Source organism: Dendrobates tinctorius, unplaced genomic scaffold (assembly GCF_039654945.1).
Source record: "Dendrobates tinctorius isolate UK_male_01 unplaced genomic scaffold, ASM3965494v1 ptg000138l, whole genome shotgun sequence".
Classification (NCBI taxonomy): domain Eukaryota; kingdom Metazoa; phylum Chordata; class Amphibia; order Anura; family Dendrobatidae; genus Dendrobates; species Dendrobates tinctorius.
This window is the reverse complement of record NW_027361806.1, coordinates 3,636,491-3,708,579: the sequence shown is the minus strand read 5'-3', so window position 1 is coordinate 3,708,579 and position 72,089 is coordinate 3,636,491. Positions and strand designations below refer to the sequence as shown.

General features: G+C 46.4%; 3 protein-coding genes and 1 long non-coding RNA gene across 8 annotated transcripts in view; 1 reads left to right on the top strand and 3 right to left on the bottom strand.

Moving 5' to 3' along the window:
* Positions 1-11,661: 11,661 nt before the first annotated feature.
* On the bottom strand, positions 11,662-59,191 carry BTBD19 (BTB domain containing 19). Of its 3 annotated transcripts, none has more exons than XM_073544420.1 (8): positions 59,117-59,191; positions 53,625-53,853; positions 51,937-51,990; positions 29,245-29,304; positions 15,138-15,206; positions 12,603-12,734; positions 12,142-12,267; positions 11,662-12,066 (listed from the first exon to the last, which is right to left on the bottom strand). In XM_073544420.1, exons 2-8 carry the CDS (start codon positions 53,790-53,792, stop codon positions 11,932-11,934), a joined length of 744 nt encoding a protein of 247 aa, XP_073400521.1. In that variant the 5' UTR covers positions 53,793-53,853; positions 59,117-59,191; the 3' UTR covers positions 11,662-11,931. The 3 variants fall into 3 exon arrangements, with proteins under 3 accessions (XP_073400521.1, XP_073400519.1, XP_073400520.1); XM_073544418.1 differs by lacking the exon at positions 59,117-59,191 and adding an exon at positions 58,491-58,989; XM_073544419.1 differs by lacking the exon at positions 59,117-59,191 and adding an exon at positions 57,651-57,792.
* On the bottom strand, positions 17,090-27,505 carry LOC141048640 (uncharacterized). The gene is made up of 4 exons (XR_012220103.1): positions 27,462-27,505; positions 24,379-24,468; positions 22,765-22,881; positions 17,090-17,536 (listed from the first exon to the last, which is right to left on the bottom strand). It is a non-coding gene; the product is annotated as an uncharacterized lncRNA (long non-coding RNA).
* Positions 59,192-64,206: 5,015 nt separating the features above from the next.
* Positions 64,207-69,842, top strand: DYNLT4 (dynein light chain Tctex-type 4). Of its 2 annotated transcripts, none has more exons than XM_073544970.1 (2): positions 64,207-64,326; positions 69,097-69,842. In XM_073544970.1, exon 2 carries the CDS (start codon positions 69,113-69,115, stop codon positions 69,803-69,805), a length of 693 nt encoding a protein of 230 aa, XP_073401071.1. In that variant the 5' UTR covers positions 64,207-64,326; positions 69,097-69,112; the 3' UTR covers positions 69,806-69,842. The 2 variants fall into 2 exon arrangements, with proteins under 2 accessions (XP_073401071.1, XP_073401070.1); XM_073544969.1 differs by lacking the exon at positions 64,207-64,326 and adding an exon at positions 64,333-64,546.
* Positions 69,843-71,929: 2,087 nt separating this feature from the next.
* The window catches only part of PLK3 (polo like kinase 3), an 11,360-nt gene continuing 11,200 nt past the window's right edge, over positions 71,930-72,089 (bottom strand). For both annotated transcript variants that reach the window (XM_073544416.1, XM_073544417.1), the window contains exon 15: positions 71,930-72,089. This exon is cut by the window's right edge and continues 1,811 nt beyond it. The gene's annotated coding sequence lies outside the window, so the exon portion shown is untranslated.

Sequence of the window (72,089 nt, the reverse complement as noted above, 5' to 3'; positions counted from 1 at the left end):
AGCTCACCAGCGATCACATAGCGACTCATCAGCGATCTTGACAAGGTGATATCGTTGTCGGGATCGCTGGTGAGTCGCTATGTGTGACGGGGCCCTAAGGCCGGGTTCATATTAGCGTTTTGCTGGTCTGCGTACTTCTTCCCTTAAGCTCCGCCTACTTCCGCATGCGTCCTGCGTACCTATCCTTAACATTGGGTATACAGGGACATGCGTTGTATGCGGATGCGCCTGTGTTTTCACGTGCCCGCCGACCGCACAGGATCGCAACATGTTGTGTTCCCGTAACCACTAAACACAGCAGACAGTGACCATCTTATTATGACATTTTTTAGTGATTTATTTTGTTCCCAGATGATGATTCACAGAAATGTCCTAATGTGAAACTGCCCTACCACATCCAACATATGACATGGAAAGACAGCAGCAGCAACATCCTGACAGTGACAGATGCAGTCATCCAGGAAGAACCAAGCCCTTAATGAGCTTCTGCTGCCCCCTGATGGTGAAAACTGGGTAATACATTCTGAAAAAAGAAAAATCGAGAAATCCTGATGTGAGTGCAGCTCTGAACTACTGTACCAGGGATGGGATCACATATTCAGAGGGGCACTAACACCAGGTGTCTGCTGCCCCATCTGAGAGCAGCATATTATAGAGATAGAGACTCTGATTCCAGCGATGTGTCACTTACTAGGCTGATTGCTGCAGTTTTGATAAAATACATTTTATTTGCCATTAATTATTATTTACTACTATAGTGCCATTTATTCCATGGTGCTTTACATGTGAAAAGGTGTGTACATAATAAAAACACAGACAATAATCTTGAATAAAACGAGTCACTTGACTGGTACAGGAGAGAACCCACGTTCATATAAAGGACTGGGCAAATTTAGGATATTGGCTTTATTGTTATTATTATTATTCCTTTTTATAGCGCCTTTTATTCCATAGCGCTTTACATTTGAAAAAGGGGCATACAAAGACATTGGCTTATGGTGAAATTGCAGTGCATTCTTTTTGAAGTTGGGAGGTTATATGAAGATATATATTTGGGTTATTTGGAGGAATATTGGTTATATAGAGTTGTATGGGTTTCATGGCGGCATACTGGTTATTAGGGGTGTCCTGGCAATTAGAGCGAAAACTGGAGAGCAAAAACATTAGGTAACATTCTTTCCTGCAGTCTTATTTGTAAATACATCTAAGGCTATGTGCACACTGTGCGGATTCTGCTGCGTTGTATAGTACCTCTATATTCAATGGCAAATAAAAAAAACACTGTGCACATGCTGCAAATTTTTCCACGCGGATCCACATTTCAATCCGCAGCATGTCACTTCTTTGTGCGGAATCCGCAGCGGTTTCACACCTTCTCTATTGTGCAGGTGTCAAACCGCAGGGGAAAACCGCAGGCTAATCCGCAGGTCTTTTGACCTGCGGATTATGGCAAATCCGCAACGTGTGCACACACCCTAACAAGACCCCAATGTGGATCCATCAATTAAACTCGTGTAAGTGCGGCCACAAGTTGGGGACTTGCTGTTTGTTGATGAAAAATTCTAGAACTTTCACATCTTTTTCAAACAACAGTAACCTTACCATTCAGCAGGACATCACGTGCAACACAGATTTGTGGTCTCCCTCGTATCGGGCATTATATGCAAACTGCAATACATTTGCTGTACATCAGGACCCCTATAAATTCTCTCCAGGAGACATCTGTCCGCTACAGGCAGCAATGCCCATAATATATCAACTGTCTCTTTACATTTCACTGTGGTCTAGAATAGAGTGATTTCTTCTACAAGGCACTGAAAGGTTAAATTCCCCCCATCAGAGGAGACGATTATCTCCCATTGGGTGACTGCATATATATATAGTGGTGTTTTCTCCATGAAGAATTAAATACCCAATTTCCCTGATGGAGTTAGTCTTGCCAACCTTTGATTGTTTGTTTGATATAATATAATGCTATCAATCTGAAATTCATTGTCTGCAATCACTAAGATCACTTTTAGTGTTCAGAACGCGTTGATGTTTTTTGTTCTTTTTCTGGTCTGTCCTGGATTTTAATGTTTGGACAATAAATTTATCATAATTATACCCAATATGTACGCAGAAGGAACGGAGGTGTACACAGAAGACAGATCACATTCATTTATTCACAAAGACAGCAAAATTGGAGCTTTCAGAGGCTGACCAGAAGTAACAACTTGCTTTGAACATACAGTGGGTACGGAAAGTATTCAGACCCCCCTTTAAATTTTTCACTCTTTGTAGCCATTTGGTAACTTCAAAAAAGTTCATTTTTTTCTCACTAATGTACACTCTGCACCCCATCGTGACTGAAAAAAAAACAGAAATGTAGAAATTTTTGCAAATTAAAAAAGAAAAACTGAAATATCACATGGTCATAAGTATTCAGACCCTTTGCTCAGACACTCATAGATAAGTCCCATGCTGTCTATTTCCTTGTGATCCTCCTTGAGATGGTTCTACTCCTTCATTGGAGTCCAGCTGTGTGTAATTAAACTGATAAGACTTGATTTGTAAAGGCGCACACCTGTGTATATAAAGGTACTATCACACTTAGCGATGTACCAGCGATCCCGACCAGCGATATGACGCGGTCAGGATCGCTGGTACATCGCTAAGTAGTCGCTAGTGAGCTGCCACACAGGCAGATCTCACTAGCGACATCGCTGGGGACGGGGATCGCTACTTACCTGTCACACCAGGCGATCCTGCGTCCTCCCGCCCGGCTCCACGCGTCGCTCGTCTTCACAGCAGGAAGCGCCACAGGAAGCTGACGACGAGAAACAGTCCTGAACGTTCTCGCGCGATCAGCGATAACCAGCAGGGGAGCCGGTCGTAGGTAAGTTCAGACACAGAGATATCGCTAGCAATATCGCTATAACGTCACTAGTTATAGCGATATTGCTAGCGATATCTCTTAGTGTGACATGCCCTTTAGGCTATGTGCACATGTTGCGGATTCCGCTGCGGGTTTTTCCGCGCGGAAACGCAGGTAAAACCGCAGGTAAAGTGACCTGCGGTTTTCCTGCGTTTTGGTCTGCGGTTTCACAACTCTACTATGTTAAAGGTGTGATACCGCTGCGGAAACCGCCCAAACAATTGACATGCTGCGGTTTGTAAACCACAGCAAAACCGCGCAGAAAAAACCGCAGCGTGAGCACAGCGTTTTCGAAAACCCATAGGCTTTCATTGTACTCTACCATGTCAGCGGAACTGCTGCGTATCCGCAGGGCCAAAACCGCTGCGGAAACGCAGCAGAATCCGCAACGTGTGCACATAGCCTAAGAGCACAGTGGCCTCCATAATCCTTAAATGGAAGAAGTTTGGGACCACCAGAAGACTTCCTAGACCTGGCCGTCCAACCAAACTGAGCAATCGTGGGAGAAGAGCCTTGGTGAGAGGTAAAGAACCCCAAGATCACTGTGGCTAAACTCCACAGATGCAGAAGGGAGATGGGAGGAACTTCCACAAACTCAACTATCACTGCAGCCCTCCACCAGTTGGGCCTTTATTGCAGAGTGGCCCGACAGAAGCCTCTCCTCAGTGCCAGACATATTCCTTTCATTGATTGTTTTCTCACCTTTATATCCAGGGTGAGTTAGGGGAGATAGGGACAGACGACGTCCGAGTGGGGGCGCCAAACAATCGATTTCTTCTAGGGTGCCAACCTCCACGGCTAGGAAGGTGTCCAGATAGGTTATTGTAGTCCTTGATTAGGGCTTTTTTGTCTTTGTGGATTACACGGAAATTGGTGTTTTTTATTCAAATCATCAATAAAAGTTTTTTAAGGGAATATATGTGCACAAATGAATATGGATTTATTCCTTTTCTCATTTAAGAAGTTTGTTCTGTTCCAGACATATGAAAGCCCCCATAGAGTTTGATAAAAAAAAACACATGAAGGACTCCCAGACTATGAGAAATAAGATTCTTTGGTCTGATGAGATGAAGATAGAACTCTTTGGTGATAATTCTAAGCGGTATATGTGGAGAAAACCAGGCAGAGCTCATCACCTGCTCAATACAATCCCAACAGTGAAACATGGTGGTGGCAGCATCATGCTATGGGGGACTTTTTCAGCTGCAGGGACAGGACGACTGTTTGCAATTGAAGGAAACATGAATGCGGCCAAGTACAGAGATATCCTGGATGAAAACCTCTTCCAGAGTGCTCTGGACCTCAGACTTGGCCGAAGGTTCACCTTCCAACAAGACAATGACCCTAAGCACACAGCTAAAATAACAAAGGAGTGGCTTCAGAACAACTCTGTGACCATTCTTGACTGGCCCAGCCAGAGCCCTGACCTAAACCCAATTAAGCATGTCTGGAGAGACCTGAAAATGGCTGTCCACCAACGTTCACCATCCAACCTGACGGAACTGGAAGGATCTGCAAGGAAGAATGGCAGAGGATCTCCAAATCCAGGTGTGAAAAACGTGTTGCATCATTCCCAAGAAGACTCATGGCTGTACTAGCTCAAAAGGTGCTTCTACTCAATACTGAGCAAAGGTTCTGAATACTTATGACCATGTGAAATTTCAGTTTTTATTTTTTAATAAATTTGCAAAAATTTCTACATTTGTTTTTTTTTTTTTCAGTCTAGATGGGGCAGAGTGTACATTAATGAGAAAAAAAATTAGCTTTTTTTAATTTACCAAATGGCTGCAATGAAACAAAGAGTGAAAAATGTAAAGGGGTCTGAATACTTTCTGTACCCACTGTAAATAAACAATTGGTATTAGTAATAATGGCGGGCTGAAAACACTTTATCCAGCTTGCTGGCAATCTCCTCTGCAGCTCCTCCTTCTCTCAGACATGATCTCTCTCACAGTCAATGTACACAGCACACTTCCTCAGTGCTGGCCTCGGCATCTCTCTCACCCTTTCTACATAATTGTTTCCTTGCGGTCTCTGTGGCTCTAAACCTCATTACTTACAGGCATCAATCTACTCCAAGACTCCTTCTGGGTGGCTAATTTTAATCTTATCGTTGAATGCAGTCTTCACTTACAGGAATAATCCTCTGTGCTCTTACGCTGTATGTGGTGGCAAAGCTCACCCTCTCTCTAGTCTCCTCATTAGTTAGGTTACCTCACCTTGTATAAACTACATTGACAGTAATGCAGACTGGAGCTTTTTTACACGCTCCTCTGTCGCCCTGAGCTTGCGCATCATATATAGTGAGTGCTACTCACCCCCACCTGCTTGCTAGAATTGGCGCAGGCATTTCTCTGTTACTGACCACTTCATGTGTGATTGTGACCTGTACCGACGTCACTTTTGCTCACATCACATTGGTTGTAGATTTGCCGCACTTCTCACATAGCAAATGGCCACAATGAACATAAACATTATCATGGCATTGCTGGTTGTGCCTAAACCAACGGGGACAGTAACATCTAGCAATAGTACATGGCAATAAGCGGAGGATATCCCAGCTCTGGACAGTCCAGAACATGACAGAGGGATTCAGGTGCCACTGTCCTTAACTTTTGTCATGGGTGGCGCACTTGTTTCTTTACTTACCTATAGACACAGGTCTGCATAGGCGCTGTATACCGAAAATTGAGGATTTCTAATCCAGACTATTGGCATTGGTTGTTCCAGATTTTCTGTACATTCTTCTTGCCTTTTTATGATCCTAGTGCATAATCACGCCAAGAATACATCAGCTATTAAGCAGGTGAATAAGGTTTACAAAGATTGGCAGGACTTCGTGTCTGCATGTTATCACTTCCTTGGAATTTCAATCCCCTTGTATGTAAGATAACATTGGATCAGGGTTGATTTTCTTCAGAAAAGGTTTTAGGGCTGAACTTCCCAGCTGCATCCAGCAGGTGTCACTACATTCACAGTAGTACAATACTGGAGGCCTCCCCCTCCAATACAGTTTATGGTCCATTCCTTGGCACAGGAACAGTTGGGCCTGAGTCACTGCATTCCACACATTGAGGGGGGGGGGTGTAAAAGTCTAACCAGGGATTTCCCTTCCTCACACCGTAATAGTATTTGGCCTGACAACAGTGTCAGGATTGCCCCTCACCCATAGACCTTTGAACCAACCTCCTGCAGTTACTGCCTTATATACTTGGCTACCAGATGCTCTTAACTTATACAAGAACTTTGTGTTAATTAACCTTTAATATTCCAGCCTTGCAGGGCCCATATTATAACAGCAGAGGACACCCCCTGATTGCGTCGCGTGGAGTCTTTCATATGCACGGACAATATTTTTGCAGAAATTTGCATTTTATTTTTAAAAGGACTGCAGTTCTTACCATAACCTGCAGGTGGAGCTATGCCTGGGGCTTTTTTTTTTTTGGAAACCGCATAAAAAGCTGCATGTGTGATTCCAACCTTAGGAACTTGCAGTATATAACGTGAAACTTTAGCAGGGGCGTAACGACAGTGGGTGCAAGGGTTGCAATGATATTTAAGGGTGCCACATATATATAGATTATTCACTGGAACCAATAAGATTGAAGTTATGCTACTGTATCTCATAAAAATCTCAGTTCAGTAAACTGAACAGCGGCATTAATTTATATGGCAGCAATAAACCGTTATATTGCTGGAGCTGCCACATTCCACGTACGGGGAAAGGCATCTGTGTGAAGGGTCATCGCTATATACACATCATAGCCGAGTCTATACCTTACACGTGAGCGCTTTTTAGTTTGTTTTTTGCTAAAAACGTATTATTATTTCCTATTTTCTCCTTATTTTCAAAGTCTCTGCCTACTGACAGTGAAAGGAAACATCCTCAATGTCATCCAGAGGCTGAAACCGTGCGCATAGATCCTAATAGTGGAAAAGCCAAACACAAATGTTTATCAGAAAGTTACACAACCCCCACAAGATGCATCAATAACAATTTATATAAAACTAGAACACAGCCTAGTAAAAGGAGCCCTGACACATGACATGTTTTTTTTTAATTTTTTTTTACATGCCGCTTTTCTCCTGAATCCGATGCTGTTTTTCTTTTGTTTCTGCGCCTCTCCGTTCCTGAGATACGGCCCCTTCATCAATTTATATAAATCTTGTTTTGTTAGCCAAGTGGGTTAGATCCTCTAGAACACGCCCACAGAAGAGTTGAGGACCACACCCACTTGGATAAAATACTAGATTTATATACAGGGAAGAGAGGGCCATATCTCAGTAACGGAGAGGAGCAGGAGCAAGAGAAAAACTGTGCCGGATTCAGGAGAAGAGCGGCATTTACACCAGGTTGAAAAAATAAATAAATTACATTTATGACAAGTGACGGGTCTCCTCTTTAAGAATAAATATCAGCACTCTGGTCACATTGGGAGATATCTGACCGGGGACAAGTGGATATTTTGCCTAAAAAAAACCCTCTTAACTGGGGGAAACAAAAGCTTTATGTCTGTTGTTAAGCAGGCACAGGTGCAGACAGCGCCCTCCGTCTGGGGGTCCACCACCCCCACCAGCTGTCTGGAGGTCACAGGGCACTGCATCTGATTGTCACCTGCTTGTCTGGTTGGAGGGATGAAGCCCCCCACAGCGAGGCCGACACGTGCTCAATGAATATTTATCCAATAGACACCGGACCTCCGATACTGGAACAAAACCGTGCAGCAATTTCATTATAAAAAACCTATTATAGCGCACACCCCACCCCGACACACGGCCGGAGGCTGATAGGACTCCCTATGGGGTAGATTTGCATGAAATCAAAATTACATATCCAGAAATGACTGAATTGAAAAGGGAACCAAAAAAGTGATATAATTTCCCGGATTTAGACTGCAATGACGCCGCTACCTCCTTCTCTCTCACCCTTACCGGAGATATCACCTCAACCAACACCGGAACCGCTGCAACCCCCCAACCTACTGTCTCCTTCCCCACCATCCTGTAGAATGTAAGCCCGAAAGGGCAGGGTCCTCTCTCCCCTCTGTATCAGTCTGTGATTGTTAGTTTGTTCACTGTAAGTGATGTCTGTAATTTGTATGTAACCCCTTCTCATGTACAGCACCATGGAATCAATGGTGTTATATAAATAATAATAATATATAACGATTGTAGGGGTCATTGCATGAGCATGTAAATTCTCGGCTGGTTCCATTGACAGTCTAATTAAGGATCAGGTAATATTTAGATTTTTTGCGTTTTCATTTTTTCCTCACCTTCATGCAAGAGCCATGACTTTTTTTTTTATTTTTACGTCGCCATTAGACATATGAGAGCTTGTTTTTTGCTTGTCCAGTTGTAGTTTTGAATGAGGCCATTCACTTTACCATGTAATCTAGTAAAGAAAAATTGTTTCTATGTTGTTACCGTATTTGCGGTAAAATAACTTTGTTCTACGGGTCAGCTTGGTTACGGCGATCCCAAACATATATAGATTGAATATTGTTTTACTAGTTACAGGGAAATTGTATATGGGGTTAATCTGCAGGTTAGAGGCTCATTCAAACGTCAGTGTTTGGTCAGTATTTTGCATCAGTGTTTGTATGCCAAAGCCAGGAATGGAACTCACCGAGAAAAAAATATAATTGAAAGACGGACTCCTGTTCCTTATTTTGGAAACATTCCTGGTTTTGGCATACAAATACTGATGAAATACTGATCAAAAATACTGATGTGTGAAAGAGGCCTAAGGGCAGTTTCACACGTCCAGATAATTCCGGTACCGGAAAAACCGGTACAAGAGCTATCCGTGTCCGTGTGTACCATCCTTGTGCTGTCCGTGTTTTTGAAAAATTATTTTCAATGTTAACCCTTTGACTTTTAAAAACGCACACGGATCGCACACGGACAGCATCCGTGTGCGGTACGTGTTTACACGGACCCATTGACTTGTATGGGTCCGTGTGATCCGTGCTGTTGCACAAAAACGGACGTGTCAGCGTATTTTGCACACGGACACACGGCCCGTGAAAACACGCTGACATCTGCAAAGACACATTCATTCGAATGTGTCTACGTGTGTCAGTGTCTCCGGTACGTGAGAAAACTGTCACCACACGTACCGGAGACACTGACGTGTGAAACTGCCCTAACAGTGTTCCGAACCTGCCCGGCTCCGGCACTTAGAGCTCCGCTGCCAGGAGGAAATTAACTTTCTTACTCTCAGCAGAATTCGGATTTCAGTCACAGAGGAGGCGCCAGATCGTGTCAGTCACACACCGGCACAGACTGACAGCAGCTCAGCATTAGAGTTGGACATAAGTCAGTGCCGGGGGCGCGTTTACAACCGCCGCTCTCTATATACCGTGCGGTGACTGAACCTGCGCCGCTGCCACCCCGAGTCTAAAACCCGAACGCTGCCAGGAGGAATGAAGTTCATTTTCTCCCTGCAGTGGGGCTCTAAGTGCTGGCAGTGGGGTTCTAGGTGCCAGCAGCAGGGCTCTAAGTGCTGTCACCATGCAAGTTCAGAATGCTATTAACCTGCAGATTAACTCAATGTCTGCAGGTTATTTGCATTTTTTCACTTGACAGGATCCTTAAAAAAAAAAAAAAAATTCCAGAAACACTTTTTGGCTTCAGTAGCCATATTCTGAGAGTCGTAACTATTGTAGTTTTTGGTAGATAGGTCTATATTAGGGCTGGCTTCTTTTTCGGATCCATAGTTGTTGCTATTATTGGATTTTAATCCAAATCCAATTCTCATTTTATTCAATTTCTTAAAGATGTGATGTAATCAAAATTCAGCTATTTTGCTCTTAATTTTTTTTTTATTTTGGTCCCCAATGTGTGGGACAAATATAGTGCGATGTTATTAATCTCACCAATTTAAACTATATTATATTTATTTTAATTATTATTTTTGTCATTTTTTGTATGTTTTTTTTTTTTTTACAATTTATTGAGTCCCCTTAGGGAACTAGAATCTGTGATTGCTTGATTGCCTGTACATTACACCCCAATTTTGTGATAGTGCAGGGTACAGCGACACCTGCGCTGTATGGAGCGGGCTCAGCTCCTGAGCAATACAAGCAGTGCGCTATGTTGGAGGATGGGATGAATGCTCCATTGCTCCCCTGCCAGAAGGTGGAGTGTAGCAGTTGCCCACAATCGTGAATCAGATCACACCTTTTATGTCTATTTTCAACTGTATAACAGAAACGGCAAATTAAATCTGATTTTGGTTATATAACTCTAAGGCAACCAATGAGATCACTGCTTTCATTTCCTAAAACCTATACTAGAAAAATATAACAAGAATCTAGTTGGTTCAAGGGGCTCTATGAGAACCAATCAGATCACTTCTTCTGTTTGCCACCCTGCACTGGGAACATAACACATAGAATCTTATTGGTTGCTAAGGGCCTATAACAACCAATTAGATCACTACTTTCATTTTCTACTTAGTATTCAAAAAATGTCAATAATCTGGTTGCTATGGGCATCTTATCTAGGGTTTGTTTCTACGGTCATGTTTGTGGTTGGATTAAGCTAATCTTTGATCATAGGGAGTTGTTATGGCTTCTCCCATCAGTAAATAAACCCTAATGGGACCCAGCGTCTTCGTAGTATGTCTGAAGGTGATGAGTAATAACGCCGGCTATTTCTAGCCGAGTTTGGTTTATTATTAGCAGGGGCCATTTCCTCTGCTCCATCACCGGCCTCTCCAGGGAGGATCCACGTCTTGTCTTACATTACAAACATGACATTGAGACAATAATAACGTGCTGTGCACAACATGGCGGCACGATCTGTGGTGAAAAATGTAAGCTGAATTAATAAGAGTGGCTGTCTCCGAGCGATCCCCCAGCAGAGAAAGTTTAGCTTTCACCAGCACTGGGAACCTGCAACGTGTGGAGGGCAAGATGGAGTCACTCAAGTATCAGGAGCTCCTAGGAGAAATCGGCTGTGAGAAACCTGAAGTTTGGGCATCATTAGACCTTCCAACAGGATAATGACCCCAATCATACCTCAAAAGATGTCCTCGAAAGTTCTGAAGTGGTCGTCATAGTCACCTGAGTTGAACCCCATAGAAAATCTTTTGTGGATTTTGAAGAAGGCAAATGCAGTAAATGCAAGATTATTAGTAATCTGGAGAACAGCGCTCATTAGGCATGGGCCAACACTGCACAGAAACGCCGCCAGAAGCCGGTGCCTACCTATGCATCACGTCTACAGCAGGTTATAACAGCTAGAGGGCCTCTACTACGTACTAAAGACACTTGTGATAAGGGGGCAAATAATTCTGTGATGAGGACATCGCTCATGAGGCATGGGCCAAGATTGCTCAGAAGTGCCACCAGAAGCCAATATCTGCCGATGCATCAAGTTTGCGGCAGGTTATAACAGCTAGAGGGGCACTACTAAGTACTAAAGACACTTGTCATAAAGGGGCATATACATCTGTGACTCCAGGAATCAGTAAAAGTGACATATTGCATTGAATTTGAAGATATTAGTTATGTTGAGAAATTTACATTGTTCTTGTTTCAGTCTGTTTGCAGTAAACCAAAGTTTGTAAGTTTAGCAAATAGTCTGAATTTACAATGGGGGCTGAACTCGGATTGCAGCTGTGTACAGCGCTACATGCTCAGATCCTGTATTACTGCATCATTCAGGGTAAGGGTCCTAGAACAGCCAGGTGAAGAATCCTGTGAATGCTGCAATACCAGAAGCTGTTGACACTGTTTCACACTCCAATAAAAAAACATTTTTATGGTTATTATAATAAAATCTAAAATCTTTCTGTGAATTATTTACAGTGCGGTAGTGAGTGTTCCTTGGTGCAGCTTCCTGCCAGTGTTATGACCAGAACTGGTAGCTGTTGCCATCAGAGCTCACACTCCATTCTGGGCGAGGTCACCAAAGTCAACCATCTCTCTACATCCAACTGCTCGTCTGGCTGTTATAGAAGACCCTTTCTGTCTACTTTTGGTCCCAGGCGATGACTATCTAAATTATTTAGCGGGGGAGTACAAGTAACTGTGGTGCTCTCTCCCCAGGGTCCCCTTCCTCCTTTGAAAATGATGAGGGTGGGAGTTGCTGACTTTTTTCAGGGCATGAAATTTCCAGGCCTGAGCAATCTGGATTTCCTAATAATGAGAAGATATGGTTAGAAGGAGCAAGTTATAATATATGAGGATGAAATCCCTGTCCCCGCATCTCACCGGGATGAGGTCGTCTTTGCCATTTTCCTGCTCTAGTGTAGTGAGTTCAACTGGTGACAGGAGGATGAGACGTAATTCTCGCACCGCGTCTTGAGCGACCACAGACACCGGGACATCCAGAACCACCTTACAAAGGAAAGGTAAGTATTAACAAACACATATGGCATTATAATAGGACCACCGTTCCATCCACACAGGGCTCTTCAGCACCCCAGTTCTCAGAATCAGTTGAAGTCCCAGAGGTCGGGAAGTTATTGCCTATGCAGTGAATTAGGGCATGACTTCCATGACTGAAACAAGTCTTTTAAGACTTTAAATTCACCATGTGCTTCTTGCAGCATTGAGGCATAAGACCCAAAACAGCTCATGACTCAGATGTTAATAGGTCCAAGGGCAAAATGCAATGATGTTTTCTAATTCAAAAAACAGCTTTCGACACACAACTACACCAGGATCCTTACCGAGCTGACATATGCCCACTCCCGGACTGCCTGGATAAGGGGAACCTCATCAATAGACAACCGGTCGCTCTGTAGAATGCTGACAATTCCAAGATCGGAGAGTTCCCGGAAACTCTGCGTCTTAATGATTTCCTGTAAGGAAAAGCAATCATGAGAAAAGGTTGGAGGTCAGCGCTGAGGACATCGAAAGTACTCGTAAGATGTTTATTCTCAGTTTACATCCTGTTTGGATAATTCCCACACAGGAAACAGAAGAGGAACATCTCGGCACAGAATCCATAATCATCCTAATAGATTATCAGTGACATCCTCACACATATTCCCCTCTAATATTGCTGACAACCAACTTCTATATCAAATCCGAGACTGAAGTTGTCACAACGATGGTTTGGCCGATTGTTCGCCCGATAGCCATATCCCCCGAATATCTCATACGCAGGGGTGCTTAGTCTGCCTATGTTCTCTACGAGAGAGCAGCTGCCAGACTCCTCTGGGCACAAATTATCTCTTAGAGAACAAAATTGGATGTACCGTATCCTTCTGCCCTCTTACATCATATGTTAGGGGACAATCGGCCAAACCAACTGAAATTTGCAGGTTCATACCCTGTAGTCCGCCCTGTGCTCGGCCCTGTTGTTTTGGCGCCATTGATGATCAAAGTTATGGGGCAATGAGTATCCTTCGCCCTTACATCGTCTGCTGGATGCGTATAACAGATTCATCTACAATAATCTATGCGGCTGCCTTCATCTTGTGGGCATCCATGTCTATGAATCAGCCAGCGCAGATTGGCCTGAGGGGTCTACATTAGCAAAAAATGGACGCCATCTGCTGCTAATTTTACCTTACTTCTCTCTCAATGCTGTGACAAATGGCACAAAGTAATGTCCCCAGAATAAACCCTACATTTTTGTTTGCTGCCTTTATATTCCTGGCTCATGTCGTGGCGTTAAATAACGTTCACCCGGCAGATGTGAGCCGCCTGTGCCCGACCCTAAAAAACAATGGGACACGACAAAGACACAATACAAGAAGGAGGAGGAGGCGGCCAAGTAGATCTGTCACAGCCTGCACTCAAGTGAGGTGACCTGTAGACCCCCTGACCTTTACTTTACAATCCAGAAGATCCCTTCCCCCCCCTACTCCGGGGGGGGGGGGGGGGGGGGGACCCGGCACAAAAATACCCCAGAAACTAATCCACATGAAACTGCTGTTTGGGGGTACGCTTGTTACATCTAGAACTGGGTAAGTAACAATCTCCTAATGAATATCCTAACATAATAATAATAATAATAATAAATTTTATTTTTATAGCGCCGACATATTCCACAGCACTTTACATTTCAGAGGGGATTTGTACAGACAATAGACATTACAGCATAACAATAATCACATACAGTAGATTATAACAAATACCAAGAGGAGTGAGGGCCCTGCTCGCAAGCTTACAGTCTATGAGGAAAGAGGGAGACACGAAAGGTGGGTGGTAACAGTTGCCCTGATTGTATGGACCAGCCATAATGTTAAGTGTGTAACAGTACAGACACAGAGGGTTAATGGATGCATAAAGCATGTGGGAACATGATGCTGGGAACCTGGTTATGGTAAAACTTTTGGCTCTGCCACACAGGGATAGGTTAGGTTAATGTGTTGAGGCGATAGGCCAGTCTGAATAAATGCGTTTTCAGGACACGCTTAAAATTGTGGGGATTGGGGACTAATCGTATTGACCTGGGAAGTGCATTCCAAAGAATTGGCGCGGCACGTGTAAAGTCTTGGAGACGGGAGTGGGAGGTTCTGACTATTGAGGATACTAACCTCAGGTCATCAGCAGAACGGAGGGCGCGGGTAGGGTGGTATACTGAAACAAGGGAGGAGATGTAGGGTGGTGCTGAGCCATTGAGGGCTTTGTGGGTGAGGGTAATAAGTTTATACTGAATTCTGGAGTGGATGGGTAGCCAGTGTAATGACTGGCACAAGGTAGAGGCATCGGTGTAACGATTGGTGAGGAATATGATCCTGGCTGCAGCATTCAAGACAGATTGGAGAGGGGAGAGTTTGGTAAGAGGGAGACCGATTAGAAGAGAGTTACAATAGTCGAGACGAGAATGAATAAGAGAAACAGTAAGAGTTTTTGCAGAGTCAAAAGTAAGAAAAGGTCGAATTCTAGAAATGTTTTTGAGGTGCAGATGACAAGAGCGAGCCAGTGATCGAATGTGGGGGGCAAAGGAAAGCTCGGAATCAAGTATGACCCCAAGACAGCGGGCATGTTGCTGGGGAGTAATAGTGGAACCACACACGGAAATGGCAATGTCGGGTGTAGGTACATTAGTAGCGGGAGGAAACACAACGAGTTCAGTCTTTGACAGGTTCAGTTTCAGATATAGTGAGGACATGATATTAGACACAGCGTTTAGACAATCGCCAGTGTTTTCTAGAAAGGCTGTCGTGATGTCAGGAGAAGAAGCGTATAATTGGGTGTCATCAACATAATGGCCCTTTGTGCCGCCAAACCACCACCCGGTGGCTACTCACCGCAGTATGGCGCTCTATGAATGCCAGGCATCTCTGTCGCAAGTCGTTCTGACCATAAGTCACCGCGGCCTGAAAATCGAGAACAAATGTAAGACACAGACAATCAATGTTACATCATCGCAATGTTAAATCAGCATCCGTCACAGTCGGTACCCTACAGGTGCTGGGTGACCACCACTGGCTGCCAGTACAGTCTCCAAGGTTATGAGGGCACATGGGTGAAGCCGGTGATTCTTTTCTCTTTTGACCTTTCCTTTTGCTGTATCAGAGGGTTTTTTTTGTGGTACAAGCTATATTTTTTAAGCCATTTTTTGGGGAGCTGACGCTGCTACAGTCATATGTTAAAGTTTGGGCACCCCTATTAATGTTAACCTTTTTTCTTTATAACAATTTTGGTTTTTGCAACAGCTATTTCAGTTTCATATATCTAATAACTGATGGACTCAGTTATATTTCTGGATTCAAATGAGGTTTATTGTACTAACAGAAAATGTGCTATCTGCATTTAAACAAAATTTGACCGGTGCAAAAGTATGGGCACCCTTATCATTTTCTTGATTTGAACACTCCTAACTACTCTTTACTGACTTCCTGAAGCACTAAATTGGTTTTGTAACCTCATTGAGCTTTGAACTTCATAGCCAGGTGTATCAAATCATGAGAAAAGGTATTTAAGGTGGCCACTTGCAAGTAGCTCTCCTATTTGATTCTCCTATGAAGAGTGGCATCATGGGCTCCTCAAAACAACTCTCAAATGATCTGAAGACAAAGATTATTCAACATAGCTTTTCAGGGGAAGGATACAAAAAGTTGTCTCAGAAATTTAACCTGTCAGTTTCCACTGTGAGGAACATAGTAAGGAAATGGAAGAACACAGGTACAGTTCTTGTTAAGCCCAGAAGTGGCAGGCCAAGAAAAATATCAGAAAGGCAGAGAAGAAGAATGGTGAGAACAGTCAAGGACAATCCACAGACCACCTCCAAAGACCTGCAGCATCATCTTGCTGCAGATGGTGTCACTGTGCATCGGTCAACAATACAGCGCACTTTGCACAAGGAGAAGCTGTATGGGAGAGTGATGTGAAAGAAGCCGTTTCTGCAAGCACGCCACAAACAGAGTCGCCTGAGGTATGCAAAAGCACATTTGGACAAGCCAGTTACATTTTGGAAGAAGGTCCTGTGGACTGATGAAACAAAGATTGTGTTGTTTGGTCATACAAAAAGGCGTTATGCATGGAGGCTAAAAAACACAGCATTCCAAGAAAAACACTTGCTACCCACAGTAAAATTTGGTGGAGGTTCCATCATGCTTTGGGGCTGTGTGGCCAATGCCGGCACCGGGAATCTTGTTAAAGTTGAGGGTCGCATGGATTCAACTCAGTATCAGCAGATTCTTGACAATAATGTGCAAGAATCAGTGACGAAGTTGAAGTTACGCAGGGGATGGATATTTCAGCAAGACAATGATCAAAAACACCGCTCCAAATCTACTCAGGCATTCATGCAGAGGAACAATTACAATGTTCTGGAATGGCCATCCCAGTCCCCAGACCTGAATATCATTGAACATCTGTGGGATGATTTGAAGCGGGCTGTCCATGCTCGGCGACCATCAAACTTAACTGAACTGGAATTGTTTTGTAAACAGGAATGGTCACAAATACCTTCATCCAGGATCCAGGAACTCATTAATAGCTACAGGAAGCGACTAGAGGCTGTTATTTTTGCAAAAGGAGGATCTACGAAATATTAATGTCACTTTTATGTTGAGGTGCCCATACTTTTGCACCGGTCAAATTTTGTTTAAATGCAGATTGCACATTTTCTGTTAGTATAATAAACCTAATTTGAATCCAGAAATATAACTGAGTCCATCAGTTATTAGATATATGAAACTGAAATAGCTGTTGCAAAAACCAAAATTGTTATAAAGGTTAACATTAATAGGGGTGCCCAAACTTTAACATATGACTGTATTTTGATTTTTTTATTATAATATTTTATTTTTTTCAGGAGGATATGCAGGTGGAGATATATATATTATTATTTATTATTATAGCACCATTTATTCCATGGCGCTACACATGGGAGGAGGGGTATACATAATAAATACAAGTACAGTAATCTTAAACAATACAAGTCACGACTGGTACAGGAGGAGAGAGGACCCTGCCTGCGAGGGCTCACAATCTACAAGTGATGGGTGACGATACAGTAGGTGAGGGTAGAGCTGGTCATGCAGTGGTTTGGTGGATCAGTGGTTACTGCAGGTTGTAGGCTTGTCGGAAGAGGTCGGTCTTCAGGATCTTTTTGAAAGTTTCTATAGTAGGTGAGAGTCTGATATGTTGTGGTAGAGAGTTCCAGAGTAGGGGTGATGCACGGGAGAAATCTTGTATGCAACTGCGGGAAGAGGAGAAAAGAGGGGAGTAGAGAAGGAGATCCTGTGAGGATCGGAGGTTGCGTGCAGGTAAGTACCGGGAGACGATGTCACAGATGTACGGAGGACTCAGGTTGTGGATGGCTTTGTATGTCATGATTAGGGTTTTGAACTGGAGTCTTTGGGTAATGGGGAGCCAGTGCAGGGATTGACAAAGGGGAGAGGCCAGGGAATAGCGGGGGGACAGGTGGATCAGTCAAGCAGCAGAGTTTAGAATAGATTGGAGGGGTGCGAGAGTGTTAAGGCCCTTTTACATTTAGCGATGCACCAGCGATCCGACCCGGTCAGGATCGCTGGTGCATCGCTAAATGATCGCTAGTGAGCTTTTACACAGAAAGATCTCACAGCGATGCAGCAGCGACGCAGCGCACGATACTCACCTTTCATACACAGCGATCCTGGCATCCTCCCGCCCGCCTCCACGCGTCGCTCGTCGTCACAGCAGGAAGCGCCCGACGAGAAATGGAGCCGGACATTCTCGCGCGATCAGTGATGGACAGCGGGGGAGCCGGTCGGAGGTAAGCATCACACATAGCGATATCGCTAGCAATATCGCTATAACGTCACAAAACCAGTGACGTTTTAGCGATATTGCTAGCGATATCGCTTAGTGTAAAACCCCCTTTAGAGGGGAGTCCACAGAGCAGGAGGTTGCAGTAGTCAAGGCGGGAGATGATGAGGGCATGGACTAGGGTTTTTGCAGACTCTTGGTTGAGGAATGTACGGATCCAGGAAATATTTTTGAGTTGAAGTCGGCAGGAAGTGGAAAGGGCTTGGATATGTGGTTTGAAAGAGAGATCAGAGTCCAGGATTACCCCGAAGCAGCGAGCTTGTGGTACTGGGGAGAGTGAGCAGCTATTTACTTTAATGGATAGATCCATTGGGGGGGCGTCGAGTGAGATGGGGGAAAGATGATGAATTCTGTTTTGTCCATATTAAGTTTTAGAAATCTAGCGGAGAAAAAGGATGAAACAGCAGACAGACATTGTGGAATTTTGGTTAGTAGGGTGGTGATATCTGGTCCAGAGATGTAGATCTGTATGTCATCAGCATAGAGGTGATACTGAAAGCCGTGAGATTCTATGAGCTGTCCCAAGCCGAAGGTGTAAATGGAGAAGAGCAGGGGTCCTAGGACTGAACCTTGTGGGACTCAGACAGATAAGGGGCGAGGTGAGGAGGTGGTGTGCAAGTGGGAGATGCTGAATGTCCGGTCTGCTAGGTATGATGAGATCCAGGATAGGGCCAAGTCTGTGATGCCAAGAGATGAGAGGGTCTGTAGTAATGGGGGGTGGTCCACTGTGTCAAAGGCAGAGGACAGGTCCAGGAGCAGGAGGACAGAGTATATATATATTTTTTTTTTTTTTTCTTTTTTTAATGTTTTTTTTTCATTTTTTCATGGTCACTGTAGGGGTAAAATAAATATTATATAGCATTTAGTGTGTTTGCATAATCAGGGAGGAAATTGAGGGTTGCGGGTATTATACTGGGGGCAACAATCTGCTGACATTTACTTTACTTACTGGGAATTGTTTCAAGATGCCGGCTCCCATTAACAGGCCCTTCAAGTGGTACTGGTGTAGACTGGAAACCAGTGATTTATAGTCAGTTTGTTTTTTATTTTTGTGAGGCCGATGAGAGTGAGAGAAAGACAAATCCAACTGATTACCGCTTAGATACAGCAGCTCAGCAGGTAGGATCTCCCATGATAAGTTTGGATACATCAGCACAGCAGGCAGTATCACACATAATACCATTAGATACAGCAGACCAGTCCACATCACACGTGACAGTATTAGATACCACAGCTCACTGTCCTGTGGTATTACAGGATGAAAACGTTCGGGATGGTTGTGTTCGGCGGCGCAACTGGCATTTTATTTTGTTAATGGTGGGCGGGAGAGACGAAGTGGTGGAGAGTTACCTAGAAGAGTAGTAAAGTGTCCGAAAACTCGGACCCTCATAACTGCTAGGTTGTGGAAAAGTGTTCCCCTTTCTCATGCAGAGAAGGCAGTATAGGAATTAAAATAAAGGGTTGAGAAAGTTTTTGTGGGGGGAGGGTTGGGGAAGTTTGAGGGGTAGTTTATTAGTTGAGTTTAAGGCTATGTGCCCACGTAGCGATTCTGATGCAGAATAAACCTGAGCAGAATCGCACACCCTGCTCCCAGGAAAACGCATGCGTTTTTTGACGCGCTTTTGTAAGCTTTTTTCAGGCTATGTGCCCACGTAGCGTTTAAATCCGGACACTGAAAACCGGATTCCTTCCCAGAAATCGCGTGTTTTTTTCAGCGCGATTTTACCGCGATTCTGTTCGCGATTTTGCCGCGATTTTATCAAGCACTTTCCAAACGATTTGAAGCATCGCTTGGAAAGTGATTGACAGGTTGGTCACACTCGTCAAACATAGTGTTTGACAAGTGTGACCAGGTTTTTACTATTGAGGCCGCCTATGCGGCCTCAATAGTAAAAGAATGAATGTAAAAAATAATAAAAAAAAAAAATCGGGGTATATTTACCTTCCGACATCCCGCGCTGCCATCCCGGGCCTCAGCGTTCCCAGTAATGCCTTGCGAGACCTGTGATGACGTTGGTCTCGCGTTGCTATAGCGATCTCACGAGACCGCTAGAGTCACGCGAGACTACGTCATCACAGGACCTTGCCGCAAGGCATTACTGGGAACGCTGAGGCCCGGGATGGCAGCGCGGGACGTCGGAAGGTAAATATACCCCGATTTTTTATTCTTTTTTTTACAGGGGTATGGTACCCAGGGCCTGGAGGACAGTCTCCTCTCCTCCACACCGTGGGTACCAACCGCACATGAGACGCTTAACTTCCCGCATGGTGGGCATAGCCACATGCGGGAAGTAAGCGATTCTCATGCATTCCTATGGGTGCGGAATCGCGGCAATTCTTTGCGATTCCGCACAAAAGAATGAGCATGCTGCGATTTTTTCCGCGATGCGATTCCGCTGCGGAAAAAAGTGCAGCATTAGCACAGCATGTGCGGAATGCCATAGGAATGCATGGGGGGCGTTCTGTACACGATTTTTAAACGTTTTCGCGCCGAAAATCGGGCAAAAACGCTTAAAAATCGAATCGTGGGCACACAGCCTCAAGTGTTTTTGCATACGTTTTCCTAAGCGTTTTTGCCCATATAATTGATGGTATGCAGAATCGTGTGCGATTCCGCAAAATTAATGATTAAAGAACATGCTGCGTTTTTAATCGCTAAGCGTTTCCGCAGCGGTTAAAAACGCACCATTGGCACAACATGTGCGTTTTTCATTGCAAATCCATTGGATGCTTTTCTTAAGCGTTTCTGCAGCAGAATCGCTTGTCTAAAAGCGCTGCAGAAACGCTTAAAAAACGCTACATGGGCACACAGCCTAAGGCTATGTGCCCACGTAGCGTTTTTCATGCAGAATATTCCTGAGCGGAAACGCACACCCTCTTCGCGGGAAAACACATGCCTTTTATGAAGCGCTTTTGTAGAACGTTTTTGCATGCGTTTTCCTATGCTTTTTTGCAATACAATTGAATGTATGTGGAAACGCGTGCGTTTCCGCAAAATTAATGAACAGCAGCGGAAAAAAACGCACCATTAGCACAACATGTGCGGATTCCATTATGATTACATTGGATGCTTTTCTTAAGCGTTTCCACAGCAGAAACGCTTGTCTAAAAGCGCTGCGGAAATGCTTAAAAAACGCAACGTGGGCACACAGCCTAAGGCTGTGTGCCCACGTTGCGTTTTTTAAGCGTTTCTGCAGCACTTTTAGACAAGAGTTTCTGCTGCGGAAACACTTAAGAAAAGCATCCAATGGATTTGCAATGAAAAACGCACATGTTGTGCTAATGGTGCGTTTTTAATCGCTGTGGAAACGCTTAGCGTTTAAAAACGCAGCATGTTCATTAATTTTGCGGAATCGCACACGATTATGCATACCATCAATTATATGGGCAAAAATGATTAGGAAAACGCATGCAACAACGCTTGACAAACGCGTCAAAAACCGCATGCGTTTTCCCGGGAGCAGGGTGTGCGATTCTGCTCAGGTTTATTCTGCATGAGAATCGCTACGTGGGCACATAGCCTAAAATGGGGAACTGGGGAGTGGTAGGTGTTGGGGGGATGGAGACCAAAGGGGGGGAGGAAATACTGATATAATTGATTATGATGGGAGGAAGGGTTAAAATTTTGAGCTGGAACGTCAGAGGCCTATCTAATAACAGGAGATGTACAGCAATGTCGCAATATATTATGAAACAGAGGCCCTTTGTGATTTGCCTTCAGGAAACACACTTAATTAGTGAAAAAATAGCTTTGTTACAGAAGAGATGGGTGAGAGAGGCGCACCATTCGACATTCTCAGCCTATGCTAGAGGGATGTCAATGCTGGTACACACAAGCATGCCGTCTGAGGAGGTGGTGATAGACAAGGACGGTCAATACGTATTTGCAGTGTGTAAGATTTTCAGCTATTTGGCAACATATGGCTCTCTGTCCTGTACAGACGTAGCCTTGGGAAATGAACGGATGGATAATTTGGTACAAGAGGCGGAATATCTACCGAGAGTGTTGTCGGAACATAGTCCGTTAGTGGTGCTAGGACCAAGGGAGTAAATCGGGATTGGGATAAAAGATTCACCCTTTTTGGTTACAATTCCTAGACATGGGGAAGATCGGTGAGGAGATAGCGGAATTTTTTAGGCTTAACAAGGGTAGTGCAGAGCAACATATTGTTTGGGACACTATGAAGGCAAATTTAAGAGGGATTTTGTTCAGAGATATATCAAGGTATAAGACTATCTCCAGAAATAGCGATAATGGAGGAATTGAGGGCCTCGGAGGAAGCGCTGAGTAACCAACGCTCACAGGACATTCAAAATCGCATGAAGGTCGCTCAGGAGGAGGTAAATAAATTACATTTGCGTAAGGCAGAGAGGTTGAGGGCATTTCAAAAAGAAGCTTTCTATGCAGAGAGGAAAATGTAGGACATCTGATCTCAGTGGTGGCTTCTGCGAAGCGAGATTAGGCACATGTATAGGCATTACAACTAGAGAATGGTAGTGTAGTTACACAGGGGGAGCAAATTTTGTAAGTTTTTAGGGGCTTCTACAGGAGGTTATACTCCTCACAGGTGCAGCAGGTGGAGGGGGAGATTGATGCGCTCCTAAGGGAGGCCCACTTACCTACGTTAAGTAATGAAGACAGGAATTGGCTAGACGAACCGCTCTCAGTGGAGGGATTAAGAGAGGCTTTGGCGTCCATGGCGGGGGACAGGGCAGCGGGGGCAGACGGCATCCCAGCTGAAATATACAAACACCTCAATGAGGCATTAATAACTAAATTGCTAGGGGTATTTAACGAGGCGTTAGAGAGGGGAGTGCTGCCGCATCTATGAGAGAGGCCAATGTTGTGGTCATCCCCAAGGCCGACAAAGATCTACAGCTGCCGGAGTCATATAGACCAAAATGATTGTGATGCCGCAGCTGCTATATATGTTGCATAACCCTCCCATCTTGATCCCAATGAGCAGGTTCTGTAGGATAAAATCACTATTTGGAGAATTAGTATGGGGTAAGAAGAGTCCGAGACTTAAACAGGAAATACTGCAGAGACCGAAAGTGGAGGGAAGCCTAGCGCTCCCTAATCCCTGGCTAAATCTCTTTCAATATAGACGGGTTCAGCACAAATTTCAGACACAAAGCAGAAGAGGGCCTATAGCAATACAAATGGATCTCACGTTAGAGTTTATACTCAAAAATAGTGGAACAAAAGGGGCAATATGTGAAGCATACAGAGACCTGCTATACGCCTTTCTGGGAGGACACCCTATCAAAGCTAGAAGGAAGTGGGAGACAGACCTGGGAGAGATAAGAGACGATGGTACATATTCTAGAATAGACTCCCACCTAAGATATCCATGAGTGAGCCTGGGAGAATGTCGCAGCTGTATGTGATCCACAGGGTGTATAGAACCCCTGATAGGTTATTTAAAGCGGGGTTGAAGCCTAACTCTGACTGTCCAAGGCAGGGGTGGGATTCAAATTTTTAACAGGTTCTGGGTTTATGTGTAGGAAAACCACACCCATTTTAAGCCACACCCATTTATTAAGCCACACCCATTTACACACACCTTTTCCTCAAACATATACAAGTAGGGGTGCAGTCAAACAGTTGAAAAAAAAATAAACTGGAATAAGATCAGAACAGTGCACAGCCTGGCCAGCGGCTCTCCTGACCCGAGTGTGACAGCTGCATATATTTCTATGCAGCTATGTCACTTGACTGTCCGGCCGGCCAGGCTGTGCACTACATTCTGATATTAACAGTTCCCATCAAACACCAGATCACTCATATAACCAGCAGCTTTTGTTCTGGCCAAATTATTTTTAAGCTGATACCACGACATGGGAGAATCTTTCGGCCGGGCCCTACTCTACTCTAAACTATTAAAAATAAATATATAATTATGTAATTTTCTTTAAGGGAATGAGTCACATACATTTACATTTTTTAAATAACCATTAATACCACATACAAGGGACAAACATCGTCACACCATGACCAGACCACATATTACCACCACATAGTGACTGAATAATACCACATACAAGGAACAAATAACGCCGCACCATGACCAGACCACATATTACCACCACATAATGACTGAATAATACCACATACAAGGAACAAATAGTGCCACACCATGACCAGACCACATATTACTACCACATGGTCACCGAATAATACCACATACAAGGAACAAATACCGCCACACCATGGCCAGACCACTGACTCACCAGTGACGTCTCTAGGTGAAGTCCTTCATCTTTGCTTTTCTTTTTCATTCAGCACAGACCGCCATCACTTCTTCCAGCCAGGACTCGTCTCTGCATGAAATAACAGTTACCTAGAGCACCACTTCCAGAGCACATTCCCCAGTTTTTCCCTTTCTTCTACACTACACATCTGAATACAGATGTGCACCCACCATTAATACATAATTGGTTATTATGCAACCCACCATTCCAAATATAAATTATAATCCACCACTGTGCACCCACTAACTATAAATGACACTTTCCCCACATAATATATAAATTAGCACCAGTACTTTTCCCCCCCAATTCATTACCAAGCACTTCAACCTCAACGCCCCCCACTATGTACCTCCCGCTCTAACCCTAACCTCGATTCATTATATTTACATGCACCTCCCGCATCAATTCATTGTCATGTCTTTCTCTCCCACCCTTCATTATCTGCTCTACCCCACATTCAATACATCACTTACTCCCCCACACTCAAAATTCTTTATTTGTTCTCCAGATAGATCATTTGCTCTCCTCACCCCCCCACCTTGAATTAAATTGCTGTTCCCCGTCACTCACAATGAATTCATCATTTGCAGTCCCCCGTCCTCTCCCCCACATCATCATTGGCAGTCCCCCCACTTCAATTTGAAGTCCCCTTACATCCATTGCAGTCTCCTATCACCCCTCACTTCATCTGCAGTGCCCTTTCATCATTTGCAGCCCCCTATCCCCCTTCCATTTCATCATGTGCAGTCCTCCTTACCCCCCCACTCCATCATGAGCAGTCTCCCTTACCCCCACTTCATCATGTGCAGCCCCACTCCCCCATCATGTACAGTCACTCTTACCCCCACATCATGTGCAGGTCCCCTTACCCCCCAATTCATCCAGTGCAGTCCCCCTTACCCCCCACTTCATCCTGTGCAGTCCCCCTTACCCCTCACTTCATCATGTGCAGTCCCCCTTCATCATGTGCAATCCCGCTTACCCCCTCCATCACCAAGTGCAGCCGCACTCCATCATGTACAGCCCCACTCCATCATGTGAAGCCCCACTCCATCATGTGCAGCCCCACTAACGCAGCTCCATCATGTACAGCCCCACTCCATCATTTACAGCCCCACTCCCCCTTCATCATGTGCAGCCCCACTCCCCGCCACTCCATGTACAGCCCCACTCCCCGCCACTCCATCATGTGCAGTCCCCGCACCCCCCTCCATCATTTACAGCCCCCGCACCACCCTCCATCATGTGCAGCTCCATTCCCCCCCTCCATCATGTGCAGCCCCATTCCCCCCCTCCATCATGTGCAGCCCCATTCCCCCCCTCTATCATGTGCAGCCCCATTCCCCCCCTCCATCATGTGAGCCCCATTCCCCCCCTCCATCATGTGCAGCCCCAATCACCCCCTCCATCATGTGCAGCCCCATTCACCCCCCTCCATCATGTACAGCTGCCCCATTCACCCCCCCCATCATGTGCAGCCCCCACACCCCCCTCCATCATGTGCAGCCATATTCACCCCCCTCCATCATGTACAGCCCCATTCACCCCCCTTCACCCCTCCTCCATCATGTGCAGCCCCATTCCCCCCCTCCATCATGTGCAGCCCCATTCCCCCCCTCCATCATGTGCAGCCCCATTCACCCTCCTCCATCATGTACAGCTCCAATCACCCCCTCCATCATGTGCAGCCCCATTCACCCCCCTCCATCATGTACAGCTGCCCCATTCACCCCCCCCCCCCATCATGTGCAGCCCCCACACCCCCCTCCATCATGTGCAGCCATATTCACCCCCCTCCATCATGTACAGCCCCATTCACCCCCCTTCACCCCCCCTCCATCATGTGCAGCCCCACTCGCCCCTCCATCATGTGCAGCCATATTCACCCCCCCTCCATCATGTGCAGCCATATTCACCCCCCTCCATCATATGCAGCCCCATTCACCCCCCTCCATCATGTGCAGCCCCATTCCCCCCTCCATCATGTGCAGCCCCATTCACCCCCCTCCATCATGTGCAGCCCCATTCCCCCCTCCATCATGTGCAGCCCCATTCCCCCCCTCCATCATGTGCAGCCCCATTCCCCCCCTCCATCATGTGCAGCCCCATTCCCCCCCTCCATCATGTGCAGCCCCATTCCCCCCCTCCATCATGTGCAGCCCCATTCCCCCCCTCCATCATGTGCAGCCCCATTCCCCCCCTCTATCATGTGCAGCCCCATTCCCCCCTCCATCATGTGCAGCCATATTCATCCCCCTCCATCATGTGCAGCCATATTCACCCCCCTCCATCATGTGCAGCCATATTCACCCCCCTCCATCATGTGCAGCCATATTCACCCCCCTCCATCATGTGCTGCCCCTGCATCCCCTCCATCATGTGCAGCCATATTCACCCCCCTCCATCATGTGCTGCCCCAGCCCCCCCTCCATCATGTGCAGCCATATTCACCCCTTCCATCATGTACAGCCCCATTCACCCCCCCTCCATCATGTACAGCCCCATTCACCCCCCCTCCATCATGTGCTGCCCCCGCACCCCCCTCCATCATGTGCAGCCATATTCACCCCCCTCCATCAAGTGCTGCCCCCGCACCCCCCTCCATCATGTGCAGCCATATTCACCCCTCTCCATCATGTGCAGCCATATTCACCCCCCTCCATCATGTGCTGCCCCCGCACCCCCCTCCATCATGTGCAGCCATATTCACCCCCCTCCATCATGTGCAGCCATATTCACCCCCCTCCATCATGTGCAGCCATATTCACCCCCCTCCATCATGTGCAGCCATATTCACCCCCCTCCATCAAGTGCTGCCCCCGCACCCCCCTCCATCATGTGCAGCCATATTCACCCCCCTCCATCATGTGCAGCCCCATTCCCCCCCTCCATCATGTGCTGCCCCCGCACCCCCCTCCATCATGTGCTGCCATATTCACCCCCCTCCATCATGTTTGCACCCGCCCCCCCTCCATCATGTTTGCACCCGCCCCCCCTCCATCATGTTTGCACCCTCACCCACTGAATTCATTTAAAAAAAAAAAAAAGTTTCCCATACTTACCTCACAGCTGCTCCCCAGCAGCGCCTCTCTGCAGCTAGCGTCCAGGTACATGTCGGCCCGACACCTGACCCGGAAGTAGAGAGGGAGCGGGAGCTGCGCAGCTGTCAAGGTGACGGCCGTGCACAGCTCCCGGCCCGATACACTGTGACGCAGGCGGCTGTGTCTGCTGCCGGCCGCGTCACAGAACAGAGGGCACGGCCGCACACAGTACCGGATCGCGGCTGTAAATCTCCCCGGTTCGGGAACCGGCTGCTTTTTTAACAACCGGTTCCACCGAACCGGGGAGGATCATCGACTTTATTGTTCAAACTTGAAAGAAATATTTACCTCAAAAGGAATAAGCAAGAATATTTCCATAAATTGTGACAGCCGTGGTCGGATAGGATTAATTAAAGTAACACCTGTATATTCTAGTGTAGCGCAAAACTTATGGCTAACTGATATATTTTTGGACATTGTTAATAATGGACGAAGTGTTGTTTGTATTGGAAAAGGTCTCCATGGGGGGAGGGGAGTTTACTGTAGCATTGTAAAACAAGTATTGTCATGTCATATCTGTTTTAAATTTTGGGATGTTTAATAAAAATGTATCTGATTTTAAAAAAGATACCACAGCTCAGAAGACAGGATCACTCACTATAACATTAGATACAGCAGTGAACTCGATCACACATGATAGTATTGGATACATAGTCAGTATCACATGATACGGTTAGATATAAGAGGTCAGAAGACAGTAACACAAAAAACTTAGATGCAGAAGTTCAGCAGTAGATACAGCAGCTTAGGATACAGTATTACACATGGTAGGCTTAGGTACAGAGCTCGGAAGCCAGTTACTGGTATTTTAGAGATAAGACTGGACGGGCAATGTGATCTTTAAGAAGTACTCTGGAGGGGATCGGGCGACTCTAGACAGGCATCAGTCAACTTGGTGCCGCCATTGATCTTGTGTCAGAAAATTTATTTTTTCTCTTTTCAGAAGTTTTACAAAGAGTTCTGAAGATGTCCGCAGTAGCGAGTGACGCGTCCAGATAACTGCCACCAGCGTCACAAGAGGAGCATGACATTTAGAGAGGCTTGTCCCCTCTGCGACAGCAGATCATTCATGGTGGCACAATGACTGATGGATGTTTATGTGCCGCTATTCAGCCGATGAGATCTCAGAGACTAAATCAACTGGAACTAAATCCAAAAAGGGAATTTTTGCAAAAAATATGTATCGTGAAAATATGTAATAGGGAAGAGAAAGAGCAAATAATACTAAAACCGCACGTATGCGCAATTATATGATTGTTATGATGTTACTATACATGTCATGCAGTTTGAGAAAAGTAAAAAAAAAGTTCTGAAACTTTTTAATATAGTTCGTGCTTCCATTCCTTATCATTCTAAGAGCTCGTCTTTTTTATTAGTGACCGTCCCTGTCCCTATCCAGTTCTGCTCACATAGCGGTTTCTACAATGGAATCTGCATGAAAAAGGCGTCGTGTGCACATCCACAGCCGCTTATCATGAATTTGACCCCACAGTCCATCCCACCCCACCTACGTCGACAGAGCTGGGCAAAAATGGGGCGAGAACGTTAAAAGTCACAAAATTTTAATGCAGTTTCGAGTTGCGACAAAATTTTGTGACTTTTCAAAGCTTTTTACTGCAGAATTCTGGAGTAAAAGCGTTGCTGAATCAGACACCCAGGTATATACTGTATACATCGCTGCAGCCTCTGCGGCTACAGATATTACTCCCAATCTTGTATAATAAGCCACTGCGCAGTCTCCTACCTGTAAAGCTTCACAGGCCATGTCCACCGTCAGCGTCCGACTGATGAAGTCCACACAAAGCTGTAAAATAGACAAAAAGATACAACTCCGAGAACTTCCAAGGCTTTTATGCTAGGAAACAAATGGTGGATTTAATCACATTTTTTGCATAAATTGCAATTGCTCTAAAAAAAAAAAAAAAAAAAAAAAAGCCAGTCTTGATCAATCGACCCCTATGTATGTAGGGAGCTCCCCATAGTGGTTGCAGGCAGACAATATATCATGTACCTCTGTATACAGGGAGCTCCCCCTAGTATTGGCTGCAATCAGGCTGAATCTTACCATACATCTTTGTATACAGGGAGTTCCCCCTAGTGGTGGCTGCAGACAGTCAGAATCTTATCATATATCTCTATATGCAGGGAGCTCCCCCTAGTGGTGGGACAATTTTTTATGCAACTGTCAATGCATTGAATTTGGCGCTCTGGTCAATATGAAGATATACAATTATATATAAAAAAAACCCAAGATATTAAAAAGGGGAAATCTCATGACTCTTCTATATAATTCTAATGGGGGGAGTCTGAAAAGGTCCATCCTCTCCCTCATGCATCCCATTATTCAGTGCGGGCCGTCCTGACACGTCGTGTTTAGTTTGTGAATCGCTTTAGTGTTTGCTTTAGAACAAGTATAATAACACAAACTGCAGACTGTGAGACCGCGGCGACATCCTGGACACTGTCAGATTTGACAATCCATGGGAACAATCTGCTGTGATACAGTGTATGTCATCCATGCCACTGATCTACAAATCCCAGGATCAGGGGTCACCGATCAGCATCCCCTAGTGATCTCAGCAGCTGCTGTGTACAGTCATATGCTACAATCACCCCCCCGCTGGGCCGGACGGTCAGGCAGTGCCTAGAGGCCCGCAGACCCCCATAGTGCCCACGCTCCTGGTACTGCTGGCACTTTCTAGCATTCGCACCAGATATTACTACAACAATTATAAGTGTCTACAAATAATGAAACCAGCATCACTCAGTGGGAAGGTTACATTTCATCATTGCCGGAAAGATCAGTACATACAATGTATCATTCCAGACACAAGGGGGTGTCCCATGGGGGGCACCAGGAGTCATGTCAGTACAGAGAGATGCAGAGGCAGAAGTTTTGGGGGAGGTGAAAGGAAAGTTGTGGAGGTGGGGGAGGGTTATATTTGGGGATCCCCTGGGGTAGTCCTAGCAGAAGTGAAGATCAGCAAAGTCATGTCAGGAGAGTGACTCAGAGAGAAGCTGCTAACAAGTCACAAACCTCCTGACTAAACCCTTAAGTGGAGACCCTCGTGGCTTCCAGTCCACTCCTCCCTTGCCTGTCACTTCTGGACAGGCAGGGGGGTGCAGCCCATGCAGCTGCTCTCCTCCCACCAACATACTATCCTCCACCCAAAAAGCCGTCAAGGGTCTTACATAGATTTATGATAATTTATAAGATTAGATTAGAATCTATTGCTCCTTGTTATCAGACATTCCAAGTTGGAGACAGGTGAATGCAATCTATTTCTCTCTGTTATCAGTCATGTAACAAACTTCCCTACTGATGATCTCTTCCATTTGTCACACATCTCCAGTGGCGAGAACCTTTCTACAAGTGCAACTGATATCAGCCGCTCCTCCTATAACGCTCTAGCACTGATATAACCTCCATATAGGTGACAGATATCAGCCGCTCCTCCTATAACGCTCTAGGCACTGATATAACCTCCATATAGGTGACTGATATCAGCCGCTCCTCCTATAACGCTCTAGGCACTGATATAACCTCCATATAGGTGACTGATATCAGCCGCTCCTATAAACGCTCTAGCACTGATGCAACCTCCATATAGGTGACTGATATCAGCCGCTCCTCCTATAACGCTCTAGGCACTGATATAACCTCCATATAGGTGACTGATATCAGCCGCTCCTATAAACGCTCTAGCACTGATGCAACCTCCATATAGGTGACTGATATCAGCCGCTCCTCCTATAACGCTCTAGGCACTGATATAACCTCCATAAAGGTGACTGATATCAGCCGCTCCTATAAACGCTCTAGCACTGATATAACCTCCATATAGGAGACTGATATCAGCCGCTCCTCCTATAACGCTCTAGCACTGATATAACCTCCATATAGGTGACTGACATCAGCTGCGCCTCATACTCTTGTGCCATTATAGGCGCCTGATTTAGGGTTAATATTTCGTCCTCTTGGCTGTGGACATCAGGACATAGAGGAAGCATACGTCTGATTAATGGCTTCCCATAAGGACGTTATACTGAGGCTGCGGTGGCTGCAGTACAATGGCTCATCCTCTCTAATGACAAGCAGCTGGGAGGAAAAGGAAGCGATGATCTCACGGGAGGGAGACCCCCGGAACCCCATCTTCTTCATGTAATTTTACTTCAAAGCCTTCCTGTTCTAGTGCTGACCTCGTAGAGACATCCGGAGCTGAGAATAGACCCCCTCCATGATGTCATGGGCAGCGCTCAGACCCCCATAACACATCAGTTCCAAGTTCAGCAATGTATTTGAGGGGGTTTGGTGCCGCCGTGCCCAGATGCAAATCTGACTTTTTCCTCTTAGTATTCTGTTTTTTTTTTAGTTGGAGACAAAGTCTGTTTGTCATAAAAAATACTGTAATTCCCACGTAGAGCAGATGTAGCTGTTATTGTAGGATATATTCTGTGCTAAGGCTCGGAGCTGTGAAAAAAGATCCGCGGGACCCAGGTCCATGTCGGCAGTCCATGGTGTGGCCACAGGCTCGGACTGGCCCACCGAGGTACCGTTGGATGAGGTAACGTTTATGTGTGGGACAGTGGGGTCAGGGAGGGGTTTAACAAGGTGGATGTAGCAGAGCCGTGTGTGTACTTTGTGTGGGGTCAGGGAGGGGTTTAACAAGGTGGATGTAGCAGAGCCGTGTGTGTACTTTGTGTGGGGTCAGGGAGGGGTTTAACAAGGTGGATGTAGCAGAGCCGTGTGTGTACTTGTGTGGGGTCAGGGAGGGGTTTAACAAGGTGGATGTAGCAGAGCCGTGTGTGTACTTGTGTGGGGTCAGGGAGGGGTTTAACAAGGTGGATGTAGCAGAGCCGTGTGTGTACTTGTGTGGGGTCAGGGAGGGGTTTTACAAGGTGGATGTAGCAGAGCCATGTGTGTACTTGTGTGGGGTCAGGAGGGGTTTACAAGGTGGATGTAGCAGAGCCGTGTGTGTTCTTGGGTGGGGTCAGGAGGGGTTTACAAGTTGTACGGAGCAGAGCCGTGTGTGTACTTGTGTGGGGTCAGGGAGGGGTTTAACAAGGTGGATGTAGCAGAGCCGTGTGTGTACTTGTGTGGGGTCAGGGAGGGGTTTAACAAGGTGGATGTAGCAGAGCCGTGTGTGTACTTTGTGTGGGGTCAGGAGGGGTTTACAAGGTGGATGTAGCAGAGCCGTGTGTGTACTTGTGTGGGGTCAGGGAGGGGTTTTACAAGGTGGATGTAGCAGAGCCGTGTGTGTTCTTGGGTGGGGTCAGGAGGGGTTTACAAGTTGTACGGAGCAGAGCCGTGTGTGTACGAGGTGTACGGATCAGAGCCGTGTGTGTACGAGGTGTACGGAACGGAGCCCTGTGTGTACTGAGCTGAGCCGTGTGTTTATGGAGCGGAGCAGAGCCGGGGGTGTACGGAGTGAAGCCGCTTGTGTACAAGGTGTACGGAGCGGAGCCGTGTGTGTACGAGGCATACAAAGCGGAGCCGTGCGTGTACGAGGTGTATGGTGGGGAGCATTTATACCTCCCGAGTCCCAACTGTCCCGGATCCAGCGAGACAGTCCCGATTTTGAGAAAGAGACTGCCCCAGCCGGGAGCATACTTTCCCCGCGGGACACAGTAGTACACAGCGGAGCCCCAAGGAGCAATTTAAAACTTGCACGTAACGTTCTACCGGAAGTGACGTGCTGGAAGCTGACCAGAAATTAGGTCATTTCAGTAGGAGATTGTGACGGAACCATGGAGGCACTTCAGGGAATGCTTCAGATCCATCACCGTGTCCTCCTCTGACAGCGGACAGCGAGATCGCCTTGGAATCGGGGATGTCGGCCATGTGAGCGGATCATGATATGTCCTGCACCAGGAGGCTCAGGTGGGCACTACAGTGGGAGCCGGGCTGCTATAGAAAAATTCTATAAAGATACTTTCTCTGTTTCTTTCTCTCTCTCTGTTCTTTCTCTCTAATCTTTTTTTTTCTCTCTCTCTGTTCTTTCGCTCTCTGTTCTCTTTCTTTCTGTCTCTGTTCTCTCTGTCTGTTCTCTCTTTCCCCTCTTCCTCTCTGTTCTTTCCCCTCTTTCTTTTTCTCTCTACCTCTGTTCTTTTTTTCTTTCCCCTCCTTTTTCTCTCTCTCCCTGTTCTTTTTTTCTGTCAACTCTTTTTCTCTCTCCGTTCTTTCTTTCCCCTTTTTTCTCTCCCTCTCTGTTCTTTATTCCCCTTTCTTTCTCTGTCCACTCTCTCTTTGTTCTTTTTCTTTCTTCTCTGTTCTTTCTTTCCCCTCTTTCTTTCTCTATCTGTTCTTTCTTTCTTTACCCTCTTTCTTTCTCTTTCTCTCTGTTCTTCCTTTCTTTCTCTCTGTTCTTTTCTTTCTATGTTCTTTCTTTCTCTCTCTGTATCTTTCTCTGTTCTTCCTTCCATTCTCTCTTTCTTTCTCTGTTCTTTCTTTCCCCTCTCTTCTTTCTTTCATGCGTACACTACTAATCAGTAGCCTCCATCACATGAACGTGTTTTGCCACAGAGCGAGTGTCCGTGTCTATCACATGCGTGACCGTGTGATCCACACAGAGAGAAGTCCGTTTTTGGCCGTCACCACGGATGTCACACGGCATGAGTCGTGGTATGTGTTAAGGGGGGGGCCAACTGAGACTTTTTCGCCCGGGGCCCTCAAAAACCTGGAGCCGGCCCTGCCCAGGGGTGGGATTCAGTGGGTTCTCCCCGGTTCGGTGGAACCGGTTGTTAAAAAAGAAGCCAGTTCCCCGAACAGGGGAGATTCACAGCCGCGATCCGGTACTTTGATGTTCCTGCAGTGCAGCCGGCAAGGAGCAGGAGCAGAGGGGGACTCTTGCTCTGCTTCCTAGTCCCGCCCGCCGCGCCGGATACCGCGCATTGATACGTCGGGTCGTTCTCTGCTCTGTCTCTGACTACTGGACAGAGCACAGCACACCCCGGAGGCCCCCGCCCCGCGCACTGATTCCTGCGCACAGTGCGGCATTGGCGGGTAACTGGAGCTCGCTGGAGGAGTCACCGCCACTGCCCAGACTTGTCAAGTCAATGTGAGCTGAGCCCAGGCAGCGTGACGGACCGGTGATTTGCGCACACCCGGAGGCCGGAGGAGCAGGACGGGCGGTGCGGGGCCTGGCCATCCAGGAGGCCTCAACCGCGGCCGCGGGATTACAGTGACAGTCTTCTTCTTCTTCTTCAGAGTCAGACGCGTCGCAGCCTGTCGCCTGTGTATCTGGTACACAGGCCAACGCCGGGTCAGTGAGTTACTGTCTGTATGTGCTGCGTATTGGGGACCTGTGCTGCCTACTAGGGACCTGTGCCTGCCTATTGGGGACCTGTGCTCCCTATTAGGGAACAGTGCTGCCTATTAGGGACCTGTGCCTGCCTATTGGGGACCTGTGCTGCCTATTGGGGACCTGTGCTGCCTATAGGGACCTGTGCTGTCTATTGGGGACCTGTGCTGCCTATTGGGGAACAATGCTGCCTATTGGGACCTGTGCTGCCTATTGGGGACCTGTGCTGCCTATTGGGTACAATGCTACCTATTGGGGACCTGTGCTGCCTATTGGGACCTGTGCTGCCTATTAGGGACCTGTGCTCCCTATTTGGGACCAATGCTGCCTATTGGGGACCTGTGCTCCCTATTTGGGACCAATGCTGCCTATTGGGGACCTGTGCTGCCTATTGGGGACCAGTGCTGCCTATTGGGGACCAGTGCTGCCTATTGGGGACCTGTGCTGCCTATTGGGGACCTGTGCTGCCTATTGGGGACCTGTGCTGCCTATTGGGGACCTGTGCTGCCTATTGGGGACCTGTGCTGCCTATTGGGGACCAATGCTGCCTATTGGGGACCTGTGCTGCTTATTGGGGCAGCTAATCGCACGGGTACCAGGAGGCTTTCGCCGCTAAGACTGGCTGGCAGCAACGCTGCCTGGCTGGTCCGGGCGAATTTTAGCCCACCCTGCAGATACGAACGCTTCGATTGGCTGGGCTGTGTAGCATCTACCATGGACCTCTTGTTGGGACAAAGTGATCACTATACCCCCTACGTCAATCCTTGGGGGTGTAGATTCCAAAATGGGGTCACTTTTTAATTTCAAAGTAACACAGGTCAGATTTGCAAAAAATGGCCTGGGCATTAAGGTGAAAACAGGCCTGCGGCCCTAAAGGATTAAATGAATCGTAGTGCGGAAAGATCTGCAGCATATGAACAACGGTGCAGCTTTTAGTAGAATTAGGATGCTGAAATGATGCAGATTTGGCGTGGGATATACGGCAAAAGAACCCATGGTGTAATTCCGCGGTCTCAAAGCCTAAATGTTGAGTTGTACATTACTGTAGGTGGGCCCCTAAAATTAATTCCCTTGGTGGGCCCTAGACACCCCAGTCCGACCCTGTGTGGCCAGACCAGTGTCCTGTAAGCCAGCTCCTTCCCGCTGGCATCACCGGTGCCTCTTATGATGAGCAAACCCAGAGCAACGTAATGTATGCATTATGACACCTCGATGGCATCATGCCGGACCACCTAATCAGAAGAGGCGCTGGAGATGCCTGCAGGAAAGAGGAGGGTCGCAGCGCACTGGTCCGGCCACCATGGATTAATGACCAGAATCATCCAAATATTTATGCTCAACCCTTTTCCCAACTCTTCAGTGCTTGGATTGCACACATGGGAAGGGAAGCATGGGAAGGGAAGCAAAAGACCAGAAAAAGCCATACACCTGACAAATGCTATTGAGAACTCTGCTATTAGAAGTGGAAAGGAAGAACAAAGACAAAAGAATCTAATTAATAAAAATATTGGAGAAAGAGAAACCAATCACAAACTAAAATGTTTCTATACTAATGCACAAAGCATGGGCAACAAACAAGGAGAATTGGAACTACTAACACAGGAAAAGAAATATGATGTCATTGGAATCACTGAAACTTGGTGGGACAATACACATGATTGGAATACAAGACTAGAAGGATACAACTTATTTGCAAGAAACAGACTTGATAAACGAGGAGGAGGTGTCGCATTGTATGTTAGAAATGCGTATATCTGCACAGAGATTGAAGCTTCAGAGACTGGGAGTTCTGTGGAAACTGTTTGGGTAAGAATACAAGGACAGAACAATGGAAAGGACACCATTGTAGGCATTTACTACAGGCCGCCTGTGCAAGCTGAAGATATGGATGAACTCTTTATGCATCAAATGGCCAAGTTCTCCAGAAAAATATGACATAGTTGTCATGGGAGATTTCAACTATCCAGACATTTGTTGGGAATCTCTCTCAGGCAAAACTAACAGGTCAAGGAAATTCTTATCCTCTCTTGCTGACAACTTTATCTTCCAAAAGGTAGGGGAGAAAACAAGGGGAACTGCTACCTTGGATCTAATCCTTATAAACAGGAAGGAAATGGTTGAGGAGGTAAAAGTGGCTGGGACCCTAGGAGGTAGCGACCATGCTATTTTAGAATTTTGGATAACTAGAGGAGGAAGACCTGTGAAGACTCAGACGTCAAGGTTAGATTTCAGAAAGGCAGATTTTAAGGGATTCAGAAAGAGAATTGGAGGGATCCAATAAAAGACAAAAATGTCCAGGAAGGATGGGAAATCTTGAAAAATGAAATTCTCAAAGCACAATTGTTAACAATTCCAAAAAGATGGAAGAATAGGAAGCATTTAAGGAAGCCAGGATGGATGAACACAGAACTTAAGCACATGCTAAAAAGGAAGAAAACAATGTTTATAAAATGGAAAGAGGCATATCTAAAGAAGAATATAATGCTGTCTGCAGAACCTGCAGGGCACAAATCAGATTATTAAAGCTGACAATGAATTGAGGCTTGCAAGAGATGTCAAAAGCAATAATAAAGGATTTTGGGGATATGTCAAAAGTAAAAGAAAAGTCAAAGATGCTATAGGATTTTTACAGGATGAAAATGATGAAATGGTAAGACAGGATGTTGAGAAGGCCGAACTTTTAAATTCCTATTTTGCATCTGTTTTCTCTCAGAAAGGAAATGTAACACCAACTGTTCTTCACTGTCCTATTAAGGGAATAGAAGAATCCAGGATATCTATAAACAGAAACATAGTGAGGAAACAATTAGCTATCCTAAATGAATTATTAAACAACATGTATGTCAATACCTGGATAAGAATGAAGTGATCAAACAGAGTCAGCATGGGTTTGTAACTAATAAGTCATGTCAGACTAACTTAATTTCCTTCTATGACGGTATCACTGATTGGGTGGATCAAGGAAATGCTGTAGATATAGTATATCTTGACTTCAGCAAAGCATTTGACAAAGTCTCTCATATAATCCTTTTCGAAAAAATGACTAAGTATGGAATGGACAAGGCAACTGTTAGGTGGATTCATAACTGGCTTAGTGATCGGACCCAAAGAGTGGTCGTAAATGGCTGCACATCCAGTTGGAAGAATGTCTCAAGTGGGGTACCACAGGGCTCTGTCCTGGGCCCTGTATTGTTCAACATCTTTATCAACGATTTAGATGAAGGAATTGAGGGTAAACTGATTAAATTTGCTGATGACACAAAGCTAGGAGGGATAGCTAATACTAGAGAAGAGAGAGAGAGGATTCAAAAAGATATAAATAAACTGGAGAAGTGGGCAGCAACTAACAGAATGGTTTTTAACAGGGAAAAATGCAAAGTACTACATCTGAGCAATAAAAATGAAAAAAGCATATACAGAATGGGAGGAATAGGGCTAAGCAACAGCACATGTGAAAAAGACTTGGGTATACTAATAGATCACAGACTGAATATGAGTCAACAGTGTGATGCAGCAGCAAAAAAGGCAAATTCAATTCTAGGATGTATTAACAGAAGCATACAGTCTAGATCACGTGAAGTCATTATTGCCCTCTACTCCTCTTTGGTTAGACCTCATCTGGAATATGGTGTCCAGTTTTGGGCACCACATTTTAAAAAAGACATCAACAAACTGGAGCAAGTTCAGAAAAGAGCAACCAGAATGGTGACCGGTCTGCAAACCCTGTCTTATGAGGAAAGGTTGCAGGATTTGGGATTGTTTAGTTTGCAAAAGAGAAGACTGAGAGGAGACTTAATAGCTGTCTACAAATATCTCAAGGGCTGTCACATTGTAGAAGGATCAACTTTATTCTCATTTGCACAAGGAAAGACTAGAAGCAATGGGATGAAACTGAATGGGAGGAGACACAGATTAGATATTAGAAAAAACTTTTTGACGGTTAGAGTGATCAATGAGTGGAACAAGCTGCCACGAGAAGTGGTGAGTTCTCCTTCAATGGAAGTCTTCAAACAGAGGCTGGACAGACATCTGACTGGGATGATTTAGCGAATCCTGCTTTGAGCAGGGGGTTGGACCAGATGGCCCAGGAGGTCCCTTCCAACTCTATGATTCTAGGATTTCCCACGTCCGCGCTGGTATTTAGGTTTAGAAATGGACTAATTTCTTCTCATTTGGAAGTTTCTGCTAATTTTGCCTGGAAATATGGAGCTGAATGCACCACGAGTGACCCCCAACAGGCCCTACTGTACAGCAATGGGGTTCATTAAGCGCCACCGATATCCACCATTATAAAAGGAAATCACCGTCCTCGTGTGATCAGCGCGGTCAGCGGGATGATAGATGGAAAGATGGATGATTTCTGATGATCCCATGAATTGTATCCATCGTTTCACTGGCTTCGCTGTAGAACAGAGGGGAAAAAATGACGACGACGAATAATGGAAGACAAATGATTCCTGATGCCTGATAGATGAGGTTTGCTGAATAATTGGCGATGAAAGATGGGTTTTGGACCATGGGTGATGGATGACGAACCATGAATCATGGACAATAAAGAATAACAGATCACTGACAGCTGATTTCTGATAAGCGACATAACGAATGATGGTGATTGGCAACAGATGGATGATAAACGAGGCTTACTGAATGACAGATAAATGATAGCAGCTTTATGATAAATGACATTTGAGATGATGGATGATGGATGACGGACGAATCATGACGACAGATGGATGATAAATGAGGAGTCCTGAATGACATATGATGGATGACAGATAATGAATGATGGATGATTAATAATGTTTATTTTAAGACAGATGATGGATGGTGGATAAAATATTGGATAAGTGATAGACGATGGGTGACAAATGATGGCTATTCGTGATTGATGGTACATGATAGGAGAATGATAAATGATGAATTGGAAATTTTCCTACAATTCTACAATCATTGACATATTTTTTTAATCATTTTATAATTAAAATGGAATCAGTAGGATCTATTCTAATATCACACGAGAGTTGACAAACACAGGCGTTAAAATGGAGACATATGTAAAAAATGAAAGTGAGGATGTAGATGGTGTGAATAGGGTCCTACTTGGCCGCTCACTATTATTATTGTGTTACCTACACAGGGAATCATATTAAAAATAAAAATTGCTCATGAGTCCATCATATACAAAGATCGTGTGCTGATGCCCTTTGTCCCGGGATGGGGACGTGCAGCGTGACTGAGCACAAGACATCCTGAATTGTCTATGGGACCCCGCTATGTTGCTTCCCCCTAGATGAAATCGTCTCACCTCTATCTTTCCACTCCTGGATTATAAGCAGGGACTTTGATGTCTCCAGATATCTAGAGATAATTACAGACGCCTACAGCCCGGATCAGACTCCTAGGTGTGGGTCATTTACTGGCGTTCTCACTTTCATCTTCAGCGCTGCATGCATAAGAGTATAATAATATTCATAGAAGTCTCCTCATAATATCACGTAATATTCTCACGGTAAAATCATGGACCCGGAGTCTGCCGGTAACACAGGACCCAGGGATAACTCCAATCACTGCTTTTTAACCATTTAGATGCCACCATCGATCACTGACAGAGGCACTTAGATGTACTGGGTCCCCAACATTGAAATTGCGATACCAAGAAGAAAACGTTGCGGAATGATGGAAGTCAGAGAATGGATAGATGAGCTACTCATCTGCAAATGACACAATATGTTCAAAAGGATCTTTATCTAATTAGTCTGGATTTTTTCTGTGTCTTCCAGGACATTATGAAGCAAACTGACTGGTGTCAGTCAAAACTACAACTCGTCCTGCAAAAGTAAAACCTTCGGGGCGTGGCTATGTAGCGGCGGCGGACGGACGCGCTGAGATGGAGCTCCTGAAATCCTGATATCATCCGGTCAGTGGACCCTCACCACCGCGCTTTACCTGCCTCTCTCTGGACCACCTGGACTCCGGGCACTCCTGGCCCCCCGTGGGAGAGCGCTGCTGGGCTCCTGTGTGCTGACGGCAGTAGAAAGCTGGGGCGGCCGCCCGGGCCTGCAGAGACGGCGGCCATCTTTGAAGCACACGCGCTGCCTGTGAGACGCGGTGCTGGTCCCCATTGCTGAAGCGCTGACGGACGGGTGAGCGCATATCCTTCAAGGACTGTGGAGGACAAGCGGTGAGTGCCCTGAAAGATTGGGCCCCGCGTTCCTCCTTTTCGCTATGTCACCTAGCCTGCTGATGCTATTACTTTAAGGGCCTGGGTCCCTTCCTGGCTGCTGTCTTGTGGGGCGCTGTGGTCTTCCCCCTCCCCGGGTTATAAGGGCCCTTGTTTGCTGCTTAGAGCCGGACGTTGTTTCCCTGCGTGGCCTTACAGATCTGTGTCACCTTTGGGGCTCTGCTGCCACTGTATGATAGCCCTGCTGCGCCAATAATAGAGGTCCCCAATGTACTGTTCTTAATAACCAGCTGTGCCATATTGCTGTTAAAATGAGCCACTCAAAGGGGTCAGGAGCAGCTGATAGACTGAAAGAATATGCTAGAATAGATCATTCTGACGTCTCAAGACCCCTTAAAAACAACCCCTCACAGGCTCAGCATAAAAGCCGCCCTTCTGGAGGCGAGGAGGAGAGTGAGCAAGAGGAGTTAACCCTTAAACAGGCGTCTGAACAACTGATGCAGGCCATCTCCTTAACCAGGACATCTCTGACTGGGAAGATTGGGGACGTGCACACTGAGGTGGGACCCCTCCGACAAGATATGCAAGTCATGAGGGGCCGCATTACGGAGGTGGAGACACGGGTGTCCCAGGTAGAAGATACCATCACACCTATGGAAGCCAAGTTAACGAAAGTGGCAGGCTCTATGAATGAATGGAGGCAAAAAGCAGACGCCCTGGAGAACAAAATGCGTCGGAATAATATCCGAATTATTGGGCTCCCGGAACGTTCGGAGGGTCAACACCCGGAGCAATTCCTGGAAGATTGGCTCAAAACTACTCTGGGAGACGAATTCTCCCCAACATTTGCGGTGGAGCGGGCCCACAGAGTCCCCACTAGGCCTCTTCCTCCTGGAGCCCCACCTAGACCTTTTCTGGCACGTCTCCTTAACTGCAGGGACAGGGATGTGGCTCTGCGTTTGGCACGGCAGAAAAGCCCCATGACGTTCAACAACGCCACAAACTCGATTTTCCGACTTCTCCATGGAACTTCAGAAACAACGGGCACAGTTCATGGAGGTCAAAAAGAGCCTCCGGGTGAGGAATGTTATGTACTCAATGATTTATCCGGCCCGGCTTCGAGTGGTTCATGAGGGTTCCACCGTTTTTCACGGATCCGGTGGAGGCGACTGAGTGGATACGGTCCCACAAAGGGTCTGCTGCAAAGGAATCCTAGTGCATATATTGCTAATCAATACCTTTGCATCAATGGTCTGATTGGAGCTTTATTCGCATGCGTCCAATTACCAACCATACCGGACACTGTGCTCAGTGATGGTATCCCCTTGTTTGCTTCATGACGGGAGTACAGGACTCTGCTCCCATACTGTTTGTTGTTTATTTACTTTGTTTTTTCTTTGTTGTGGTTGTATATGTTTTTTAGGTAAGATTCGCAGCCAACGACAATTTTCATCTTTAGGTGATATCTCTAAATTTTACCTGGGTAATGATGTGCCCCATATTCAGCGGAGTAAAACATGGGGTCTGAGTTGATATGTATGACATGGAATGTCAGGGGTATAAAAACTCCCCGGAAAAAGATCAAGGTTTTCTCGCAGGTCCGACATTATCACCCTCACATTGTGGCCTTGGTGGAGACGCACCTGACCAGGGATACAGTTCGGTGTGTGCAGAAGCCTTGGGTACAATGGTCTATTCACGCATTCCATACCAGCTACTCGAGAGGGGTTTCATTGTTGGTACATAGAGACGTTAGATGGGAAGCCAGGGAGACTCGGGGAGATCCTGAAGGTCGCTTTGTTTTTGTGCATGCGCTGATAAATGCCAGGGAATATGTAATCCTATGTGTCTATAATCCCCCCCCGGCTAGTAGGTCCCTTCTTCAGAGGGCAATGAGTTTTGACCTGGATTATCCAGACGCGGATGTTATTTGAATGGGAGATTTCAATATGGTTATGAACAACTGCCTTGATAAATTGAGACTGGATGATGGAATGACTGGGGGGGCCTCTTCACTGACTACAACTTCGCTGTCACTGTTTATGGGGGAGGGCGGGTGGCTGGATCTGTGGAGGATGCGTCGCCCTGAGTTAAGAGAATATACCTGTCATTTGTCCACTAAACGCTCTCTGTCGCGAAAAGATTACATATTTGGTTCCAGCGGTCTGGCGATGTGGGTGGATAACATAGAGCATGGTACTAGGGGGATCTCGGATCATAGCCCGGTCATCCTTAAACTTAAATATGGACAATTAAACAACGGGATAGTTTGGAAGTTGAATCCTTTCTGGTTGAAGTTAATAGTGTCCCCCGATAGAACGATGGATCAATTGCATTGTTTCATCGAGTCTCATCCAGAACCTCAAGGCATTAATTTATTTTGGGATGCCCTTAAGGCATACTTGAGGGGTTGCCTGTCCTCCATGATCTCTTATATTAAGCGAGTAACCTCAAGGGAGGATGAGGAAATGGAGCGACGATTGAAAGACTCAGAGGCTACATATATATCCAACCAAACTAGTGGCAATAGGATTAAGTGGCTGGCTGCCCAGAGGTTGTACGCCCAGCACATAGACACTAAATCTAAGCGTAAACTATTCTTCACCCGTCAATCTTATTTTGAACTGGGAAACCGGGCAAGTAAGTTTTTGGCCTATTTGGTGCGCCAACACAATACTGCAGATTCGTAAGGCGGATGGTTTACTGGTGTTTTCGACCAAGGAGATACTTGGTTGTTTTTACGACTATTACAGGTCACTATATGAATCTAAAAGTGACTTTGATAATTTGGGATGCCTGGACTATTTATCAGATGTGACATTCCTACATTAGATCCTGAACAGCGAGCCCTTATAGACGCTGCATTCACCGTGGAAGAGATACAAAATGCTATAACGGACATGGCTTCTGAGAAGGCCCCTGGACCAGACGGGTTCCCCATTGAATTGTATAGGAAATACCGGGATATACTGATACCACTTCTGGTGAAGGTATTTCAGGGAATTTGGGAAGGGAGGTCTATGCCTGATTCTTTTTATGAGGCTAATATCATAATGCTTAGGAAGGAGGGAAAGGACCCCTTGGAATGTGGATCTTACCATCCTATTTCATTAGTGAATGTGCACTATAAAATTTTTACCAAGATCCTAGCTACCAGGCTGAACTAAATTTTATTGAACCTTGTACATCCTGATCAAACGGGCTTCATGCCTGGTAAAAGCACTTCCATTAATATCAGACGGGTCCAGTCAATAGTCCAATATAGCTCCCTAATACCAGACAACAAATGGGCATTGGCGTCGTTAGATGCTGCCAAGGCTTTTGACTCTCTTGAGTGGCCTTTTCTCTCCGCGTGCTTGCAAAGATATGGCTTTGGTGATAAATTTATAAAATGGATCAAAATACTATATATGAAACCCAAAGCCTGTATCATAATAAATAACTCTATATCTGAGTCTTTTCCATTACATAGGGGGACTCGTCAAAGCTGCCCTCTCTCCCCCGCCCTCTTCGCCCTTGCGATTGAGGCACTGGCAATACGTATAATGTCTTCCCCTGGCATAAAGGGAATTGATGTAGCGGGTCGGGTGGACACTATAGGTCTATATGCTGATGATATGGTGATATTCATGGATGAAGCGGAAGAAACTTTGCCGCAAGTGATAGCCCTTATAGACAGATTCAGCAAATATTCAGGCTGATATATAAATTGGGAGAAGTCGGCTCTGTAACCCCTTTCCCATGCCCCGATGCCGCAGCTAGAGACTCTCTCCTCACTGCCTACTGTATCTAATTTTAAATATCTGGGTGTCTACATATCCTGTGATAGTGCGTTTGATTCACAACTTAATATCCACCCACTGCTGGAACTAGCTAAAGTTAAATTTGCATCCTGGAGCAAACTTCCGTTGTCTGTAGCCGGGCGCATTACCTTGATTAAAATGATATTACTTCCCAATCTCAGCTACTCCCTTCAGCACAGTGCTGTGATGGTGCCCAAATCCTTCTTTGTGAATCTCAACTCCCAGATCACGTCTTTTATATGGGCGAAAACTAGGCCCAAACTTAAATTGGCCACCTTACAAAGACCTAAAAAGGGAGGTGGAGCGGCGCTACCAGATTTTTTTCCTGTATTATTTGGCTGGGCAAGCTAAAGCTTTAAGTAACTGGATGCCAGGTAGCTACATTCCCAACTCTGAAAGTCACCTGCTTCATGCTGCACAGACTGATTGCCCACTGGGTTTCCTTGAGTTAGAAAGAACTAATGCCCCTCATCTGCTGCCCTTGCTCCGATTGGCGCAATTAACATGGAGGCAAATCAAGAAAGTGACTGGGTTTAAAGATTTTATAGCTGAAATGCCCCTGTGGAATAATGATTATTTTCCAGAATTGCTAAACCACCCGTCCACTGAAGTTTGGACTCAGCATGACGTCTCTTCGATGGGAGACTTATATGTTCAGGGGACCTTAAGCCCCCGTTACACACTGCGATATCGCTAGCAATATCGTTGTAAAGTCACCGATTTTGTGACGTTGCAGCGATATCGCTGCATGTGATACTTACCTCCGACCGGCTCCCCCGCTGGTAATCGCTGGTCGCGCGAGAAGCTCCTGGATCATACCTCGTCGTCAGCTTCCTGCGGCGACGACGAGCGACGCGTGGAGCCGGGCGGGAGGACGCAGGATCGCCGCGTCTGACAGGTAAGTAGCGACCCCCGTCCCCAGCTATGTCGCTGGTGAGATCTGCCTCAGTGGCAGCTCACTAGCGACCACCTAGCGATGCACCAGCGATCCTGACCGCGTCATATCGCTGGTCGGGATCACTGGTCCATCGCTAGGTGTAACGGTACCCTTAAAGTCTTTTGAGCAATTACAGGTCACGCATGATATCCCAAGATCCCAATTTTTCCACTATTTACAACTGAGATCAGCTCTTCAATCGCATGTGAGATGTAAGGGTGTAGGCCGTACTATTTCATCTCTACCTCTGATAGGAATCCTTAAATCGCAGGGCCCTCAGGGTCTCATCTCCTCTTTATACACATACATGCTGTCAGCGGGAGCAGAATCTGCCATAAAATCTATTAAGAGAAAGTGGGAACGACTCATCCCTAAAGGTACTGTCACACTTAGCGATGTACCAGCGATCCCGACCAGCGATATGACGCGGTCAGGATCGCTGGTACATCGCTAAGTGGTCGCTAGTGAGCTGCCACACAGGCAGATCTCACTAGCGACATCGCTGGGGACGGGGGTCACTACTTACCTGTCACACTAGGCGATCCTGTGTCCTCCCGCCCGGCTCCACGCGTCGCTCGTCTCCACAGCAGGAAGCGCCACAGGAAGCTGACGACGAGAAACAGTCCTGAACGTTCTCGTGCGATCAGCGATAATCAGCGGGGGAGCCGGTCGTAGGTAAGTATCACACACAGAGATATCGCTAGCAATATCGCTATAACGTCACTAGTTATAGCGATATTGCTAGCGATATCTCTTAGTGTGACAGGCCCTTTATACGCAAGAAGAGGAGTGGGAGGAGATCCTGGAATCTCCGATTGGAGTATCACCATCTACTAACAGAATTATACAATTATATATAATTAATCAGTCGTACTTGACTCTGACACGACTTTTTAGGATGGGTCGATTCCAATCGTCAGAATGTTTACGGTGCCGCTCTCCAGACGCAGATTTTATTCCTATGGTATGGCAGAGTCCCACGGTCCTGCATTACTGGAGAGAGGTGACATCATTACTGTCATCCCTAATACAAGCCCCGGTCCCTCTAGAGCCACTGGTCTGCTTGTTTGGGGTATGGGATGAGGAGATCTGGGATCGGTATAATGGGGTCTTCCTGCGTGAGACGTTATTTATGGCACGGAAGGTACTGGCATTACGGTGGTTGGGAACTTTGTCCCCCTCTCTTAGAATTTGGATTGACTTGGTGAATTTGATTGTTCCATATGAGCGCACGTTATACCAAAATAGGGGATGCCCGGGTAAGTTTGAAAAGATTTGGGGGAGGTGGAACTCCTCTCATCTTACCCTGCAGGGTTGAGACATCACATACGAGATAGTATGCTGCAGGATACTAGGCTGTGAAATAGTAGATATAGGTTGATGTAGTGGTAGTCGTAGTTTAGGAATTTCTGATTAGATTTCCTTATCCGAATAATATGTTAAAGGCTTATGAGATTTGTTCGATATACATGTTTTATGATATATAACCAACTGTCCTTTGCGCATACTGGGAAGGTTATGTACAATGCTACCTTGTTTTTTGTTAAAAAAAAAGTGCAATTTCTTGGCTGTATATTTTATAATGGACGGAAACATGTATGCTCTGTGGAAAATGTTTATTACCATAGGCCAATTGTATGTTGTGCATTTTTAATAAACCAATTTAAAAAAAAAAAAAAAGTAAAACCTTCATACGGTTGTTTCGATGGAAAAAAAAAAAAGTTATGACTCTTGGCCATACGGGAGGATAAAACAAAAGAGCAATGCACAGTATACAATCTACACCACACACAGTTATACACAGCATACAATATACACAGTACATAACGCATACACTGCATTGTTATACATGACTGATAGCAGCACATTGGCAGGAGCGGTCAGTATAGGGCAGCAGCTGTGTGTACAGTCTGGTCCCAGACATCAGTCATTTCCTGTCGGATTATTAATAGGATCCTGCATGGATACAGATTCTCACAGGAAGAATCAGCTGCAATTATTACATTAAATTCAACCACAAGTGAGAAGCTTTTTCCTTCTGGTTTTACATGGCTTATTCCTGTGTGATAAAACTTTCTACAACTTTCTAACAACTTTGTGTGTCAGCTACTTACCATTTTTAAAATGAATTTCGGGGCACAAAAAAACAAACAAGATCCCTTTAAAAAAAATTCCTGTAAGATGCCTGCCATCTTTATTTTCACCCACCTGTAGACGACATCTTTGTGGGATGTTATTGTCTACATCTTCAACTTCATACCATCTCTCATTCTGTGACTCTAAACTACATTTCCCAAGAGGCAGGGCCGTTTCTGTCCCACAACTCGCACACTATATCCTGCGACGCCCACTCCACCTATATACTGTAGCACCATCATGAGACTTCTACACAGTCTCATGATGGATAAATCACTGCACAATCAGTTTCACCTTTCTATCATTCCTTCCACTTCACTTAGGATAGGAAATACTAACGCTCTCCTGCAGTCAGTAAACGTACATGTGCTGAATTGGCGGGCTCACTGTACTATAGGGGAGCAATGAGGTATATTTGTCTCCTCATGTTGGCCCCGATATCCTCCCACACTCCAAACACATACTGATAGTGAACTTAGGTTGTGAGCCCCAACGGGGACAGTGATGATGATAAAGCACCGTGGAATATGATGGCGCTATATAAATGAGTAAAAATAAACAAAGGCTTTAACACAAAATGTTAGCCTTGATGAACCGGGGCCAAAGTCTTTCTAGAAAGTTCCAAAACTTTTCATTACACAAAGATATTGTGAAGAGGCGCAGCAGGTCATCACACTGAAATCAGTCAATCACTGTGATCACCGAATCTTAAAGAGGGGTTTCAAATAAAGTTAGTGTGGCGGCAAAGAAAAAATGATCTCCTTTACCATCAAGGACCAGATGAGCAGAACATTACCCTGCACACACCTGCACTCAGCGATAACGGCATTTCTGCAGCACATCAAACCTCTAATAAGCAAAAGTGCCTGACAGTGAGGAATTCAGTAATCTCTATTGGCATGTGAAGAATTCTCAATGCTGGACAGGAGGCTCAGAAAATATCCTCAAGGCAAAAAAAAAATGGAAGATCCAAGAAATATTTTACTCCAACATTACTTATTGTGTATTGATCCTGAGTTACACCCTGTATTGTTATCCAGAGCTGCACTCACTATTCTGCTGGTGCAGTCACTGTGTACATACATTACATTACTGATCCAGAGTTACACCCTGTATTATACTCCAGAGCTGCACTCACTATTCTGCTGGTGCAGTCACTGTGTACATACATTACATTACTGATCTTGTACTGATCCTGAGTCACATCCTGTATTATACTCGGCGACAACCCTGCAAACACGTTACCTGCAGCGGTGCTCCAGGTGCGCCGAACGTCTGTTGAGAAAATCCAATCTACACGAAGATTTCATCCATTATAAGTTTATGCTTAGAACATACAACACTGCCTTTCACCTCTCCAAGCAAACCTATTTCAACACCCTCATCACCTCATTGTCCAATAACCCGAAACGTCTCTTTGACACTTTTCATTCTCTACTCAACCCAAGAGTACAGGCCCCAACCACGGAGCTTCGAGCTGACGATCTGGCCAATTACTTCAAAGAAAAACTTGACCTGATCCAACAGGAAATTATCTCCCAATCCCCTCATACCATGCACTGTCCTCCCTCCCCCACTGCATCTAGCTCACTCTCTGATTTTGAACCAGTCACAGAAGAAGTAAGCAGGCTCCTTGCATCTTCTCGCCCAACCACTTGCACCATTGACCCATTTCCGTCACATCTCCTCCAGTCCCTTTCCCCTGCTGTCACCCCTCACCTAGCTAAAATATTTAACCTCTCTCTCTCTTCTGGTATCTTTCCCTCCTCATTTAAGCATGCCATCATACATCCGCTACTTAAAAAACCATCCCTCAACCAAAACTGTGCCGCTAACTATAGACCTGTCTCTAATCTTCCCTTCATTTCTAAACTCCTGGAACGCCTGGTCTACTCCCGTCTTATCCACTATCTCTCTGATAACTCTCTTCTCGACCCTCTCCAATCCGGTTTCCGCTCTTTACACTCTACTGAAACTGCCCTCACAAAAATCTCTAATGATCTACTAACAGCTAAATCAAATGGTCATTACTCCATGCCAATTCTCTTGGATCTCTCTGCAGCATTCAACACTGTGGATCATCAGCTCCTCCTCACTATGCTCCGTTCCATTGGCCTCAAGGACACCGTTCTCTCCTGGTTCTCCTCCTATCTCTCCGACCGCTCCTTTACTGTATCCTTTGCCGGTTCCTTCTCTCACCTTCCCCTTACTGTTGGGGTTCCTCAAGGATCGGTTCTAGGCCCCCTCCTCTTCTCCTTGTACACTTCCCCTATTGGTCAAACAATCAGTAGATTTGGTTTCCAGTACCATCTCTATGCTGATGACACCCAATTATACGCTTCTCCTCCTGACATCACGCCAGCCTTTCTAGAAAACACCGGCGATTGTCTAAACGCTGTGTCTAACATCATGTCCTCACTATATCTGAAACTGAACCTGTCAAAGACTGAACTCCTTGTGTTTCCTCACTCTACTAATGTTCCTATACCCGACATTGCCATTTCTGTGTGTGGTTCCACTATTACTCCCCAGCAACATGCCCGCTGTCTTGGCGTCATACTTGACTCCAAGCTTTCCTTTGCCCCCCACATTCGATCACTGGCTCGCTCTATCTGCACCTCAAAAACATTTCTAGAATTCGACCTTTTCTTACTTTTGACTCCGCAAAAACTCTTACTGTTTCTCTTATTCATTCTCGTCTCGACTATTGTAACTCTCTTCTAAATCGGTCTCCATCTTACCAATCTCTCCCCCCTCCAATCTGTCTTGAATGCTGAAGCCAGGATCATATTCCTCGCCAATCGTTACACCGATGCCTCTACCTTGTGCCAGTCATTACACTGGCTACCCATCCACTCCAGAATCCAGTACAAACTTATTACCCTCACCCACAAAGCTCTTCATGGCTCAGCACCACCCTACATCTCCTCCCTTGTTTCAGTATACCACCCTGCCCGCGCCCTTCGTTCTGATGATGACCTGAGGTTAGCATCCTCAATAATCAGACCCTCCCATTCCCGTCTCCAAGACTTTACACATGCTGCGTCAATTCTTTGGAATGCACTTCCCAGGTCAATACGATTAGTCCCCAATCCCCACAAGTTTAAGCGTGCCCTTAAAACTCATTTATTCAGACTGGTCTACCGCCTCAACACATTAACCTAATCTATCCCTGGGTGACACAGTCAAAAGTTTTACCATAACCAGGTTCCCCGCATCATGTTCCCACATGCTTTATGCATCCATTAGCCCTCTGTGTCCGTACTGTTACACACTTAACATTATGGCTGGTCCAAACAATCAGGGCAACTGTTACCACCCACCTTTCGTGTCTCCCCTTTTTCCTCATAGATTGTAAGCTTGCGAGCAGGGCCCTCATTCCTCTTGGTATTTGTTATAATCTATGTGATTATTGTTATGCTGTAATGTCTATTGTCTGTACAAATCCCCTCTGAAATGTAAAGTGCTGCGGAATATGTCGGCGCTATAGAAATAAAATTTATTATTATTATACTCCAGAGCTGCACTCACTATTCTGCTGGTGCAGTCACTGTGTACATACATTACTGATCCCGAGTTACATCCTGTATCACACTCCAGAGCTGCACTCACTATTCTGCTGGTGGAGTCACCACTGTGTACATACATTACTGATCCTGTACTGATCCTAAGTTACATCCTATATTATACCCCAGGGCTGCACTCACTATTCTGCTGGTGCAGTCACTGTGTACATACATTACTGATCTTGTACTGATCCTGAGTTACCTCCTGTATTATACTCCAGAGCTGCACTCACTATTCTGCTGGTGCAGTCACTGTGTACATACATTACATTACTGATCCTGAGTTACATCCTGTATTATGCCCCAGATCTGCACTCACTATTCTGCTGGTGTAGTCACTGTGTACATACATTACTGATCCTGAGATACATCCTGTATTATACTCCAGAGCTGCACTCACTATTCTATTCTAAATGGTTATACTGAGAACTAGAAAGGATTTTTCTCCCACCATCATTACAAAAAAAAACATCCTTTTTATCTGATACCACTCCCACAATCCTCAGGGTTACCTTTCTCAGGTCTGTGAGCCCGTACTCTACGGCAGCAGTGAGAACTTCCAAAGCCTGCAGAAGAAAAAGGGTTAATAAATGTGTGATGATTGACATGATCGAATGAGCAGAGCGCCGGGGAGTGAGCCAGTGCAAGTGTGTGACCATTTTGGCCTTATATATGGACTTTTCAGGTCCATTGTAGCATGCCCCTAATGTGGTGTAATGGAGCCCCCCTCTGTCTCCATACTATCTAGGAGGGGTAACAGAAATAGTTTGTTGAAAGTAGACAAACTTTTTAGATAAACAGCGCTGAATTTTTGCGGTCATTAGGCAATATTCCTCTTCAGGGGTCACACGACAAGTCTCCGGATATTAACCCATCGGGTCTCCTGTCGGACCCCCGGCTTTTGTACTGTAGAACGGAGTAATGGCCCCTGTTCACAACGTCCTGTGTAACTTTTATTTTTAGTGCGATTGTGTAAGGTCCGTCAGCAGAAGACACAGATGTGTGCGACACACAACTTCCGGTAAAATCAAGAAATTCATCCATGATAAATAGCAGACCTGGGGTCATCGGCACCCGCAAAGTGACAGACAACCAATATGTGGACACTTCCCTGCACCCCCCCATTACAAAGGGGTCACCCAGATTTAGATCTGCTTGTAGGAAATCTGTAACGCCGGCCTTATTGTTCCTCACCCATCTTTCCTAGAGAAGAATATGAGCTGAATGATACTTGTAAGAACACGAGAGGAAGAATGAAGAACTGACACAAGCGGCAGTGCGGCCACCGGGCCGGTATAAATGCCCCCCCCCCCTTCATTAACCTTTTTTTGGCTCCCGATTTCATAACAGACTATAAAAGTGGAAGTGCAAAAATGGGAATAAATAATTCAACCCCTTTTATTGCAGCAGCTTCCTGCACTATTGCAGCACAGAGAGGATACACGTCCAGGCGCCCGCTAAGCACAGGTCACCGTGGCGGGAAAAAGATGTCACTACTGAAAGTACAGAGGATTTTTCATCTAATCATTTATAGTCTGTGTTCTCATTATTCCCTGCTCTGGAGCATTAGATGGGAGGGAGCTAGAAGTCTGTTCATCCTGGGCCTCCTGATTCATGATCCATCCACAAAGCCAGATGTACAATGATGCAGATAATTTTAATTGGATAGTCACCCGCCAGATTGAAGAGTCAAAGGTCGTCGTATGCTGGAAGAGCTGTGCAGGGCAGCCACCATGCTACAGATCTCATAGGCTGTATGTGCCCTCTGCACCACCTGGCACCATGAGGAACAAATACCCAAAAGGGAGGGAGTGAAAGAACTTATAGAATGAAAAGTTCTGAAACTTTCCAATTTTTTGGTATTTTTATTTCTTCTTGAAATCAGTGGCACAATTATAACAGATGAAAGAGTTGCAATTGCACTCAGGCCCTGCAGCCTAAAGGGTCCCTATGGCCCATATGAAAAGACTTACTAGTAAAAGTTGGGGACCCTGGTAGAGAATTTGCATTGGGCCCCACAAGCTAGCTGCAAGTTACACCACTGGTCCTGATCAATCCCTTTGTGCACAGAAGAGGGCCGGTTACAGTGTATCAGTGAGAAGTTACTGGCACAGTAGGATGCATTGTAGCAAGGTCTATATTCCCTGTGCACCCCCCCCCAATCTGCCTGTTGTGCAGTACAATCCATCCAGATACTCACTATCGCACTGTCCAGCGTTACACTGCTGGTGTAGATGAACTCTATGACTGCCAGAAAGACCTTGGGCTGAACGTCTGCCAACACGAAGGGGACCTGCATCTCCTGGGGGGTCTGCGCTGACTTCAGCTGCCCGCTGAACATTCTGTGGAAGACTTTACAGCGACACATCAGGATACAGCGATGAGCGTGGACCACCTGACGCTGCTTCCCCACCACGAACGAGACGTCGCTAGAAAACAAGATCCAACAGCAGCTTATAAGACTGAGCAAATGTCAAGAAACTGCATCTAGTTCAGTCAGTCCTGGAACCGTCGTCTGCTGAGCTGCTGTATCTAATTCAATCATTTGTGATACTGTATCTAATCCAATCCTGTGCGCTACTGTCTGCTGAGCTAATCCTATTATGTGTGATACGGTTTGTAGAGCCATTATATCTACCGTAATTGTATTCTATATACAGTCATGGCCAAAAGTGTTGGCACCCTTGAAATTGTTCCAGAAAATGTAGTGTTTCTCCCAGAAAATTATTGCAGTTCCCCATTTTTTGTTATACACGTTTATTCCCTTTTTTACTATTAGAAAAACAGGAAAAAAAAAAAAAAAAAAGGTAAATCGGACATAATTTTACAGAAAATCCCAAAAATGGGTCGCACAAAATTGTTGGCACCCTCAGCTTAATATTTGGTTGCACACCCTCTGGTATAAATAACTGCAATCAATCGCTTCCTATAACAAGTTAGTTATTTACCAACGCATTTCAAGCTGGTCATTGTGGTTTGTCCTGATGAAGAGGTATGATCACCTCGAAACGTGTTGAGAAATAAAACCGCATCCATACCGCATCTAGTTTCGTATTGCATATTGGATCCTCGGCAGCACGGGCTTTATATCCATTTTCATCTCCAAGTTTGCTTACTATCTGTTTGGTGGAGATGCAGCAGCCATCTCTTCTTAATAGCTAATAAAGCGGTTGTGACTTTCACAACCCCCCAGATGAGAAAATCCCACTTACCGTAACTCTTTCCTTTGTAATCCGGATAAGACCCTATAGCATTTATTGTCAGCCCAGTTTTTTTCTAAGCACGTTGCACACAGTCAAGGCACCCAGCAAAACAACCCCAAAACATCATTGAACCTCCAACATATTTGACTGTAGGTACTGTATTCTTTTCTTTGTAGGCTTCATTCCGTTTTTAGTAAACAGTAGAATGATGTGCTTTACCAAAAAGCTCTAACTCGGTCTCATCTGTCCAGAAGACACTTTCCTAGAAGGACTTTGGCTTACTCTCATACATTTTGGCAAACTGCAGTCTAGCTTTTTTATGTCTCTGCGTCAGAAGTGGGGTCATCCTGGGTCTTCTGCCATAGAGTTTAATTTTATTCAAATGCTGACGGATAGTTCGCTCTGACACTAAGCCTGTAGGACAGCTTGAATTTCTTTGGACCTTGATTGGGGCTGCTTATCCACCATCCGGACTATCCTGCATTGCAAGCTTTGATCAATTTTTCTCTGATGTCCACGTCCAGGAAGATTAGCTACAGTGCCATGGGTTGTAGACTTCTCGATTATGTTGTGCACCGTGGACAAAGGAACATCAAGATCTCTGGAGATGGACTTGTAACCTTGAGATTGTTATTTTTCAACAATTTTGGTTCTGGAGTTCTAAGCCAGTTCTCTTCTCTTTTTTGTGGAACACAAATACAGATAATGCAAAGATTTACTCAATTTCTCCCCTTTCAATCTGGTTTCAGGTGTGACTTCCATATTGCCCACACCTGTTACTTGCCACAGGTGAGTTGGAACGAGCATCACATGCATGAAACAATTTTGGCAGGTCCATTTTTGGGGTTTTGTGTGAAATTACATCCAATTTTACTTTTTTCTGTTTTTTTACTGTGTCGTTCCAATACACAAAAAAGGAAACGTGTAATTGCAATAATTTTCTGGGAGAAATACTTCATTTTCTGGAACAACTTCAAGGGTTCCAGCACTTTCAGCCATGAAGAGAACCCAGAGGGAGACCTCCACTTACAAGACGCCTCAGGTGGTGACACCCACATACAAGATGCCCAAGGGAGGTGATCCCTACCTACAAGACGCCCCAGGGGGTGAGCCTGCACCATGAGCGGACAGGCCCGAAGTTAATAATTCTTTGCACAGGTCACAGCTGCAGATACAATATTATCAAAGGATTATTAAATATTAACAAACGTTCCAGGCAGAGCAAATCACTGATGGCAGCAGTGATGGATCATTCCTGTGCACACAGGAGGATCAGCGGCTGAGATCATCAGGTAGAGGACAGTATATCATAAGATTACAACAGAGACAGGCACAGCCCCCCCAAGAGTGACAGGTGAAGAACCTCCTCAAAACGAGAGCGACGGTGGCAGAGCCCCCCACGAGAGCACCGGGTGCAGAGCCCCCACACGAAAGCAACGAATTCAGAGCCCCCCCCTCCCCACAAAAGCAACTAGTGCAGAGCCCCCCCCATGAAAGCAACTAGTGCAGAGCCCCCCGCCCCACCAGAGCGACGGGTGTAGAGCCCATCCACAAGAGTGACAGGCGCAGTGCCCGTGGGCACTGAGGATGTTGCTCTTGTGGGTGGCGGTGCTGCGTCTGTCGCTATTGTGGGAGCAACAGCCTCAGCACCCTCCACCAGTCTCTGCACCCTCACATGATAATAGAAACGCTTAAAATTAAACTGACTGGGGTGTTGAGGCTGTCGCCCTTTTGGGGGAGGAGAGGTGACACTGTCACCCTTGGGGGGGGGGAGCTGAGGCTGTCACTCTTGTGGAGGGCACTGAGGCTGTTGCTCTTGTTGGGTGAGGTGCTGCGTCTGCCGCTTTTGTGGGGGATGCTGAGGCTGTTGCTCTTGTAAGGGGGAGGCATGGCACCTGTAAGGCTATGTGCACACAGTGCGGATCCGTGCTGATTTTACTAAATCCGCAGGTCAATTGACCTGCGTTTTTCCTGCGGATTTCTTCATATTTTTTTCGCGGTTTTACTGCGGTTTTTCATAATGGAGCAGGTGGAAAACTGCAGCAAAACCACACAAAAGAAGTCACATGCTGTTTTTTTTTTTCCGCACAAAAACCGCGCCGAAAAAAACCGCAGCATGTGCACAGTGTTTTTTTTTTTTTTTTTTACATAGGCTTTAATGGTACTGTACATCACCTGCAGTTCTGCTGCAGATCCGCAGCGGCAAATCCGCACCGTGTGCACAGGGCCTAACTCTTCTGAGAGCGCCAGCCTCAGCACCCTCCCAGCTTCCACATGACAGGGACAGAAATTCTTATAGTTTACCCCTCATGATTTTGCCATCGGACCCCCCAATCATATTATATACAAATGTGGCTCATTGTGTGCCTTTTTGGGCAGAAGGCATCCCCGACAGAAGAGACAGCCACAGCGCCCCCAACAGCAGCGACAGTCATGGCGCCCACAAAATAAAGTGGCCCCCATGTGATTTTGCTCTCGCTGCCCCCTCTTTGTACATGTTAGGCTAGTTTCACACTAGCGTTTATGAGCGCAGCGACGGCCTGCGCACGGCCGCTGCTAAGCCCCGCCCCCTGCTGCGCCTCCGCCGGTAGATCCGCCCACCGGCGCATGACACCCTGCGTCCCCTATCTTTATCACTGGGGGCGCAGGCCGTGCGCAGTATGCGTTTGGCGGCGCATGCGTCCTTTTGACGGTGCGCCGACCTGCGCCAAACGCAACCTGCTGCAGTTTGGTTGCGTCGGCGCACCGTCAAAAAGGCGCATGCGCCGCCAAACGCATACTGCGCACGGCCTGCGCCCCCTGTGATAGATAGGGGACGCAGGGCGCATGCAGCGTCATGCGCCGGTGGGCGGAGCTACCGGCGGAGGCGCGGGGCTTAGCGGCGGCCGTGCACAGGCCGTCGCTGCGCTCATAAACGCTAGTGTGAAACTAGCCTTACACACGCAGAGTTGGACTGGCCCACCAGAGAATCGGAGAATCCTCCGGAGGGCCCGGTCTTCTTCAGGAATGTTCATAGTGCAAACCTTGAGTGGGGGAGAAAGCCGGGCCCTCAGAATCACATCCTCTGGTGGGCCCTGTGTTCCTCAGTCTGACACACACATGAGCCTATTTCGTGTCCTGCCGGCGCCATATTTATACCGGGCACCCCGCTATGTGATAGATTTAGCGCCGGGCGCCGCTGTATTGTGTGGGATGTGATTGTGGCACAACATCTGCGTCACACCGTCACCCTCCCGCCCCGACTCCGACAACTTCCTGCAGTAGCAGCAAAATTTCACTTGCAGGAAAGTAAAACGCTGCAGTCACAGCCCGAGCAACCGGAGGCGGCCAGATACCACCCGGCCTGTGACCCCGCCGGAGCCGCCGCTCTGGTAATGGCGCCACGTGTCCGGCTACACAGTCCTACCCCATGCCAGAATAGTAAGGAGGCCAGAACTTTGTAGGGAAAGTGACACGCAAAAAAGAAAAGAAAAAGCGCCTTCCTGTTTAACCCCTGCACTGCTGCACTTTCCCCGTGACCGAGTCTCAGTCTTTCCACCTTTCAGGCAAATCTGCTGATGCGAAAAAGACACAGCGCCAAAACCTCAGCGACAAGAGGAGATTAACCCCTCACCTGACACCGATCATTAGCGCACACTTTCAATGCGTCAGCAGAGAATTGCATAGAAAGGGGCAGAGCCCCAGCAGCACAGAGAGGACAGGACGGGAGTGCACAGACTACTGCAAGGGGGCGCTTTTTTTTGGCACAGACATGGCTGCTCTCGGCCACAGAACACCTGAGGTACCCCCTCCCTAGTCACACACAGAGCTGCCAGTGACGGAGGCCTCCTGTCACAGCTCCTCACCCTGGCAGGGCCACTTACCTGAACTGTGCATTGTTTACGAGGCCCCTCAAGGCAGCGGGAAGGGATGAGGTGTCCCCCTGCAGAAAGACCCCAACCTTCTCAGGAGGCTGTGACATGGCTGCACATGGAATCCCCCCACAGATCCCAGACACAGCCAGGAAATGCCTGAGGTGGAGGCTGGAAAGTCTGGGCGGACTCCACAGCCAGAGACACAGGCTGCAACCAGAGCAGAGGCTGCAGCTCAGCGTATCAAAATGGGTCGCCCTTCACACCCAGGGCCGTGGGGTACTTGGTACCGGGCCCGATGGTCCTCAAGGGGAGATGTCACGGTAGCTGGAACCCGGCCCGTGGCCCTGGGCGCCCATTGTAAATGTTCAGTGTCAATGTGTAAGTCGTGACGCCACCTGTGGTATTCAGCAATGAAGATGTAAGCCGACGCTGCAGACAGATCCTCCGGGACAGATGGTGTGGTGCAGCAATGATGTTATAGCCCTCCACAGGCAGAGCTGTAGTCCCAGGGCAGAGTAGGTCAAGTGACACGTACATGGTGTAGTATCCGGCGCAAGGGATGTAGCAGTGCTGGGCAGGTTGGCGCCGGAATAAGTGGAGGACACCAGGGCTTGTAGTTCCAAAGCTTTACTCACAGTCTGTAGTACACACAGGTGCCTGCTTCCGTGCCGTGTCCTCCAGGTCAGATGGAATGCTCCCTTCCAACACTCCGCCAACATGTGCCTTTCTGAACATCTCCTCTAATAGCACCTTTGGTGTGAAGTACTCCTAGTACTGAGTTACACTGGAGTTCCTCCTGTCAGATGTTCCCAAGAACTATACTTGTACGGCAGACAGCTGTAGCCTGCTTCAGGGACTCCCTACTCCTGAGTCCCGGCTCACTATCCAAGTTGCTGTTGTGCCCTCAAGTCTGAGATGGGAGTAGTGCATGTATAGCTCACTACTCCACCGGTGTCTGCTGCAGAAACATTAGTATCCCTACAACCTCGGGGACCGGGCCCCGGCCTTGCGCTTAGAACTTCTAGGTAGGGTTCTCTCCTAACCCACGTCCTCTGTTCCCTTTTACTCCTACGTTCCGTACTAGTCTCTCCTTCTTATGGAAGATCAGGTTTCTGTTCAATGTCTTTCTCCTTCTTTCCTTTCCCGTGCCAGCTGACCCAGGTCACTGAGATCTGCTGCAGCACCTCCTTCCTCCATCCCTCTCCCAGGGATCTTCTCTCCACTCACCAACTGACTGACCTCAAATTCTAAACCTTCCCACTCTTTTATGTATTCTAACTCCACCCGCCTCCCAGCACGTTTCATGTTCCAAGCAGGGAGCCTCCAAAGGTGCTCTGCTACACTCCAAGCAGGGTGCCGCAATGTGGCTTTGCTGAACTACTGTGTTGTGTGGGATGCAAGTGTTGGAGCATGGTCAGGAGCCTCCAACCTACCTGGATGGTGGGGTACACCGCACCTCAGGAGGAGGTGCAGTACCTCTGTGGCAACTGAATCCTCAGGGGCGCTACATAATCCTCTCCTGTGATACTGTCTGCTGAGCCGTGTATCTAATCCTCTCCTGTGTGATACTAACTGCTGAGCCGTGTATCTAATCCTCTCCTGTGTGATACTGTCTGCTGAGCCGTGTATCTAATCCTCTCCTGTGTGATACTGCCTGCTAAGCCGTGTATCTAATCCTCTCCTGTGTGATACTGTCTGCTGAGCCGTGTATCTAATCCTCTCCTGTGTGATACTGTCTGCTGAGCCGTGTATCTAATCCTCTCCTGTGTGATACTGTCTACTGAGCCGTGTATCTAATCCTCTCCTGTGATACTGACTGCTGTGCCGTGTATCTAATCCTCTCCACTGTGATACTGTGTGCTGAGCTGTGTATCTAATCCTGTCCTGTGTGATACTGTCTGCTGAGCTGTGTATCTAATCCTCTCCTATGTAATACTGTCTGCTGAGCTGTGTATCTAATCCTATCCTGTGTGATACTGTCTGCTGAGCCGTGTATCTAATCCTCTCCTGTGTGATACTGTCTGCTGAGCCGTGTATCTAATCCTATCCTGTGTGATACTGTCTGCTGAGCCATGTATCTAATCCTCTCCTGTGTGATACTGTGCTGAGCCGTGTATCTAATCCTATCCTGTGTGATACTGCCTGCTGAGCCGTGTATCTAATCCTCTCCTGTGTGATTCTGTCTGCTGAGCCGTGTATCTAATCCTCTCCTGTGTGATACTGTCTGCTGAGCCGTGTATCTACTCCTCTCCTGTGATACTGACTGCTGTGCCGTGTATCTAATCCTCTCCTCTGTGATACTGTGTGCCGAGCTGTGTATCTAATCCTGTCCTGTGTGATACTGTCTGCTGAGCCGTGTATCTAATCCTATCCTGTGTGATACTGTCTGCTGAGCCGTGTATCTAATCCTCTCCTGTGTGATACTGTCTGCTGAGCCGTGTATCTACTCCTCTCCTGTGATACTGACTGCTGTGCCGTGTATCTAATCCTCTCCTCTGTGATACTGTGTGCCGAGCTGTGTATCTAATCCTGTCCTGTGTGATACTGTCTGCTGAGCCGTGTATCTAATCCTGTCCTGTGTGATAATGTCTGCTGAGCCGTGTATCTAATCCTCTCCTGTGTGATACTGTCTGCTGAGCCGTGTATCTAATCCTCTCCTGTGTGATACTGACTGCTGAGCTGTGTATCTAATCCTCTCCTGTGTGATACTGTCTGCTGAGCCGTGTATCTACTCCTCTCCTGTGATACTGACTGCTGTGCCGTGTATCTAATCCTCTCCTCTGTGATACTGTGTGCTGAGCTGTGTATCTAATCCTGTCCTGTGTGATACTGTCTGCTGAGCTGTGTATCTAATCCTCTCCTGTGTGATACTGTCTGCTGAGCTGTGTATCTAATCCTCTCCTATGTGATACTGTCTGCTGAGCTGTGTATCTAATCCTATCCTGTGTGATACTGTCTGCTGAGCCGTGTATCTAATCCTCTCCTGTGATACTGTCTGCTGAGCCGTGTATCTAATCCTCTCCTGTGTGATACTAATGCTGAGCCGTGTATCTAATCCTCTCCTGTGTGATACTGTCTGCTGAGCCGTGTATCTAATCCTCTCCTGTGTGATACTGTCTGCTGAGCTGTGTATCTAATCCTCTCCTGTGTGATACTGACTGCTGAGCTGTGTATCTAATCCTCTCCTATGTGATACTAATGCTGAGCCGTGTATCTAATCCTCTCCTGTGTGATACTAATGCTGAGCCGTGTATCTAATCCTCTCCTGTGTGATACTGTCTGCTGAGCCGTGTATCTAATCCTCTCCTGTGTGATACTAATGCTGAGCCGTGTATCTAATCCTCTCCTGTGTGATACTAATGCTGAGCCGTGTATCTAATCCTCTCCTGTGTGATACTGTCTGCTGAGCCGTGTATCTAATCCTCTCCTGTGTGATACTGTCTGCTGAGCTGTGTATCTAATCCTCTCCTGTGTGATACTGACTGCTGAGCTGTGTATCTAATCCTCTCCTGTGTGATACTGTCTGCTGAGCCGTGTATCTAATACTCTCCTGTGTGATACTGTCTGCTGAACCGTGTATCTAATCCTCTCCTGTGAGATACTGTCTGCTGAGCCGTGTATCTAATCCTCTCCTGTGTGATACTGACTGCTGTGCCGTGTATCTAATCCTCTCCTCTGTGATACTGTGTGCTGAGCTGTGTATCTAATCCTGTCCTGTGTGATACTGTCTGCTGAGCTGTGTATCTAATCCTGTCCTGTGTGATACTGTCTGCTGAGCTGTGTATCTAATCCTCTCCTATGTGATACTGTCTGCTGAGCTGTGTATCTAATCCTATCCTGTGTGATACTGTCTGCTGAGCCATGTATCTAATCCTCTCCTGTGTGATACTGTCTGCTGAGCCATGTATCTAATCCTCTCCTGTGTGATACTGTCTGCTGAGCCGTGTATCTAATCCTCTCCTGTGTGATACTAATGCTGAGCCGTGTATCTAATCCTCTCCTGTGTGATACTGTCTGCTGAGCCGTGTATCTAATCCTCTCCTGTGTGATACTGTCTGCTGAGCTGTGTATCTAATCCTCTCCTGTGTGATACTGACTGCTGAGCTGTGTATCTAATCCTCTCCTGTGTGATACTAATGCTGAGCCGTGTATCTAATCCTCTCCTGTGTGATACTAATGCTGAGCCGTGTATCTAATCCTCTCCTGTGTGATACTGTCTGCTGAGCCGTGTATCTAATCCTCTCCTGTGTGATACTAATGCTGAGCCGTGTATCTAATCCTCTCCTGTGTGATACTAATGCTGAGCCGTGTATCTAATCCTCTCCTGTGTGATACTGTCTGCTGAGCCGTGTATCTAATACTCTCCTGTGTGATACTGTCTGCTGAACCGTGTATCTAATCCTCTCCTGTGAGATACTGTCTGCTGAGCTGTGTATCTAATCCTCTCCTGTGTGATACTGTCTGCTGAGCCGTGTATCTAATCCTCTCGTGTGTGATAGTCTGCTGAGCCGTGTATCTAATCCTCTCCTGTGTGACACTCTCGGGGTGACTCTGCTGTGACCCTCTGTGTGTTTCTGGCTCTTGCTCATTGATGTGACATTCCTGTGCAGACTCAGCGGGTCAGTCTCCGGTGCAGCGATGAGTCACAGACTGCACCATGGTCACAGCATTACAATGTGCAGACAATCCTCAGCCTACAAACCCTGAAACTTTATCTGCTTCTGGAAAAGTTGGGTAGCAACCAATATGGCCGCCGGCTACCAGGAAAGTTCCAACGAAGCGTCGCTTCCATGTAGCCATGTGCAGATAATGTCAAGCTTTTGCGGGTCATGTTAAGTCTTGGTCCCTGCTGGGTGTAAATTCCTAAAAATTAAAATTTACAGGAGCACAGAGTATTTCAGGAGAGAAATGTGCTGCCTTGTGGGAGCTCACAGGCTGAGAGCTACATAGTAAAGGAACCAGAGCCCTCAGGAGCACAGAGTATTTTGGAGGGGACTATCCTGACCTTGTCAGAGGCAACATAGGAGAAGCAGGGCCCCAGCAGCACAGAGCATTTCAGGAGAGATAATATACTGGGAGGTTACAGGCTGAGCGCTGTATAATGGAGGGAGCAGAGACCTCCGCAGCACAGAGTATTTCAGGAGAGGAATGTGCTAGCCCCTTGGGTGGTCTCAGACTGCGAGTAAAGACCCTCATACACATTAGACTGACTGTCAGCCGAAACCACAGATCTCGGAGGGCCCGGCCCACTGTCTCCGATCCGGCGTGCTCGATGTCAGAGATGGTAGAGTGAGCGCTCCTGTGTAGAGGAATCGGGAGAGATGGCTGCCGGCCAAACATCGCTGTCTGTTGTGTATGGGGCGGTGATATGAAGGAGCAGAGTCTGTACACGTCCCCTCTGCAATGTAAAGTGCTGCGGAATATGTCGGCGCTATAGAAATAAAATTTATTATTATTATTATTACAGCAGCACAGAGTATTTCAGGAGCGTCACCGTTACAGGAATCTTGGCCCAGAACAAAGGGCGTTAATTAAATGTGAACTGTTCCCCAATTATCAGCCCAGTAATAAATAAAATGTGAGCGCAGAAGGAGGAGGCGGCGCGCAGTGTCCACGGTGACCGGTATTTGGGCTGGCCCCGGGCCCGGGCTCTGCACGCTCAGCTGGCACCGAGATGTCTCCTATGTGGCAATGATTTACAGTAGCCGGAGCAATGATTAATCTGCTGGCGAGCCCGGGCATGCCGCTACTGCCCCTTATAAGATCAGGGCTGGACGGGCATCGCACGAGCAGAGAGAACCCCGGACCCCCGGCCATAGGTGCCACCCTGCTGCCGGGCACCCAGGTAACCGAATCCATATTACTAAATCCTGTTTACCCCTCAGGTGACTGCAGGCGGAGGGGTCACCTGGACTCTGTCCCACCGGGCATGAAATGTGCAATTTTGATACATTTGTGTTACACGATTCACCTGTGAAAACTGCACGAAAATATCAAATATGGTTATGGACTGCACCGTGTGAATGGACCCCAATCGTACAGTCACTGGACAGGAGAGGTTTGGGGTGAGTGATCTGCTGCATCCATTACCCATGAACATGCCACAGCAAGATGTGATACATTCCTGGTCACTGTCAGGTGTGGAATCCCTGAGATGTCAGAGGAAGCAGAATGTAGTGCAACATTGTACAGACAAGTCATTCACCACAGGCTTAGATACACAGCAGAAGGTAGTATCACACATTGCAAGCTTAGATACAAGGCTCAGCAGACAGTATCACACAGGAGAGGATTAGATACACAGCTCAGCAGACAGTATCACACATTGCAAGCTTAGATACACGGCTCAGCAGACAGTATCACGCAGGACAGGATTAGATACACGGCTCAGCAGACAGTATCACGCAGGACAGGATTAGATACACGGCTCAACAGACAGTATCACACAGGCTAGGATTAGATACACGGCTCAACAGACAGTATCACACAGGACAGGATAAGATACATGGCTCAGCAGACAGTATCACACAGGATAGGATTAGATACACGGCTCAGCAGACAGTATCACACAGGATAGGATTAGATACACGGCTCAGCAGACAGTATCACACAGGACAGGATTAGATACACGGCTCAACAGACAGTATCACACAGGATAGGATTAGATACATGGCTCAGCAGACAGTATCACACAGGACAGGATTAGATACACGGCTCAACAGACAGTATCACACAGGATAGGATTAGATACACGGCTCAGCAGACTGTATCACAGGATAGGATTAGATACACGGCTCAGCAGACAGTATCACACAGGATAGGATTAGATACACTGCTCAGCAGACAGTATCACACAGGATAGGATTAGATACACGGCTCAGCAGACAGTATCACACAGGACAGGATTAGATACACGGCTCAGCAGACAGTATCACACAGGATAGGATTAGATACACGGCTCAGCAGACAGTATCACACAGGATAGGATTAGATACACGGCTCAGCAGACAGTAACACACAGGATAGGATTAGATACACAGCTCAGCAGTCAGTATCACACATGGTAAGATTAGATATACAGTGGGGAGAAAAAGTATTTAGTCAGCCACCACTTGGGCAAGTTCTCCCACTTAAAAAGATGAGAGCGGCCTGTAATTGACATCATAGGTAGACCACAACTATGAGAGTCACAATGAGAAAACAAATCCAGAAAATCACCTTGTCTGATTTGACAATATTTATTTTGCAAATTATGGTGGAAAATAAGTATTTGGTCATTAACAAAAGTTCATCTCAATACTTTGTGATATATCCTTTGTTGGCAATGACAGAGGCCAAACGTTTTCTGTAAGTCTTCACAAGGTTGGCACACACTGTTGTTGGTATGTTGGCCCATTCCTCCATGCAGATCTCTAGAGCAGTGATGTTTTGGGCCTGTCGCTGGGCAACACGGACTTTCAAATCCCTCCAAAGTTTTTCTATGGGATGAGATCTGGAGACTGGCTAGGCCACTCCAGGACCTTCATATGCATCTTACGAAGCCACTCCTTCGTTTTACTGGCGGTGTGCTTGGGATCATTATCATGCTGAAAAAGCCATCCACATATCATCTTCAATGCCCTTGCTGATGGAAGGAGGTTTGCACTCAAAATCTCACGATACATGGCCCCATTCATTCTTTCATGTACACGGATCAGTCGTCCTGGTCCCTTTGCAGACAAAACAGTGCCAAAGCATGATGCTGCCATCCCCATGCTTCACAGTAGGTATGGTGTTCTTTGGATGCAGCATTGTCTCCTCCAAACATGACAAGTTTTGTTTCTACCAAACAGTTCTATTTTGTTTTCATCAGACCATATGACATTCTCCCAATACTCTTCTGGATAATCCAAATGCTCCCTAGCAAACTTCAGATGGGCCCGGACATGTACTGGCTTAAGCAGGGGGACATGTCTGGCACTGCAGGATGTGAGTCCCTGGTGATGTAGTGTGTTACAAACAGTAGCCTTTGTTACGGTAGTCCCAGCTCTATGCAGGTCATTCACTAGGTCCCCCCGTGTGGTTCTGGGATTTTTGCTCTCACCGTTCTTGTGATCATTTTGACCCCACGGGGTGAGATCTTGTGTGGAGCCCCAGATCGAGGGAGATTATCAGTGATCTTGTATGTCTTACATTTTCTTATCATTGCTCCCACAGTTCATTTTATCACACCAAGCTGCTTGCCTATTGCAGATTCAGTCTTCCCAGCCTGGTGCAGGGCTACAGTTTTGTTTCTAGTGTCCTTCGACAGCTCTTTGGTCTTCACCATAGTGGAGTTTAGAGTGTGTCTATTATACTGATAACAAGTTCAAACAGGTGCCATTACTACAGCTAATGAGTGGAGGACAGAGGAGCCTCTTAAAGAAGAAGTTACAGGTCTGTGAGAGCCAGAAATCTTGCATGTTTTTAGGTGACCAAATACTTATTTTCCATAGTGATGAGCGAGTACACTTGTTCCTCAGGTGTTCCCGAGCGTGCTCGGGTGTCCTCCGAGCATTTTGGCGTGCTCGGAGATTTAGTTTCTGTCGATGCAGCTGCATGATATGCGGCTGCTGGCCAGCCTGAATACATGTGGAGATTCCCTAACACGGGGTTCCCCAACTCTAGTCCTCAAGGCCCACCAAAAGGTCATGTTTTCAGGATTTCCTTAGTATTGCCCAGGTGATAATTGCATCATCTGTACAATACAAGGGAAATCCAGAAAACATGAACTGTTGGTGGGCCTTGAGGACTGGAGTTAGGGAACCCTGCCCTAACAAACCGGCATTCCTCACATGTATTCAGCCTGTCCAGCAGCTGAAAATCATGCAGCTGCGTCGACAGAAACTAAATCTCCGAGCACGCCAAAATACTCGGAGGACACCCGAGCATGCTCAGAAAAACCCGAGCAACGAGTATTCTCGCTCATCACTAATTTTCCACCATAATTTGCTAAATAAATCTTGCCAAATCAGACAAGGTGATTTTCTGGATTTGTTTTCTCATTTTGACTCTCATAGTTGTGGTCTACCTATGATGTCAATTACAGGCCTCTCTCATCTTTATAAGTGGGAGAACTTGCACAATTGGTGGCTGACTAAATACTTTTTCCCCCCCATTGTATGGCTCAGCAGACAGTATCACACAGGATAAGATTAGCTACATGGCTCAGCATCAGTATTGCACATGATAGGATTAGATACATGGCTCAGCAGACAGTATCACACATGGTAAGATTAGATACACAGCTCAGCAGACTGTATCACACATAGGGTTAGATACATGGCTCAGCAGACAGTATCACACAGGAGAGGATTAGATACACGGATCAGCCGTCAGTATCAGACACTATAGGATTAGATACACAGCTCAGTAGACAGTATCACACAGGATAGGATTAGATACATAGCTCAGCAGTCAGTATCACATAGGATAGGATTAGATACATAGCTCAGCAGACAGTATCATACAGGACAGGATTAGATACAGGTTCAGCAGTCAGTATCACAAATTGTAGGGTTACATACACGGCTCAGTAGACAGTATCACACATGGTAGGATTAGATACACAGCTCAGCAGACAGTAGTAGTGGACGTGGTTTAGCTGCATATTTTCGGATGTGAATGGCCTTTCCTTGGTTGAGGGTCCGCAGACACTTTCTCCTTGGAATTACATTGACATATTAGTTGCTAAGATGACAGCGCTGTGGATAAATGTATCTTCCACCCTTTAATCCCCTAAGTAGCTGATCGTCTCCACAAATAATAATGAGCATGTTGTAACTTGCTGCTATAGATCTCCGGCTACTCCGGACAATGGGCAGGAGATGTATCACGGGCAGAGGCGGACATATCATCGGTGCGACTTGTGCAGCCGCACAGGGGTCCTAGAGGTAAGGGGGCCCATTTCCACCTCCAAAACAAGTGGAATTGTGCATTAGATGAGCTATTGGACAGCAAAGGCCCATACATTGTTCTTGCACAGGGGGCCCTCTTCTGTCGGTGTCTGCCAGTGATCACGGGCTTAGATACAGGGGGAGCTGCCCTGGAGGGGGTCTCATATGATAGCATGAATAGGCTGGAAATTCAGCCTGACCCTACAAGTCCAGTCTATTGCAATGTGTCAGTGTAGACAATCCTCTGTGAGCCGAAGACAGCAGCAAACATCTCTCTCCTGCCCTGGACGCCAGGCTGGTGACTATGGCCATATGGGGCTGTCAGAAAAGTACATGATGTCCCTACTGTACATCCAGATTTATACAGAGATGTTTACAGAATACATTTTCTTATTTACTAACAACAAGCAGAGATCTTGAAAACTAAGAAAAAAAATACTCACAGGGTCATGAGTTTTCGGAAGAATTCTGTCATAAAATTGTTCAAAATGTTACAAAATTTCTGCATAATTTGCAGTTGCACAAAAGTTTTATAACTTATGTCAGTCTCGTCCAGCTCCAACAACTTTTTGCAGTGCACCCTTCATTAGAAGTGGGGTGCAGAGTGTATTGGAGAATTACAAAACTGTTTGTTATACGATGATTGCGCCTCCTTCACGCAACGGTCACGTTGTATATGATGCCGTTTTCTTCTCTCCCAGTCTCCAGGGCAGGAAAATGGCAGATAACCCTCCGTCTCCCTCTGAGGACATTACGACCCTGGGTGCCACAGGCGATGCTTATTCCAAGTCAGGTCCTCTCTCCAGCCGCCGCCTCTCTCACTCCATAGAAATGCCCCCGCGCCAGCTGGCACGTTTGAGAAGCATCGAGGAGCGCCCCGCCGTGCACTCGCGCCGCAGTTCAGTCGTCAGCAACATGAACGTCCCATTCTCCCGTAAGAACTCGCTGTGCACAATGGGCTCCAACAAGCGCTTATCCCTGGGGCCCTGGGCGCATTATGGACGCGTTAGTTTTTCAGGTCTTCCCCTTTATCAGCCCATTAAGGGGATTCAGTATGAAAACACATTCAAGGTGGGCCCCGACCTGGACTTCAGGTTCAACCCATGCAGAACCCAGAAAGCCCTAGAGACCATCCTGAGAAACTACCTGGTGGACGCCAAGTACAACCCCATCACCAGCGGGCAGCTAGCCCAGAATTTGTCAGACCTCATCCGCAGCAAACTGAAGGAATTCACCCCCGCCCGGTACAAAGTGGTCTGCAACGTCTTCCTGGGCCAGATGTGCCACCAGGGGGTGAAGGTGTCCAGCCGCTCCCTGTGGGACCCCCAGAACGATCATTTTGCCTCAGCCTCGTATTCCAACGCCACAATGTTTGCTGTGGCCATGGTGCACGGGCTGTACTATGAATAATGGCAGCATTCATGTGTCTAATAAAATTTATATTGTGCACATGTGTTGTGTATATGGTCAGGGGCACACAGAGGACCCCAAAACAAAAAGGACCTGCTTCAATTGATAAAGGCCAACCTCCTTCCAATTGCTTGTTTGACACCCTCCCCCTTGTCTACTATACAGGGAGGAAACCAACTTTTAACCTTACTTGTGGATACATCAAACCTGAGCAGGACCCCCCAAAACTTCACGAGCTCCATAATAGCAGCATGTGCAGCCTCCAACCAGTGGCTTTCCATCTGTTGTGCAACTACTCCTCCAAGCATGCCCCATCAGCTACAGTCTCTCAACAGTATGTGATTTTACTTGACGCTTGTGGGTCCTATTGCAGTATCTCCAATGGGGCCCACAAATAGCAGGTCTTTAATAGCTAGTCTTCAATTTCACCCCTCTAGTCCCCCTGGCCTGGGTGTGACTGCAACCCCTGCACCTACTCTCCTTAAGCCCCTGCAATGTACCGGTACTTAGGGCTAATTCCTAATACTTGTACAGTGCTTGCATTTTACAGCTGATCGTTGAGAGTGCCAGGTGTCAGTCGGATCTCCAATCTTATATCAATGGTCTGAGCAATATTTGGTGTCCCCAAAAAAACAAACCACACTTGAGGAAAAATATAATTCACACAGAACGCTACATTTGAAATTTGTCGTCTTGTGACCTCAGGGGGACAGTTACACACAAGGAATTCTCTCCACTTTCGGTGTGTCTGAAGAAAAAGGTCATAGTAAAAAAAAAAAAAAAAAAACAGTACAAGTCAAGGAAAGTGATATAAGTATGGGCAACAATGTAGATTTAATCTGGGGATGACAAAACAAGGGGGAGCTAATATATCACTAATCCACTAATAAGTGGCCACCATATATACACTGTAACCTGCCTCCTAAGTGCTGGAATTCCTGGCCCCTCTTCTGATTTGTCAGCCCAGTGTAATGTTATCCCTGCAGTGTTATACACACGACATCAGGCTGGGCATATCAATCAAAAGAGGGGCCGGTAAGTGGGAGAAGGTTCTTGTCATGTGGCCATGGACTCCTGATATGGTGGCTGAACCACGGTCCTGCAAATAAGTTCACTACACGTCCATCCAGTTAGTGGGTATAAGAGGATGATGTGTAGACACTATGGACAGAACCTAATCATTGAATTCAAGTCTGCATTCAGTCCCTATGCCCTCCCAATATATAACATCCTGTCCTCCACCATGCCTTCTGCATCTACAGCTGATGGTGCAGAGCTCAAATTCAACGCTGCAATAGAATCCACTGGGTACCATGTCCGTTCAAGACACTTCTGCCCCCCCCCCTTAAACCTTCCTGCCATCACCTTTGAGTGATTAAGTGGAAGGAACTGCAGCAACTCAGCCAAGAAGTTGAGACCCTAGTGTTAGGGTTCCCACCCCTCCCCAGAGTGTGTAGGACAGAGTCACCAATGCTCTGCTGACTTACTGCGGAGTCCAGACCTCCTCTGGCATCAGCACAATCACTGCGTCCCCGCCGGGAGCTTCATGGCAGAGCAGCCGTACATCACCAAGCACAATGCAGAGTGTTGTATGAAGTGGCGTAAAGCCACCAACACTGGAGATGTGTTCTGTGTACATGTGGTTGGAGTTTGGTGGAAGAATGTGACCGACCTCAATCCTAAGGGGATGAGCTAGAATAGAACTTGTGATCCCAAACATCAGTGACAATATACAGTCTTTCTTCCCAGGGGCAGATATTGAGAGGGAAGCAGTAATCCGCTATCTGGCATTTTTTTTTTTGCTGCATTTCTTTCAACACCTAAATTCAGCAATCTTTCCTCTACAGATGGCGCAGGGTTTTGTCTTCCATATTTCTGATCTCATTTTGCTCACACCTTACATCTACAGTAGACAGAGGATCAGATTAATGCAGAGAATGACACAAGTCCATTGTTTGGACTTACCAAATTAAGAGTAATCCTTTACCATATTGACAACGCTGAATAACAAATCCCAGCCCATTCTCTGGATCCATCATTTCTACAGATCACCAAGACAAACAAATCCAGCCAGGCACGCTATAGATTGGTTGGTTATACATCTCTAAAATGAACCAGAACAAATTTTCTGCAGTTTTCAGATCAATTTTTTATTTGTTGTTTTTGTATAAAACTTTATTTTAACTTTTGCTTTGATTAATGTAAATCTAAGAAAAAAAATACATTAAAAATAAATACATTCTTTATAAATAAAACATAAATAAACATTATGCAATGGAAGAAC

Excerpts from the sequence above, each read along its gene's own strand:
- BTBD19 (XM_073544418.1), bottom strand. The coding sequence starts at position 58,588 with ATGTCACAGCCTCCTGAGAAGGTTGGGGTCTTTCTGCAGGGGGACACC. Across the intron at positions 53,854-58,490 it reads GTAAACAATGCACAGTTCAG|CGACGTCTCGTTCGTGGTGG; the intron begins GTAAGTGGCCCT and ends CTTGTTTTCTAG. Across the intron at positions 12,067-12,141 it reads GCAAAGACGACCTCATCCCG|GAAATCCAGATTGCTCAGGC; the intron begins GTGAGATGCGGG and ends TCTCATTATTAG.
- DYNLT4 (XM_073544969.1), top strand. The coding sequence starts at position 64,416 with ATGTGCAATTTTGATACATTTGTGTTACACGATTCACCTGTGAAAACT. Across the intron at positions 64,547-69,096 it reads CTGGACAGGAGAGGTTTGGG|TCTCCAGGGCAGGAAAATGG; the intron begins GTGAGTGATCTG and ends CTTCTCTCCCAG.